The following is a 72,089-nucleotide window of genomic DNA, read 5'->3' on the forward strand; positions in this document are numbered from 1 at the left end:
AGTAGTAACATCATGCAGAATGTATTGCAGATTAAGTTTACACAAAAAAAGCCTAAAATAAATCATTAACTTGCCAATGTTCATCCTGTTGGTAGGAATAAAAGAAAAACCTTTTCTTAGCACATTGTTAGTCGCTGCACAAAAGGAAGTACTACTCAAATTAACAATATCTATTGTAAAGTTATCTCTTGGAGATGAAATCACCTCCGTTTGTTCTTCCCCTTTGTCTTCCCTTTCTGCTGTGTTACATTGTACCATTTGGTAGTCCTTTTCATGGAGGGCCCTTGTGTTCGAAAAGGGCCAGTGACATGTCCATTGGAATGTCCACTGCAAGTAGCCACCACTCCAGCAAAACTAGTTCCCACTCTTGCTGTGTTATTTGTAGTACCATTTACATTGACACTCTGTTCATCATTGACCAAATCAACTGGTACTTTATTCACTCTAGGAAAAACCTCCTTATTTCATGTAGTCAACCCCTCTTGGATATTAGCCACCATATTGTCCAAAGAATTGTTATTAGTTGTAGGTACTGTGGTGCCACTCACATCAGTAATACTGATGTAAGCCTGATTCGACCTATATGCTTGAATGTCTCTCTTTAATTTATTTTGTTTTCTAGCTATAATGGTAGCTCTATGTCTGTCCGCCTTTGCTTCAATTCCATTATATAATGTTGAAAAATTATTGAAGCAGATGTAACTTTTTATACTTTCATCCATAGATTTAATACTGTCCTTGAGTTTAACTATTTCTTTTTCATAGTGAGAGACAAGCACTCTCATCATGGCAAAACCAGTCTCATTGTACAATTCTATTAAAACATTGCACAAATCATCACCAGGAGAGACACAGTTTGGGAATTTTGCCGTTCTCAGACCTTGTGGAACTATTTTACGATTAATACTTTCCCCTAAGTATTGTACTTCCAAAGTTAAAGACACATACTTGAAAACAAGTCTCTCCAGTTCAAAAATGCACTTTTTGCATGAATTGGAATCATGTAATTGTTTACTTACAGTTTCATTCATTGGAATCTCTGTCAAATTTGTAAACGGATTCTCATAAGATTTACTGATGTAATTCCAAAATATGGAATGGGTGTTAGGAACATCTCTGTCCCCAACCTCATGTTCCAAATGTTGGCTGTTTGGCATCTGTAACTTAAATATTAAACCAGGCTAACAGAAGTAGCTTGGATTAGAAAAGTGATGGCCATTTGTCTTACACTCACATTTCAATTTCAGAAGTCTCACTTGACTGATTGGACAGCGTAAATGCATAAACTCAGCTACAAGCTTAAAGTCTTAAAGTGGAATGAATATTGGTGTATATTTTTATATCATATTTGATATATGGTTTAATTGTTTAATGTTATTTGCGGTATTTATGTAATTGATATTATAACTGTCTGATATTGCAGTTCTGAGTAGTTCTTATGATTTTCTCTTTTGAAGAGTTTACACCCACCTGTGGGTTTACTTGTTCATTTCAGTCAGATGTTATAAAATATTAGTCCCATGTTAACTCAAAAATTATGTTTGTCTTAACTGCTTGAAGTTTTTAAAATAAATAAAATATACTTATGCCTGTTACAGAGTTCTTAACAAAAGCTATTCTAAATGGGTGAGTTAAATAAAAACAAATTTATACCTCACACCACAAGTTCCAGGCCAGATGAATTCACTCAGTTTAGTACACAGACTGATTTATTAAAATAAAAAAAATAACTTCTGCAGTAAAAGATAACAGCAAAACTTCAAACTCGTATGCCATTAACAGCAAGTAACACTCCTCTGTCACCTCGGCTTTTAGAAAAGTATTTTCGGAGTACATCTTTCTGCTGGTAAGCATATACTTAAATACATGCATTTAATCAATTAAATAATCATCCAATTAAGAATTCACTAAAAAAGCCAACTAAAAAGGTTAACTTTTAATATTCTTTTTAACCTTCTTACATTAAATGCTGCCAAGAGAATTCCCTATTCAAACCTCTTGGAAACGTATCATATTTTAAAATAAATATTGCTTCCTTCCTTCCTTCCTTCTTAAATGTTCCTTATTTTTTCATCAGTACTAAAACTAGTATTTATCTGTTCCAAAACAGTTGCCTGTAACCCCTGTGGGTCTCCATTATGGTGTTCCTTAAAGTGCATAGCTACAGGACTCTGAAATCTTTGCTTCTTGATGTTCCTTATGTGCTCTTTTAATCTTGCAGCAAAACTTTTCTTGCTCTGTCTCCAATACAAAATAATCCACAAGGACATTTTAAACTATATATAAATTTGTCACTATTGCAAGTGAAGTTGCCTCTTCTATCACATTATTTTTCCATTAATGCTTTTAAAACTATCAGCTGTGTTTGCATACTGTGCAATTGTACACGGAAAAGTTTCATTTCTCACTATATTATTATTATATTATTCTACAGTGAGGTGCTTTAAAAACAAATTTATAAACTAACATTTATACACATACAGACTGCAAGGATGCAATTGTCACAGGTGTAGAGTCAGGTTTAGCAGTCATTAATATTCCTGACCCAAATCACTTCACACAAAAACACAAAACAACGAATGATCCAAAGTCTCCAGTTGCTTACTTTTCTGATAGCCAAATATAAGAATGGTAGAAACACATTTATTTGCAGTAACTTGATTTATCTCTTGTCAATGCATTCTGCAGTGGTAGATATGAAATATTTGCGGACAGAGCATTATATACATATATATATATATATATATATATATATATATATATATATATATATATATATATATTATGAAAAACATCAATGACACTGAATACATTTTGAACACATTGGTAAAAATGAGTAGACATTAGTCAATGGGCATATTAATATGCTAGGTTGTAAACTATTTACTTACAAATCATTGCTTTTTCCTAAGTGCAAAACATCTCTCCTATATACACTATGCTAGTGAACAGACAATTATTTGAAACAGCCCAAAGTCCCAGGCAGCTGTTTGACCTTAGCAATAATAATATATTCACATAGCTATGCAATGCTAAGCATGGCATCAGATACCCAGAATTTGTATATTACATTCATCATGGTGTTATTTTGCATTCAAGCAATGGCAAAACTATTTCCTTTCATATTTCTAGACATATAGCTTAATTTCCAGAGATAAGGTGGCTTTTTCTTACATTATGACATGGTATGGTGAGCATGCTCTGATATAGGGAGTCCTTGACACATTGGTTCACATCAGTGATAGGCAAATTCAAGGATCATCTGACCTTGGGGAGATGTTGTTGGAGATGGATATATTGGAGGAAACAGTTAAAGTGATTGCCAAGGTAAATGCCCTTCAGTGGTCTGCAACTTAATGCTGGCACTCTAGAATTACCAAACCAGATGTGGGGTGTCAACTAGGAACACTGCCTCTAAGGTCAGAAGTATAGTGAATACTTTACCTGTACAAATATGGTGAAATACATAAGAAATAATAGTTAATTTACTAATGACACTGGCTGAATAAAACTATCATATTAATCAGGAACTTAAATTAATGCAATAATATACTGAGACATAAAGATGCAGTCTGTCCAAGTATACAAAATCTTGGAATATCACATTTTGGTAGCAACCTGTTGTGCATTATCTGAACTATGCCTCTGTTTGTGCATGTCACAACTGATTCTTTTGCAAACATATATCGATTCAAATTGTAACTGTGCTGGGGCAAAGGTGTTGGTTGCCATGTGCACACACTGTTAGGAGACATTCTTGGCAGGTGCCACTTGTGTGGGAGTGCAGTAGTGGCATCAGTTTATCGAACCACATGGATATTGTGGCTTCATAAATGAATGCCAGTACTGCATTTGCAGTCATGGCTGAAGTTCTGAAGTACTCAATGTGTGGTGTTTAAACATAGCAAACTCCTTGTTACATTTGTAGCAAGAAGTTTGCTACAGGTGTGGAGAACACCTTTTTGGGGGATAATACCCCTCTCAAATTCCCACCACACAATTTCACTACTCCAACCCCAAAATGCCTTCTTCCACCACACCTACCTAATTACCAAGCCCGCACCTCATCTGAATGCAAATTATTCTTAAAATACCACAAGCATTTAACTGCATATATAAAACATATCCTCTGCATTCTCTCTAAACTTACTCTCAGTGGAGACGTGCACCCTAACCCTGGCCCCAATTTCTCCAACCTCTCCACAAAACCCCCTCCAAATAGCTCCCTTATCACCCAAATCACACTTAATAAAAAGCCAACAGACCTCCTCATTATGTCTCTTAACATCAAAAGCATCTGTAACAAAATCCAAGACCTCCAGGCATACATACACCTGTATTCCCCTGACATCCTTATCCTAACCGAATCTTGGCTTAAACCTCACATCAAAAGTGAAGAAATACTCCCACCTGGATATAACATCCTCAGCAAGGACTGAATATCCAGAAAAAGAAGAGTGACACTGATGTATAAACATCACCTCAATATCCAAATTCTCACTAAGTCAGCTCCCCAGCTTGACAAGGAAGAAATCCTGTATGCTACCCTAAAATTAAATCCTAAGAAAGCAATCAACTTAATAGGCTGCTACTTCCCTCCAGGCCAAAATATACCCCCCTTGAAAACCTATTAAACTGGGACAATCTCTCCCTACCCCAAGAAACCATCATACTCGGTGACTTTAACATCAACTGGCTATCCTGCAATAGTAAACCCCAAGCACTCTACCTAGATCTCCATGGCTTCTCACAGCTTATACAGTCCCCAACCAGGATAAATAAAAACCCCAATAATCACACCATTCTTGATTGGGACCTAGTCAACAAAGATTCTCACTCTTACCAGGCAGGCTCCTTACCTGACTCCCTAAGTGACCACTCCCCAACCTTCCTAGTAGAACACCACATAAATAGCAGCAAACCCATTGTCCACCGACACATTTGCTACAAAGCTAAATTCAACTACAGCTCCTTCACCACCTCCCTACAAAAAATAAACTGGTCACCCCTAAAATACCTCAACCTATATGAAGCAGTCCACTACTTTAACAGCACTTTCCTCAACATCCTTAACTCCCATGCCCCCCAATGGTGCACCAAAATCCAAACTAAAAATCCCCTGGCTACAAAAAAACACCAAAGACCTTATGAAATCCAGGGATAAAATATGGGAACAATGGCACACAACCAAAAACCCCTCAGATAGGCAACTATTCCTTGAACTACGTAACAAAGTCAAAAAGCAAGTAAAAGCAGACAAAGCCTTTTTCTATCAAACATCCCTAAACTCCTCCCAAAACAACCCAAAGCAATTCTGGTCCACAGTTAACTCTATCCTCTACCCAGGGAAGGTAAATACCCCCCCCCCACCAACCACCTCTCTCTCCACCTGTAGCATAGCTGACTCTTTCAACAAACATTTTACAGAGACCGTTCTCTCCCTAACTAAAAAACACTTCCCTTCATCAACACCCTCCACACCCAAACCAACTCCTCCCCTCCCTCCCTTCTTCCTTTCCACAGTACCCACCTCCAACATAAAAAAAACAACTGACAAAACTTAAACCCACAAGACTAGCAGCTGACAACCTGCCCACAGAATACCTAAAAATAGTAGCTGATGTTTTAGCTTATCCCATAACCATATTAATTAGCCGCTCCATATCTGAGTCCTATGTGCCAACCTTATGGAAAATATCCCACATCATACCCCTACACAAAGGTGGCCCCTCAACAGACATCTCCAACTACCACCCCATTGCCATCCTCTCGCCTCTCTGCAAGATACTGGAAAAATGTATCAACTCACAGATGTCCAATTATCTCCTAGACAATAATGTCCTCTCCTATACACAGCATGGCTTCAAACCACACCATAGCACCAAAACTGCTCTGCTCTCCTTCACTAGCACCATTCTCCAACATAAAAACAATGGCCTTTTCTCCTCTGCTGTATTTCTTGACCTATCAAAGGTTTTTTGTTATTGCATCACATGATCTTCTACTCTCTGCACTCTCCAACCTCTCCTTTTCCATACCTGCCATCAGTTGGTTCCTATCTATCTACACGGCCGCCAGCAGTCAGTTGTCTGGCACAACGATCTATCCCCTCACCTCCCTGTTACTATCGGGGTTCCCCAAGGCTCCATCCTTGGCCCCTTGCTTTTCTCCATTTTTACCAATGACCTGCACACCGCGACCAAACATGCCTCCCTCATACAGTATGCAGATGATGCCACTCTCATCTGCTCAGCTCCAACTCTAACAGTACTACAACAGATCACTCAAGCATCTTTCTCTTCTGTTGAAAGTTGGCTATTAAATGCTCAACTCCTCCTCAACCCAAATAAGACCAAAGTCCTCATCTTTCAACCCTCAAAATGTACCCTGAACATCCCCCATTTCAACATACTTGCCAAAGACAACACTTCCATCTCACCAACAGCCCACACTAAGCTACTCGGTGCACAGATTGACAACAAACTCAAATGTGACACTCACATATCACTCTCAATAAAAAAAGTCCACAAAAAACTGGGTGCTTTGTATAGAAACCAACAATACCTAACCAAACCAGCCAGAATCTCTACCGCAACTTCCCAACTAATCTCAACCCTACTCTATGCATCACCCATACTCACAAATCTTCGACAATCAGACCTAAAGAAACTCAAAGCCTGCTACAATAAAATTACAAAATTTGCATCAGGGGACTTCCACCGCAGTCACCACTGTGTCTCCCTTAGAAACCTAGACTAGCTTGAGCTCCCTCAACTCCTACACCTAACCCAACTTACCTTTGCTCATAAACTTGTTAACCACCCTCTTAAAATTCGCTCACTTCATACACTTCTCCAACCCTACCAATCCTCCAGACCCCTGCACTCCTGCAACAAAAATCTACTCCAAGTCACCAAATCCAACAACTCTGCAGGGGAAGCGCTATTCTCCTACTCCATATCCAAAATTTGGAACTCACTTCCCACTGCCATAACTACCCTCCCTTCCAGCAATCTCTTCAAAAATGCTCTTAAAGCACACCTAAAATCTCACTGGCTATGTCCTTGTCCATACCCCAACTAACCCCCTTTCTCCTGTACCACTAATTAGCTGCCAGCTCTACTATTAGCTGTCAACAGGTTATCAGTATTTCATATCCTTTAACTAGCAGATGATTGCAGTACGATGTTTACTCTTTTCTCTATGTGAGAAATTAATACTACTAGGCAAATGTCTTGCACCTTGTATTGTTATTATACTCTGACATATGCGGTTGGGTGGGCATTCGAAAGACATGTGTAAAGGGCATGCCTTCGTTGAAGGTTGGATGTCGAGCTGGCACCTTGGCGTTCATGAAAATCTACTGCCAATCATTAGTGGACCGGAGTTCCGCTGTGGCGACACCTAACCGGGAAAAAGCCAAAAGGCAACAACAACAGCTCTGACATATGTCATTACCTGTCAGACTGTGTCTCTGCTATAAATACGCTGTGTTTTTTTTTCCTCTGAAATGCTAGATTATACACTTATATTATGTGAAATTTTGCTTGTATGAATATATGGAGCCTTCCTTGTGATATTATACTCTGACATATAGGTCATTTCTCCTGTTGAACTGTGTCTTTATTATAATTATACTGTTTATTTTTTCATCTGATATGCTTGATTGTACTCTTATATTATGTAAATCTCAAATGTCTGAATATATGGAGCTTTTCTCCCCAGGCCTCCGCTGCGAATGGGCATATACCCAGTCGAACTTTCCCGGTCAACAAATGTAAAATAAATAAATAAAAATACTTTTTTTTTAATTTTTAGGTCCTGTACATTTTGTTGAAAGGGTGTCAGTTTTGGGAACTGTACAGGGAACTAGATGATATAACTACATTTCTGTACTGGTCAGCCAACAGCATGCAAATGATAATCATGGGTGGGATTCCTTACATTACATTACTCCAAAGTTAGTCTCATTTCATAGCTATATACTTCTAGGTTAATGACTCTCTAAGCCTTTATAAGCCTAGCTGTGCAACCCAATCTAACTGAGTTCCCATGTATCTTGGGTGTCTGTTAGGAGGGCATGTTAGTTTGGAGTTGGATAAGGGCTTTGTGTAGAGGTATGTTAGTTAGGGAGTATTTTATTTGCTGTCTGCCTCAGTCTGTTAGAGACATGGGGGCCAGACCAGGGGTAAACTTATGATTTTCCATCCAATGATTAAGGTCATATTTGAATAAAGTAAGGGATGTGCTCTGCTTCACATGGCTGGGTAGCATATTCCATAGCACGGGGATTCTTTGCGACACATATTTGTCTTGCCAGCATGTTCTATTTATTTTACAGGCAGTTTAAATCCTTGGAGCTAGTGTTTCTAGTGCTGTCTTTTTTATGGAAATCTTTGTAGGACAGTGTGTTAATAACCCGGATTCTCCTAGTCAGGAACCTCTTTTGGCAATCCAACTTTTGCAAATGCTTAGTAAGGTACATGGTGAAAGGGGCATTGTACTCAATGATGGGTTTGATAACAGCTGAGTAAAGTGGTACTATAACTTTCTTGTGTCTGGATGCTATACATTTACTTATAAGTTGGACAACATAAAATTACTTTCTTACTATCTTGGCTATATGTTGTTTGTTGGTCAAAGACAAGATTACTATCTGCATATGTTCCCAGATCCCTAACTACCAGGTCAACTCTTAGGGTATTTTGTCAATGGAGTATTTGGCTTCTGTGGATTTCTTTCCTAAGGGCACAATAATGTACTTCTTAACATTGAGTTTTAAACTGTGGCTTTGGTACTAGTCATTTATCTGTGTTAGTTCCTCATGCAGGATGTTAGTGTCATGGGGGGAATCTGTGGTAGCTCCCATATTATAGTCATTTATGAACTTGGTGTGCCAAAGATCCTTGACGTTAGCTTTGACTTCCCAAGAAGTAGATGCCAAACAGCAACAACCCAGCATGGATCCCTGAGATACTCCAGTGGTGAACAGTCTCTTGTTTGAGTGGTCTCACTAATTTTGACTTCTTGGTCCTATATGTGAACCAGCTGGCAATCCAGTGAGTTATGTAGGGATTTATGCCTAGTTTGGTGAGTTTGTCAACAATGCCTGAGGGAGGATCATATTGAATGCCTTTGCCATTTCAAGGTAGGCAGTATGCACTGTCTTCCTTTATCCATTGCCTTGGTGACCCTCTCAAAGAAGTCTACCAGGTTAAGGAGCACTGCACCATGTTGGTGAGTACCAGGTCCTGTATGCTTGAACATCTGGCTGCAGCATGCACTATCTGTGTTAATAAAGTCCAGGAAATGTTGTGCCTTAAAGCTGCTTTGAATTTTTTTATTTTTTTGCTGTGTTGGAAAGTTTGTCATATTGGCATTACTTAATAAGGGCTCTAACTGGGTGGCTAAAGTTTTAGCCAATATCCAAAACACCAGTGGAGACAGCTGCAGGCCACCCTTAGCCATACAATGTGGTCATTAATCATGTCCTTTCATGATGACAGATGTTGAATCCCCCAGAATGACACCAGAAACTAAGCTAATTGTTACAATCAACCATTTTTTGCTCATAGTGCGACATCATCCTTGGTGAAGGTAGAAAGCTGCTCAATGAAAGGCACTTATCTATCTGTGACACATATTCAGAGGGACTTATGACATCTCTTACACATAAGAAAACAAACTGTAAGCACCACCAACCAAGTCCACGAACTCCCGTAAATCCTTTAATGTATAAAACAATAAAAACAGTTAAGCACTTTCACCCAGGAATCTCCAGAGCTGTTCTGAGGAAGCTCGAGAGATTCCTGGGTGAAAGCGCCTAATTGTTTTTATTGTTTTAAACATTAAAGGATGTATGCGAGTTTGTGGACTCAACTGGTGGTGCTTACAGTTTGTTTTCTTCTGGTTTTACTACTTATCAGCTTATTCTTGATCTCTTACACAGTCTATTCAGCTATATCTCTAACCATTTACATCCACATGGACTATGATAAAATCATATTTGTACCTGTGGTGCAGTGACTTGCATGTGCATGATATTGCAAACCTGGCTCCAGATAAGCAGCTGACCATTGTCCTCTCCTTGTCTAGCATGGTGATTGGGGCATCTGTGTGTCATACAATGGAATCCACTATGACAAGATTGCTAGGTAAAGTGTCTGCTTGCCTTATGGGCTTCGATCCTGGGGGACTATTAGGTGTAGGCTTACCTGCAGCGTTTGTTGTTGCTTTTGGTATTGCTTAGAGATTACTGAGGATAGGCATTGCCATTTGTAGGCATAGGAGGTTTTTGAGATTTAGGAAGGTTTCTTTTAAGAGCCTTACCATAAGATGGGCTTATGTGTGTGGTGCACATTGTGTGGAGATTACAGTATTTGTGTGCTCTTGACAATCTTATTTGTAAGCAAGACTTTTGCCTCCAGTGAAGTTGTGTATGTACATCTCTTGCATACTCTATTAGTTTGTTTAAGAATTAAACTATTGTCTGAGAAAGTTAGGCCATTTCTTCTTTGTCTGAGAATGCTCATATCTACTAAGCTGACTACAGAGACATTTTGAAACTGCATATCCATGTTGTCCAGACTTGTATTAGGATAGTCTATTATGGCTTAAGGAATGGATTTTACAGAGGTTTTCTGAGGTGGCTTCATGGGTTGAAGGCAAATGTTAGACAGGGTTTACTATCATATTACCGTATATAACATTTCTGAGAACCAGATAAATGAACTACATAACATAAAGCAAACTATATAAAAGATCGAGCAATTACAACATTGACTGCACCATATAATTCGAGCATATGTGTTCCGCAATTCTGTACACGAACAAGTGCAGATCGAATTAGTATAAAACGACCTAGCAATGTAAACCAGAGCACAACATAACAACAAATGACCAAAATAGTTTTTATGTAACTGCCGGTAACCTAGGAGTGTCAGCAACTGTACTGCCAGCTCGTGACTAATACATTCAAGTAATATATGCATAAATCACGCCTAACATACAGGAATGACATTAACTAGAGTACAACAGCAATACAATTTTGTAACTGTAAACGGCCTCATCATACGTCAGATTAAGACAAATGGACAGGGATTAGTGGAAGTGTACCTGGCATAGTTAGCCATCCCTTGTTCTTCTGCAGAGTGTCCAGAGAAATGCATGCATGCAGTAACGTACTTTATAAATGCGTTAATTAGCATTCCTCGTACCTTAGACCCCATCCATACATATTGATGTGACAGCATCGTCAACGCTGATTGATGCACAGCTGAATTAAATGTTTAACTGTATGTCATGGAGGTAAATTTAAAAGGCCAGTAGATTTGCTTCACCCTTGCTACACTGCTGTAATGCTATCAACGGTATATCCCTGATAGTACTGTGTATAGTGGACTGGTAAGGATACATGCCTATTTCTGACTCACTTATATTTGTTCATGTTAAAAGGCTACAAATGTGGTATTATTGTTATTTTCAGAATAAAATGGATGTAGATACCGAAGTGTATATACCGGGTGCAATTGGTGTTGCTTATGAAACCATTAAATCACAGAAAGGAAAGGATGTGTTATATGTAGGAGGATACCGTTATTACATGGAAAAGACACATGATAGTAAAATGTATTAGTGTTGTGTACATAAGGCTCTACATAGATGCAAAGGACGTTGTATAACAGAGTTAACTGTAGATGGACACAAGCTATTGAAGTCCAATGGACATTTCCATGCACCAGATATTATGAAAGTGGAAGAATGTAAGGTGCATGCTACAATTAAAAGAAGGGCAGAGTCCTCGGTTGAGGATCCATGTAAAATTGTGTCTGAAGTACTACCTAGTACTTCTACTTGTGTTGTGAGCACCTTACCTAATACAGTAGCATTGAAACAGACAGTGAACATGGTACGTCAAACAAAATGTAAAAGCATGTTCAATGACATTCAGTCACTGAAAGATCTGAGACCTGAGCATTTGTTGATAAAAAATGGTGAATTTATTGTTGAGCATACAGATGTAGAGGAAGGTAGGTATGCTGCAGTGCTACTGTCTACTGAAAGGAATCTATGCATGTTGTGTGACTCTGAGTACATATTGGTGGATGGAACTTTTCCAATTAGTACAACAGAATGCAAACAAGTGAATAGCACACATTGCTGTTTGCAAATGCATGAAACAAAATTCACAGTACCGGCTATCTTTGGCATTATACCTAGTAAGTGTGAGGAATGCTAATACCACTTCTGGGAAGGGGGTCTACGGTTATGCAACCAATTTGGTTTATCCTTTGCACGCCGCATGGTTCTATGTGATTTTGAAAAGGGCACCCTAAACGCTATTAGACGGCATTTACCAGATAGTACAGCCAAAGGCTGTTGGTTACATCTATGCCAGATAGTGCAGCATCAGGTACAGAAATTACACCTGTCATCTGAATTTGGTAGTAGTATGCAATTTGCATTACTGTGCAAATAAATCCCAGCCCTAGCTTTCGTACACCCAGATAAAGTACTTAACACAATGCTTGACATTGAACAGGACATGCCTGACAAAGGGATACTGTTATGCACATTCTTTAAGGAAAACTACATCATTGGAAGGTCCAGGAGATATAGTATGAGGGTAGTGACAGCTGAGAGACTCCCTCCTCTCTTTGATGTTTCCTTCTGGAACCAGTGGGACACTTCCTCATTGGGCTATAACAGAAGTCAGAATGCTGTAAAAGGATGGCATAGGCGACTTAGGAGTCTGCTAGGCAAACAAAAACTGTACATGCTTGATGTGTTGCATGCAATACAACTAGAGCAGAACCACCTGGAGGACTTATATAGCAGGTTAATAAGTTGTTTGCCATCCTCTCCAAAACACAGAAGGTTGATGGATAAGGAGGCTGCATTTGCAAAGTTATTAGCCTGCAGAGAAACATTTACTGACAGGGGTCTGGTTGAATTAGTTGCACGGCATTGATCCTTTTGAACAGTACTGTCCACTCCTAGGGTGTTATTTGCTGTTACTGTGGTATTGCTTGAATTTCCCTACTATTTATCTTTAAAATGTTAAACAAAAAAATTGGGACAAGTGCTTGGTTGATACTTTTCTGGGAAACACTACTATGTGTGGGTTGGAGTATGTGTGTCTCACAGGAGTTCACAAAAAATAGTGTGTTATACATCTTGTTTCACTGCAGTCACTACTTGGAGTTATGGTAGCCTAATCTTCCATGATGGACAGTATTTTAATGTACTGCGTGCGTGCAATACGGACATCTACTGGCTTGTGCACTTGCAATATACATGCTGCAGAAGGTAATTTCTTTGCAGCAACTTGAAGCACTTTAGGACATTCTGTTACTGAAGATGCACGTTACAGACATGGCAGCGTACTATTTACATTGCCCGGGTCAAGTCCTGGAATGATGTTGTATGCAGCTGGTGATTCCCTGTCTGTACGTACTTGTCGGAGGTGTTAAAGGTCAGGCAGAGTGTCAGTAATGCCTATGTAAAACATTGTCTATTGTATTCTCCTAAAACCCTGCCTTCTGATTGCGATTGGTGCATATAACGTTCATCTGCAGTTTAAATGATTGTATTTACATGTTGCACAAGGCATTTATTAATTGCATGTTGAAATGCTTGTTGGTATACTACTGCTATGCTACGTTACAGTGCAATGTCGTCTTGCATGAGTTATACCTGCACTGATATCCTTACAGACAGCTATCGACATTTAGCAACTTCAGGGACATTACATTTATTATTGTTCTGCACGGCTATGGTGCACATCCACCATGGGACGTTTGGATGCTACAGCTTTACTACTTGGGCAGCACAGCTATTCTGAATATCAAAAAATGGGTTCGGTAATTTTGACATTCCAATAGAATGTAAAAAAATACTTTTGTTTATATTTCTCGGTTATTTGAATGTCCAGCCATATTCATAGGTTCATAGGTTCATAGGTTCATACTAGGCTATCTGCCCCGGGGCAATTATAAGCCTAGCCCGATTCTGTATGGCTTACGCCACCCCTTGATTTGAGTATACTGTGCCCTTTTTAAGGTTTAGTTTACTGTGCCTCTGTCTAATAGTGACACGGGAGTAATCCCTGGGACAAACCTACAATCCCCCATCCACTTATCGAGATTCTTCTTGAAGAGATTCAGTGAGGTGCTCTGCCTCACATGAACTGGAATTCTATTCCAGAGCGAAGGGAGCCTCTGGGTTATGAACCTGTCCCTCCAGCAAGTTCTATTTATTTCTGTGCTGAGGTTCAAGTCCCTCGAGCGTGTGGCTCTAAGGGATTTAGATTTACTGAGGTGGAGCATGTCCATTAATTCTGGATCTGACATAGCTTTGTATGTCAGGCATAGATCGTCTCGAAGCAGGCGGTATGCAACTGAGTAGAGCTGGAGTTTTTTTAACTGAGCAGCATATGGCATCTGTTTGAGACCCTTGATCCTCTTGGTGAGATACTTTTGGGGTCTTTCTAATTGCTGCAGGTGTCGGGTAAGGTACATTCCAAAAGGGGCATTGTATTCTATGATGGGCCTGATGAGGGATGAATAAAGGGGCACAATTACCTCTGTTGATCTAGATGTGAAATCCTTCGTGATGAGGTGGGCTATGTAGAAGGTCTTTCTAACCACTTTGGCAATGTGGTTTTCAAAGGAGAGATTGCTATCAACTTGGGCCCCCAGGTCCCTAATAACTTTCTCTGTACTTAATGGGTTTCCGCCTATGTGGTAATTTGTGGGCACATTGTTTTTGCCAAAGGGTATGACTATACATTTTTTGGCATTTAGCTTTAAACCATGGCGCTGGCACCAGTTATCTGTTTCTGTGAGACCTTTTTGAAGGATGTTTGTGTCAGCTGGAGAGTTGATTATGGCGCCCAGTTTGCAGTCATCTGCGAACTTGGTGAGCCATAGTCCTCCCACGTTTGCCTGTACCTCGGAAAAGTATATACCGAACAAGAGTGGTCCCAGGACAGAACCCTGTGGGATGCCACTTGTGACCGGTTTCGAGTCTGACATGGCCCCAGCAACTCTCACTCTGTGGGTTCTGTCTTTGAGCAAGTTTGTGACCCATCTTGTGACATAGGGGTTTATATTTAAGCTGGATAGCTTATCTATGATGTCCGAGTGGGGTATTGTGTCAAATGCCTTTGCAAGGTCCAGATAGGCTGTGTGGACTACCTTCCATTCATCTATGGCTTTGGTGACTGTTTCAAAGAAGTCAACCAGGTTCAAAAGGCAGGATCTGCCCTTGACAAAGCCGAACTGGGTAGGATCTAGTGTCTGTAGGTCCCCAATGTCTTTCTTTATGAGCTCCATGATGATCCTCTCCATAGCCTTGCAGACTAAGCTAGTCAGGTTTATGGGGCGATAGTTTCCAGGGTCCGTAGAGGCTCCACCTTTGTGGAGTGGGACCACTGTTGCTGTACGCCATTCTGTGGGCACATATCCTGTAGTGAGGCTGAGATTGTATAGCTGTTTTATTTGAGGGATTAGTTCCTCTTGTAGTTCATGTAGGACGCAACCTGGGACACCATCTGGTCCCATGGAAGCAGTGTTTTTTGCTTTGGAGAGGGCAGCCTTCACCTGAGCATCTGAGATGTTTGGGAGGCAGCCCTCTGCCGGGATAGATAGTTGCTCTTTTGGGGGGGAAGGGGGGGGGGAGTTTGCACTGAACCTGTCTGCCAGGATATTGGTGATGCCTGTTACTTACGACTTTCTGAGATTAAACCATTAGACAGTGCTAAGATATGATATTAATGCTGTTTGGCCCACAAAACTAGCTGCTTTAAGCTTAACTCCATGTAATGCTTCACTGTGTTACAGGTTGCAGTGCTAATATAGTTTTGTAGGTAAGATTTATTGTCTAAATATTTGATTCTGTACAAGGCAATGAAAACCAATGTTGTGTGGTGAGAAGCTCAGCACAGATGTGACTAATTTTTACCAAGCAAAAAACCTGAAGACTGATACCTGTGCCCGCTGGCCAACAAATGGCTTTAATAAAATGTCGGGATAGATCTGCTAAGCATGTTTGTAACCATCTTTCTTCTTGTTGCCCCATAAGAGTTATCATTTCTGAGGCAATGTTTGCAGTGCTCATGTGTGATGCGCATACTTCAAACAGTTTTATCTTTATCATTTTACATTTTTACCTTTGCTGCCTACCAAACATTCAAAACCTCGCTTGGTCAACTAGGGCATTTTTTGTGTGTACCACTTATTGTCCTGTGTTTAGCTAGCTCTGTTAGCATGGTGGGATAACGTCTTGACAATGGCCAATGTGATTTGAGTTTCATTAATAATTTGGATGCTTTATGGCACTGGTAGGGGTGGATAGGCATACCCATCCTAGATAAGTGGATGGAGAAGAGCAGTTTGCATGCAGCCACAATCCCTCAGAGGAGAGCTGGTATTATGGTACATATCCAGGGGCAGGCCTTTGTCTCGGCATTCCACAGCCTTGTGGTATCCATCACTAATGATTGTACAGGAGTTAGTATGTAAGAAGAAAGCATCGATGGCCCCTATGATGATGATGATGGAGGGACAGCATCACTTCGTCAAGGGGAGTCCATGCAAAACTGCTAGGGAAGCCACAAGAACCCCATGAATGCCTATATGATGCCACCTCTGGACAACTGTTACCCTGTCATCCTGTGCAAATTCCTTTCTATGGAGGAATATACAAGCAGAGTCCCACTTGGTTATACTGGATGGTCAGCAGGCACTGGGACAAGAAGCACAAAGAAAAAAAAAACATTATTGCATAGTGTTTATTTCACATGCCTGGCAAAAGTGATAAGCAATTTGTTCAGCTTTTTACTAGTCTATGCCATTTTGGATTTTTTTCTTACTGGGACTCCATGAATAGTGTGTCACAACCCAGTATGATATCATGATATTTAAAACAAACAAATAGAGGTGGTTATAATGAATCTTGCACAAAACACCATAGAAATTTTCCTGCCACTGAATATCATGGATACAGATAAGAAAATGAATGAATAACAAAATGTTGCAAGCATGTATGTGGACGGCCAAACTAAAAATAGAAACTGGAAGCCATTACCAGAAAGGATAGTGCCTGAACTGACCATTCAGGATAACTAGAGAATGACAATACACACTGCTTAGTAGTGCAGGTATAGCGTGACTTAGTATTAAGGAGGATTTTAACTTTAAATCAGTCTGCAGTATAAAATTACAGAGATAGCTATCTGACATATGTACTGTATGCATTAGAATGCCATTTAATACCCAAACCAAGGTCTCTCTTAAGCAATTATTATCATATACACTCGGTATGCTGCTTTGTATTTGCCTTAGTACAATTTCTTTGGTGTTTCTTTCATATTTTTATCCTCTATTTTTGTTATGCAGCCAATGTCAGGCAGCTAAGCAGTATTTGTTATATATCATTAATTAGTTTTTATTTTTAGGGGGTGGCAGTGCAACAGTGACTCACTGACAATTCCCAAATAGAAAAACATGCATATGATACACATGTTGCTTTTACAATCTGCATGCAGACACCTTAGATGCTGCTAAATTCCCTAAGTTTCAGATATGGCTGTGTGTTCAGGGACATATGAGTTAACATTTTTCTCAAGGAAAGTAGCTTAGGGATATCGTTCTGGTTTGTTGTACTACTCTTTCCATTTCATATAGTCCCTGTAAGAGTCAAGTAGCTGCTGCCTGACTTGAACACTGGATTTTATATATTTTTTTCAAGATTCCAGTAAGCCAGACTTATAAGTAACATATTATGTTGTCTACTGACTTTAATAAAAGCACTAAAATACCTTTAGAACAATGCACTTTGGCTTATAGTTAAACTACTATGAACTATTTTAATGGAACCTCTATGTACTTTCAAGATGCTATCCATTATGGAATATCTGTTGCTGTAACGTTTGTTAAAATACTATGCTTTGTATGAGAGATTAGAACAGACCAGTATTTTAAGCTTTACTAAAGTGAATATATATGTATCAGTTATTTTTATGTGAGACTCCCCACCCTATAAGCAACAGGTAGTGATAAACTGGCTTTTGAAGAAGAGTTAAACGTCAGTTGGTTGAGTTGTAGATTGAGTTTGCTTAAGAAAAATATGCACGCCCCATGCAATGTACAGCATAAACAATCACGGAATATTGCTTTAGAAAGTAAGCCTGCAGATAATTTGTGCAGCTGCTGTATTATGTCATAGCATGAGGTTTTGTCAGGATTTAAAACATAGATGCACTCATGCTGAAAACAAGGTTTTCCAACAACAAGGAAAAGATAAAGAAAAATGTATACTTACACTGAAGTTAAGAAATCAAATTGCACTAAAATACTACGGTCTTTGAAATGAACACACAACAGCCTATTTGAAACATGCATTCATTTATCCTTGGAAATGAGATAACAGCAGGGCAGTAATTATCCTTCAGGCATTATTGCTTAAATGCCAGTTTTCAAAATCTTATTACTGTAACCAACAATAATAGGGATATAAATCCTAAAATGATTGTCTGTGTCTTTAGGCAACTGATTAATGGCAAAACATTTATTAACGTGCTTCATACCATAAAACAGTTGTTAGTTTATCAAAGTAAAATATAATCAGTGATTCTGAACAAAGATGCATTAGTATGCTTGAAAAATCCATAGACAGCACACCACAATAAGACTATCTATCAGCATTCTATGACATGGAAATTTGTTCTGAATTTCTATACTTTGACCAACATTTTAGCCTTAACCAGTGCAAAAGGCATAACAATGTGCACTTATAAACACAAAACCTTTCCTATATATACATTTATATACATTTAAAATATCCCATTTCTAATAGCTGGCCCCAAAAGCTGTAATAATTCTAAGAATGACATGACTTTTTAATAATAAAAAATACATGAATTATTATTTTTTATACTCTATCACAAACCATCTGTCTACAAATTAACCCTTATTTAGTCAGAAGGTCTAGTTAAAACAGTAGATGTCTCTGCTTCCAGTGTTAGAATTTGTTGCAGTACATGAAGGCTGCAGAGTGTCCTTACAGCCTTCTGAATAATTTTGGAATTAGCAGGGTCATCAATACTGCTAAACCAGCACAGAAACTTGATAGCGTCATAACATATATTGATATCTTAAATCAAATTTAATAAGGAATGGTATGCCTTCCCTACCTACGGAACAATTTAATTTTAATGATGGCTTCTGTCACACCCTATTCCACAGAAATAACTAATTTTCATTATTCTGACATTTTTCTTTACTGTTTCCTGAAACGTTTAGCATTTGAAAAATAGTACTCAATGCATGAAATCTGCTATTACTTTTTCTAAATTTGCTTCTAATTGTGCTGAGAGTTTATGCAGAAAATGTGAAGGACAATTTTATATAATTAATCTGTGTCATTATCAAAATTTATTGTTCATAGTGTTCGTCTTCGAAAATAATGAAGCCATTCTAAAAACAAATTAAGGCTCCTGCCATGTAAAGCTTAATCAAAATGTACTGGAATAGAATAGTAGAATTATTTAGAACAAACTTGATTATTTGGGACTTTTCCCTTACAATGTATGCAGTCAGCATGCTTGCTATACCTTTTACACCTTTCACTGGAAAATGGTGTAGACTTGGTCATTATTAACTCAGGTATAAAGCTGAGAGTGTGGTAAAGGATTTAGGAGGTCTGCATACTCATCTAGGTGATTCAGGGGATTTACCTCTTCTTATGATTGGTTTAAAAGGAGATGCTGAAACTAGAGTCCCAATATCAACTTCATGTAATGTTTCTGAGGTTTGAAAAGTTACAGTTCCCTGAGCAGTAGCATGATTCATATTTCCTATGCTAGACTGGGTTTATTGTCTTAATGTTGTGAGGGAGGGTGGCACTGATCTGTGAAACTGTAAAGACCCAGACACACAAGGGGAAGCAGAATTGGAGTTCTGCTCCAGAGATACTTTAGAAAGATGGTTACTAAATTATTGGAATGTGGATATGACTATTTTCCCATTAATTATGTTCCCTGGTCTAAATCTTAGGCTTACAAGGTATAGCACATTCAAGCCAAGAGATAGTTAAAAGGTAATCCACTTCTGAAAAGTAAAATGCTTAGACATACAGAACGGCAGACTAATCGAAGTGGTATTCATATGTACCATATGGAATATTTATGGTCTGAAATAAAGGAAACTAGGCAAAATTCAGGAGTACTTTTACAAGTCTTTGATGTGAAGACATCTCTTATATTAGAAATGTATTTTCCTGAAGGAACTGTAATATTTTAAGCATTATGCAATGTAGTAAAATGCTGTGCTTTTCATTTAATTGCGACAATGTAAAAGTACTTTTATTGATTAAAAGGATTGATAAAGGAAAGCAGGTTATTACATATATACTAGTGCTGGCTAACAAAATGTGAAATACACGGTAGTATTGGCTAAAGTGGAAGTTAATAGGTCATAATAATTATATATCTACATTTAAGGACCTAAAAATAAGACATTGCTCTTTCTGAAAAGATGTCAGAGTTCAATTTTGTAGTAGCTATATTGACCGATGATTGGAATATGGTGAAGGACCCTGATCTACATATAGTCATCTTGCCATACTTGACAATATAATAATACATAAGAATTATATCATATAATTTTATCATGAGGTAAGGCCATAATACAAGAATGTCTGAATAGTCCTCATGTTATGATTTGTTTTCTATTTATGTACACATTTTTAAACTCTAGACTGAATTACTATTTTTTTCATTCATCAAAATATTACAAGATTGTTATATAAGACGGTACTAATTTGCCAACAAACCCTGTGATGGCCTTTCCCAACATCTGGACTGAGACCTACATATAAGAGTGATTTTCACAATACTACGGAAGTAAGTGTGGTTGGTGACATAGAGAGAGAGAGAGAGAGAGACAGCTGCATCATTGCCTTCTCATTATTAACTCATGTAACTTATTCTAATTTGTGACATTCTTCCTCATAAAATTCTTTCTTACTGTTATATAACAAACATTAATGATACATGATCATTTATTTACTTTTGTAATCAATCCACCATTCTAACCATTTCCTATAAACAAATCTCCTTTTTGTGCATTCATTAATCAAAGGATCTTTAGCAGCACACAAATTAGTCCGGTTCATATATTTAACAGTTCCTTTAATTCCATTAAGTATAATTACACAGGGAATATGCTTTACAGTCTTTTCTTTTTCTTGCAGTGTTACCCATATTTCCCATTCCCTAGTCCAAATTTTCCTTTCATCATATCATTTGTCCATACAGTGCACAGACTGATGTTCTCTTATTGTAGGTCATAATACCCAAAATAAACTGCTAGTGTCTTTTTTTTAACACTGACGTACTTGCATGGAATACATATTCATTCCAGGGATACCCCTACTTCTTTGAGACACTTGCATACACAGATTTCTCCACTAATGCAAATGTCTCAAAAGTCACATTATGAAACTATCTTTTTAAAAATGAATTAAGGAGTGAATTTGTAATATATTAAATCCTAATAACTCAATTACTTTATCCCAAATAACATAGCTGCCAATGGTCATATATTTTTTAGAGAAGTCTTTATTGTAGGCTTTCTTTCCTGCTTAATATTCTGCTCCTTTTTATCACAAAAGCAGCTGCCATCACTGTATATGTTCTTTTTATAGGCACATTTCTCCCACTTCCTGTGACTGTGAGCGTTCTGGTGTTTGATCTTTCCATAGCATCTTCCGAAAGTTCTGGTTCACTCTCTTGTAACAGTTCATCAGTCTGCAACCATGTAAGGGAACACTGTCCCCTGGTTCATCTTCAGTCATCAGTTGACCTTAAACAGAGTCTTTCAAACTCTCTTCTGCATGAACCACAGCCACAGGTTCTTACTCTAAGTCAGCAACTACCTTGACAACAGGGAAAGTTTCTGCTCCTTCTCATCCATAACTGATGTCTCAACAAACTTTTTCCACAAGATTTTTCTTTGCTCTGCAGCAGCTTACAGCCCATGCCATGCTCCACCTCCTCCATCTTACATCTTCCTCTTGCTACCAACTAGCTCACAGACAGGAAAAGAGCAGGGGAAGTTTTCTAGTGCACTGGCCATATTTCCTCTAGTCAGTATGAATGCCACCTCAGGTCTCTTCAGAAAAGACGACACTGTCCTACTGGGCCTAACGCAGTCAACAAACAATAAATAAAACCAAGACTTGGCGCTACCTGAACTAATTTTCTCACAAATGCCATCATGCAGATGTATAGAGGAAAATTAAAGTGCTCATTGGTATATGGAGTTTTGGAAATCTAAGAAAGATAAAAGTGTGTTGGTTTTGGTTTTAAATATGTATAGCAGTGCATTGCACATGAATGTGTCTACTATGCTACAGATAAGCAGCTGGCAGAGAAACACTTGTAGGCTACAAGATAATAGGCTGAGTATACAAAAGAATAGATCTTTTACCATTCAAAATGAGTTGCAGTTGCAAGGTCTCTGTCTGTATCTGCCCATCTAATACAGCAATCTAATATGACTAACCTTTCTGAACAACACAACAGCAATCCTGACTATGTACTATTCTGTTTATGTGTCAGTCCTGCTGTAGTATAGGAAATGCATAAAATATTACTTAGATACCATTCATATGACTAAATTAACTCAGGAGAATGAAGTGACAGGCTACAGTATCTCATTTGCATTGTCAGAATAGTGTTATAGGACAGTGATCAGAAATTAAAGCTGTACGCCTATATAGCCTACTAATGAACATTTATCAGGGACAGTGCAAAGATTTGGCCCACTTTTTGCAGTCTTTTTCAGTTGCATGAATTCTTTGGAGGTTCTGCATTCATCCACACTGAAAGTATGGATCACTTCTATTCTGAAAGCTGAAGCAGGCACAGTGTTATTTCCAACGATTTAGTATATTAGCTATTTATTTATTTGTCTATATTGTATGGTCTCTCTGTGTCTGAAAATAGGAACTTTGAATATAATCTCTTTAGACATGAAGGAGGCATTTGACATGATAGTATGGGACTGTGTCATCAGTATTCTGAAGACTATAAATTTAGTACTTGTTTGTTGTAGCTGATATAAAATGAATGTGGCATCTTTTAATTGCAGTGCAATTGCATTTTTTCAAGTAAGTACAGGCACAAGGTAAGGATTCATAGTTTTCCACCGTACTTCATTTTGTCTTTATAGCCTCTGTATAGAGCTCTGAAGACTGATTGAGAGACGATTTGCATATGACTGCCCAACACAGTGGATAAGGCATTAGTATACCCTAGCAACATGCCGATAGTTTTGGTAGATCTGAATAGACCCCAGGAAGGCTTATTATTGTTGAAATGCATTCAAATTTAAGTTGTCATAGCCAGAGTTAATATTTTGGTTATGTATAGAAGAAGGTTAAAAATGAGCATCAGAAGTCAAATACCTTATCCTTCTGGGGGGTGGATAACTGTGGTAAAGCCGAATGTGTTCACATTTTCTGTATATTTAAAATACTGCTCATTTGTTTTCCCCAAAATGGATTTCAGAAATTAAGAATAATATATCTAAGTTTGAGTAATAGGAGTACAGACTTGGAATTAAACACAGTTCTTCTGGTTCCTTATCAATCATTTTGGTCTGAAATGCTCAGCGATCATAAATTAGTACCTTTCTATCTACATCAGCCTGAGAATTCAGCATCCTGCAAATTGTTCTCCAGAAGCTGTTAACCCATCTGGTTAAAGGTGATACTAAACATTTTAACAATTTTTGATTCGGAAACCGATGCAATGGCATATCTCATCAGGTGTATATTTTCCAGAAAGCTGTCAAAATCCCTTCTCTGTGCTTCTTCCTATATACTATAGAATGCATATAAAATATAAGGCTGCCTAGTAAAATATCACAGGAAATCTATTCTTGGAAATCCTGCACTTAATATAAAGAATTGTTTTCTTGAACAACTTGCAATATCACACTGGGGTCTGGATTATCTTGGATAAATGTCTTACTTTCAAAGACTTTGTGCTGAGTCTTTTGAAAATCTGCATAATAATTCTCATGTGGATGTGGAAGTGTTTTATCTGATGCAACACTATGAAGTAGCACTTGTAAAGCAGAACACTTTAGCAAATGAGCTTCTTCAGATCCAATCTGATGTTTAAGTGTTTTCTAATCATTGTGTAGCTCTGTGCATTTAAACCTTGTATGCAGTAAACATTTGTTTCTTTCGCTTGGTATATCTATGTGATAGGAAAACCTACTTTTCTGCACATTCGTTGCAAACGCCATACTGATTGCTTTTCTTCCTATTATTTTCAGTTGTGAAAATTCCTCCTTGATTTACCATAAAAGGATGTTTGTCTCTATTGCCTTTCTATCAGCAAATATATAACATTCATGTTATTTTCTGGAACTCTTAATATGACATTGGTATCTCAGTACAATCCAGCATATGAAAAATATTGATATAATGATTCTACAACTTCTTTTTGCTGTAATTATGATTTTAAATATATAATCTTTATTTTAACTATGTCAGTAGACTTATGTTTAGTAACATGTTTTTATGTACTGGATACTGAGCAACTATTCAATTACTTCTTGATATTGCTTCATCTGTTGGCACATTTTGATGACATCATAAGGGGAAGACAGTGATTAATTCAGTTCCTGAAAATATTAAATTGAAGGGGGACCTGCTTAACCATGAACAGGTACAGAGCTTTTCCCACATTCTATGTTAAAGAATCTCATTACCACTTCTGAGCATAGCCCAAACCATCTACCCAAGCATCTGGTAAGATCACAGAAACCACCCAATGTTTTCAACTACAGTATTGTCACCTGTTTGGAAAACTTGATGCTGACAATATGGATAAAGGTTTGATATATAGGTGGAGTTGATTGGCCTTGTGGCTGTCCACTGCAGGAGTGGTGGAATGGCTGTCACAACTGCATTCTCTATAGCCAAAACAAGGGACAAGCTCCCTAAAGTCAATCTAAAGCTCCAACTCTAAGCATAAGTAGGTAATGCAAAGAGTTTGTTTTCCTGTTAGGCATTTACTAGTAATGTCTTTTGGCTTTTCCTGGTTAGAGGTCGCCACACCGGAACGCCAGTCCACTTATGATTGGTAGTAGAGTTTTACGGTGCCGAGGTGCCAGCACAACGCCCGACCTTCAACGAAGGCTTCACCGAAGACACCTATTAGGCATTTACTGAAGTACACATAAAAGTGGACCTTCTGCCTTGCTAAGAAGCCCATCAAATCATGCAAACAGTTTTCTTTCTTGCACTGATTCAGTCAATGCATAAGACACACAAACGCCTATCATTTCAGCGATGCACATACCACTAGTTTGCTTCCTAAATATGATCATCCCATAATACACATCTGTTTATTACAGTTTATGCCTGTGGTAGTACACTTTGCCAGGAATCTTACTCTATTCCATTTGTCATTTGTTACCTTTCATTTTAATATAAATGCATTTAGTTCATATTGATTTATTGTCTGACTGACTGTGCTGCAGTCTATGTCACTTTCTGTGTTAAAATCTACAGAATATATATCTATTACAATTTTTCTCCCCCCTCCCACACCCTTTGCAGCATCAGATTGTACAACTACATCACTCAAAATCAAGAAGCACTCAGACAACTGCTCAATCTGTTATTTTTAGTATCAATGGTAATGTAGCAAAAAAATCCAGATGACCACCATGGCTTAAAACAGGTTTATTTAGACAAGCACATTCACGTAGAACAAGCCACGCTTTCTCAAGTCTTCAATAAAACAGTAAAAATCCCTACACATTTTATCTCAAAAGGTACTATCAATTAATCAATTAAATACATCCTTAAAATAAATTCACCCTTCAAATACATCAATTAAGTCTTCAGCTAGTATTACATCTTATTTAAGTGAGCGAGCTTCTAGCTCAGGTTTAATGCAGCCGTAGTCGTTCAGCCCAGGGTATACATGAGCTTACATCTTTAATATCCACTTTAATTCAATTCTTTCAATTAAGTTGTTTAAGTTACCCCCTCTCTTGTCATTATTAACATTTTGTAAGACTCTAAACCTAAAATTATGTGAAGGGAATTCCATTGTATGCTTAGCTAAAGCATTTAATTTGTTCTTATTTTATACATCATACATATGCTGATAGATTCTGTCTCTGAGCCGTTTCTGTTTGTTTTCCCTATATAAAAACATGTACATCCTGTGCACTCTGCAATGTATATTAAGCTAGTTGTTCTATAAGTAGCATAGAATATAGGCTACCAATGGTAATGTGAAAAATGATCAGGGTCAAAGACTCAAAGCCAAGGATACTTGTTAAATAGTGTCAAATCAGAGTTAAAAAAATTGACATAGTAAGAGGATAGAACATAGATTTTTAGAAGTAAAACAAGCCTGCAACTTTAGTGTTTGTTATTACTGTTTTCTCGAATCTACCATCTTTTCTCAAAAAAGTCATAATTTTTAAGACAGGTAGAGAAAGCACTGAGCCAAAATTTTTGACATTTCTGAAAACTCGGGACAGTTGAGAGGTTTGCTGTTCTGCAGTCAGTAAATACAAGCACAAGTTTATTAAACTTAATGCATGTAGTTATGCTGAAGAAACTAAAGTAAAAGCTACATATTTCAGAAAATGACAAGAGTGTAACTACTACAAAAAGAAACAGTAAAAAAACTTTGCGCATGATGTAGCAAGCTATAGAAACTGATGAGAACACTTTGCATCCTCAAAGAATATTGCCAAATACAATCAGATTAAATATAATTATAGAGCATATTGTCTGAGCAATATAATAAGATCAGGTAATAGTCATTATTTACCGTAAAAATAAACCAGTAATTCCGGATCAATGCCTCATTCAAAATCACAAATAATCCACAGAAAAAATATGAAACAAGGTAAAACAACTGGCAGTAATCCAGATTAAAACATTCGTCGCCTCACAGCAAGATGTTGTCCCATTCGATTCTCAGCTAGAGCGTCTTCTGTGTGGAGGCATGCGTGAATGAGCATGCCTTCATAGAAGGTTGTGCATCAGGGCTGGTAACTCACCATGCAAAAATCGACTACCAAACATTAGCGGACCGGAGTTCCGCTGTGGCGACCCCTAACCCTAAGCCGAAAGACGCAACAACAACTAAAATAACAAATATATGTATGTAAGCACTTTCACAGTATTGTCTACTGCTTCATCAGACATTCTTCACCCATTTCTCCCTCCTATTTATATAATTTGACTTTATTACTACCACAAATAGGCAATTAAGTGCTTATTTACTTAAAAACAATTAAAGTCAAATAAACTCTTCCACAATACTTTACAAAACAGCATATAATAAAATACATCTTTAGAAATACACTCTGTTAAATGAGTGCACAGAAAAACTTTTTCTCCTTAATTTTCTAGCTTTGAGAAGGGTTTTAAGGGGACATTGTCATTGAGTCCTTTGCCTGAGTCTGATCTTAACCTTTCTATCCACTTAGTCTCATTTACCCCAATCCTAGTCTTAATGCCCCCCATTCTATCATCTATCTGGGTTCTATCTATAATCATACATTTAAAATTATGTGTATCGTGCTCATTCATAACATGTTTGGCTAGTGCATTAGTTGTTATTCCATGTTGACTGTCATATAACTGTTCTCTAATTCTGTTCTTAAATGTTCTGTTTTTCCTACATATAATCCCTTTGCATGCCTGACAATGTACCAGATATACAACATGATCCATCTCACAAGTGCCCACCTTCCTAAACCAAAAGGTCTTGTTAAAATCAGGATGGTCAAACTTGCCTGTTGAATACATTACATTAAGTACATTGTACTTACATCGATTACATTTACAGGAGGGTTCTGTGATCCCTTGAATGTTATCTGCTCTATGTAGAATAACTTATTTTTGATAACATAACATCCTTTTGATGTTCCTCATATTCTTATATAGAAATGTTTGCTTCATTCCCACTATATCCCTAATCTGTGGATCTGCTGTAAAAAACAGCCAATATTTCTTAAAAGTACCTAACACTGGTCTCACCTTGTTGGCATATAATACAGGCATTCTAACCACCTTGCTATCCATATTCTTATTACTCCAAGCCATATAATACAGGCATTCTAACCACCTTGCTATCCATATTCTTATTACTCCTAGCCATATAATACAGGCATTCTAACCAACTTGCTATCCTTCTTCTTATTACTCCTAGCCATATAATACAGGCATTCTAACCACCTTGCTATCCTTATTCTTATTACTCCTAGCACCGACAGGTGCTGTATCAGAGAAATACGGCTTAGCTACTGTGTCCCTCAATTCTTGCACTTCCTTTAAATTTGTGGAGATGTTGTCTTCCTTGTACCCCCTATCTAATAATCTATTCTCAAATTGTGATAGCTCAGATGGATAGCCATCATGTGCCATACTCAGTCTGGATAGCGTCATGCCCTTCCCCTTGACTATGTTGTCAAATATATGTTAGGGGTGCATGCTAGTTCTGTGCAATAAGCTGTTCATATAACACTCCTTTCTGGGCACACCAGTATCCACCTTCCCATCCGAGTGCACAGAGATCTTAACGTCCAAAAAAATCTATGCTATTGTTTGAATGACTTATAGTAAACTTCAAAAAAGAAACAGAATTGTTAATAAAGCCATAAAATGTCTCTAATTCTTCCACTGTACCTAACCATACAATGAAGAGGTCATCCACAAACCTGTGATAAAACCCTACATGATGTTGAAAGGGTCCATTCAACACAAACTGTTTCTTCCACACTGCCATCACAATATCGGCATACTATTAGCTCATGAAGTGCCCATAGCTGGGCCATCCTTTTGCAGATATACCTGGTGATCAAAAATAAATATATTGATGTCTAATACTAACTACATTAAAAAACAATGCAAGTCTATGGTCTTACTATCTAAGGAGGTCTCACCCCTCAGGTACTGCTGCAACATCAAAATGCCACTATCATTAGGAATCATTGTGATTAATGATTGTATATCCATTGTTACAAACCTCATTCTCTCCGTATCAACCCTTCCCTTGAAAAATATGTACAGGTCCTCAATAAAGTGTTTTGAATCTCTTAAATAGCCATATTTTTGTCAAGTAACAGTCTCGATTTCTTTTCTAAAAATATAGAGATGGGCTCTGTGCACCAGCCCCTCCCTGAGACAATAGGTCTCAGGGGTGGGTTCACATGATCCTTGTGTATTTTCTGCATGCCATATATTACAGTTTTTATAGGTTCATGCACAACAAAATACTCATATAAATTGTACTCTAACACTCTCATAGCTATACATTCATTCAAAGTATTGTATATTCTGTTGATCATTACACTGACCTCTTTCCCATCAATCTTTCTATAAACATTCTCATAGTCAAGCATCTGTTTCATCTTTAAAAGATAAAACTGATGGTCCATAATTACAATGGGCCCACCTTTATCATCCTGGTGTATACTTATAGTCTAATCATTCTGCAGGGTTTTCAGAGCTTGCCTCTCTGCTCTACTCATATTAACAATTTTTTGCCATTTGTTTCTGTATAAAACACTCTATATAATTCTTCCATGCACAACTTTTCATATGCTGCTAAAACTGGATGATTGTAAGGTATAACTTTGATGGGTTTGCTCGAAACACACTCATTATCACTGTTACCATACACTGATTTTAACATTACTGTTCTCAAAAAATATTTTAAGTCTATAATGTAGTCTATTCCCTCTGCAGGATTTGCTGGTATAAAGGAACATCCTTATTCCAGTATAGTTCATTCAGCCACAGCTAAAACTCTACTAGAGATATTCCATAATAAAGATTTGCCTGACTTGACCACATCTTCATCAGGGTTTGTGTTGTTATACTCAGGACTATATCCTGCTTTCATTTCAGGTATGTTTGACTTCTCGATCTCTGTCTGCCGTTCCTGATCTCTGTGGCTATTATTTACTGCTGAAGATACAACAGACATTTCACCCTCTAAGCCTGTCAGGATAAATGTGTAATAATTTTGTAAACTCATGTGTTCATCTTTTTCCCGGTATAAGAATACAATGACTAAGAATATGAAACTCTATTGATTTAGCAAGCCCTGAGCTACTTAAATGAGTGGGAATTCAGCTAATTCAGATCCGATCCATAAGGACGATACTTCGGACAAGGGGGGGGGGGGTAACCACATCACATAGTAGTATTATGTATATTTACCTACCATGTCTTAATATTAGGACAAGATTATACCATATCTAAGTATTTCATTTCTGCTTTTCAATATCTCAAGCACAGATGTCCATAAACCAACCTTGGTTCTTCAAACATGTAGGGATATGCTGCTGCAAATACACTGGTTTAAATTGAGAAAATGTTGCTGGAGGATCTAGCTAAAGTCCTTTGCAAGACATCAGGAACTTTTCACATTTGTAATCCATAATGCTAGTACCTTATAATTGTTCTTAGACTTCATGGATGCCATATACAGTTGAGGTTCAGGATTTTATACATTTTTCATTGCCTAAATAGTAGAGTGTACCTGCCATTCATCTATGAGGGAGTCTCCTGTGTGTAGTTTATATGAAACTAAATCATTCCTGTCAATTTTCAATGAATGAAACACAAAGCAGAGCTATAAATATCAATGCCATGCCACTTTTAAAGCCTACTCTAAAAAGGTGTACCCCTCAAAAGTTGAAACTTATTTTCCTAAACACTGAACAAATCTACCCAAGAAATGAAAATTCAATCAATCCAAGGTACCTAGTGAACGTTTTTCCCTTACTGATCCAGAATCCCATACTTTGTCTAGAACATTCAGACTTAAAGAATTATTCAATTTCCATTTTCAGACTAACGCTGATCACCTTTTTGTAACACCTCAGCCACTTTCCCCAAACTACAGCTGGTTATCTATATAATTCGATTCCTTTTACATGACCACTTATTCCAGAAGAAGTTAGTCTCAGCAGCACCCTATTGCAACAGCTGTACATAACAATAAATTAAATACCCCTCTCCACCTTATGTCATAATCTGTTTCCCTGCTGAGGCAGCGTGCATTGTCTGAGAAAGCTATTTTGGGATGCTAATTATAAGAATAGATCCTTAGGAAATGCCATTATTTTAATAACCTAGATTCTCACTATGAAGGAAGCTGTAACTTATTCATTTGCATTTGTTTATTCATTTCTTTTCACATGGAATCCTCACTGCATGTTATAAATTGGCTCTGATCTTTACAAATGTCAATAGAGAAATAAGCGTTTTGTTCCACCTATATTAATGACAACATGTTGGCTTTGTTTGCTATCATCTTACATGCATAATTCACTGGAGGGATGAGTTAATGAACAGTCCATTTAGATTTTTATGCTGCTGGGTTGTACCCAGAAAGGACTGAAGGGATTTAAGTTGTAGTTTTAGATGATGAATTAAAAAGGTGCAATAATCCACAAACGCAAACTCAGGGTTTATAACTGCAGTACTGGCCAGATAAAACAAATGAGAGTATTTATTTTGAATTTATACTGCTTGCCAATTTAATGTTAGGGTAAATAAAAGTGTTGGCAGATGGAATCCCTTTCTCGCATCTTTATACACCTGAAAATTGTGGGAACTGCAGCTATCAGTAAAATATTCACTAAATGCTAGGTGTAAAGCAGCTGACATTTGCTATAGAAAATGCTTTTAGTTCCATATTCTTCTAGTGTCTTTCAAAGAAAAATCCAATTTTATTAAGTAATTTTTCCCAGCTTTAGTGAAATGGTTGCTGTTGGTTCCTTGTGTTATCAAAAAAAAGTTTTGTACCTTCATTCAAAGCCTTTCTTCCCTTTATCCATCCCTGATGGAAAGGAATATAATTATTGGAATACATTCCTTTAATCTTTGCAATGAGATATTTTCATAAATGTTTGTTTCTTGTGGGAGTAGGGAAATGGGCTTGTAGAGAAGGATCCATTATAAAGTATCCTTATCTTCCTTGAGGAAGAAAAAATATACATTTTAAATTATGATGAGAAGGATAATTTTTTCTAGACTGTCTTGAAGTATCAGGGACAGCATGTATTTAATAATATTAATATTAATATTAATAATAATAATAATAACACCAATACTACTACTACTTCTAATAATAATAATAATTATTATTATTGTTGTTGTTGTTTATTGTTTTTAATAACAAATCAAGTGCATTCCCATCTAATCTGGGAGCATTGTCTGGATTATGCAGCTATATCAGCAAGAATCTCATATATTTGTACACAATGAATGATGCCACCTAGCTCTTTTGAAGATATGAGGGGAAATTTATAGACGGGATACAAATATTACTTGATGTCAAAATCTCTACCAGCACAAACTGATGGAGTTGCTCATTGTCCTCCTCCAGAATGTTTCTCATTTCTTTAGATTTTGTAGTGGATTATGCCCTCTCCATCCCACAAATCAATGACCGTGAATCCCTTCTTCCTTTATTTTAGTCTTCATACTAAAAGCATATCTATTTATATGTGGTAACTGGGATGGAGCACTGATCCACATGGATCTGTTTCAGTCTCAGCATGGAAACACTGTATAGTTAAGGGACTTGGTCAAGTCATAAATTAGGCAAATGGACTGAAAAAAAACTGACCACAGGGAGAAGCTCTTTAAGAGCTCATTACCTTATTCTTCTGTAATAACTGCCTGACATTTCTTCTATGTACCCACTGTAGCTTTCTTTTCTATTCTGTTAAACTCTGTTGTTGTTGTTGTTGTTATTATTATTATTATTATTACTATTTTAAACCAATGATATATCTGTGTTTATTAAGGAGAAGACAATCAATTCCGAAACCATGAAGGGGATCCATTTAGGCTTCATTCATACAGACCACCAAATTCTCGTCTAATCAATTTGTTAAAAGGTGAGTGATTATCAGCCAGAAATTGACTGAATTAAATGTAGCCATGCATGTAAAATCCCTTACCAAGTTGGAAATCATATTCTCTATGTTTTGTCCAGCAACAATTTGGAGTCAGTTTTTTCCTACTGGAATTCAATTTAAGTGAGTCTATCAATATCACCATTAGCAACAGGGGAACATTCTATTTGAAAACTATGTCAGCTATATTGACAAAACCAGATAATGGCATTTCCTCATCTGTGGCAGAGTTACAATAGTTGTCAATATAAGTAGCTTTAGTGGCATTCTAATTTTAGGTAAGAACCCTAACTCTTTTCTTCCAACTGTGATTTTAACTTAAACTAGGATATGAATGCAAGAACGCAAGGAAGCACTCCTTATTTTGCAGCAGGTGCTGAGCTTGCCAAACTGTATCTAATCTAGCATTTTAGAATATCATTAATTACAGCTTTCTGAAGCTTTTGTTTATTTATTTATTTGCAACAAAACAACTATGGCATTCATGTTTTTGATTTGGTTAAGGACTCAATTTACCTAGATGGTTGCACCAAAATCCTTAAAATTCAGAGATTCATGCTGAAGATAATACTTCATGAAAATGGTATGTGAGGAAATGCTATAGGGGTTCCAGTGTTAGATTGATGAGTTTGAACATTCTGAAAATGTCAAAAGGCATGAATTAAAAGCCACCTTCACAAGTAATACCGCTTTTATATGAAAATAATGAAACAAATAGAGACACCACAATGTTAATAACAAGCAGACAATTATTACAACTATCTCCAAAGTTGGCTACCAGATAACCTAAATAAAGTATAACAAAAAATATTACACTAAAAGGTAGACCAAATATTGATACTGTAGAAGTAAACAAGAATGAAAATCTGTCTACAAGTGTCAAGCATTATATAAGAAAGAACCTATAAATATGCTTCATATATCCTGCATGGTATATAAAACAATATTTATGCTCCCATCAAAGATCACTATCAGAAGCAGCAGTAACAGCATGAACCCTCCCTTCTCCCATTTCTACATGAGTTTGGGGTGCCATGTCAACTATAGCCATCTTTCTTGATTCAATGACACTCTCCTACCTTCCTCAACAGTCATGCCAGACTGTTGCAGGTCTTCTCTCACACAATCCTTGCATCGCTTAATTGGATGCTCACATTTCCTCATTCCTTCTTCCACTCTATCCCAAATCTTATTGGCCAGATTGTCTTTGCTTTTCTGTACATGTCCAAACCACATTAACCTGTTTCTTTGACCTTCTCTGCAACGGAAGCTACTTTGGTTTATGCTCCACTACCCTCATTTCTTTGTTTGTCCCATAATACATCCTACCAGTTGTCTTAGGCACTTCATCTCCATCACCTCTAAATTTCTCAAGTGCTTTGCTTTTACTGCACAGTTTTCTGTACCATGCAGTAGTAGTTGTTGTACCACTGTTTTGTATGCATTACTTTTCTTTGGCATTCTTCTGTCATACACTTCCTGTTGACACTCTGTGCTAGATGGCTGCAGCACTTGTGATTCTTGCCATGACCTCCTCATTCAAACTGCCCTTCTCCTCAACCATCCCTCTCAGATACTTTAAGCTGTTAACCTATTTCACTATTTACTCTACTATCTCAATTCTCAACTTCCTCTGATTGCCTCCATTTGCTACTATTACAACTGTTTTATCTGTATTCAGTTTCATCCCATGCACCTTCAGTTTTACATTCCATTCCCAGATCCTTTGCTGAAGTTCTTGCTCAGATTCTGCCTGTAATGCCATATTGTTTGCATACAGCAACTTCATTGATCGGTCCACTTCAACCTGCTAGCTGATGTCATCCATCACCCGTATGAAAAGCAGTAGGATCAGAGTTGAACCCTGATGCATACCCACTCCCACTGTGAACCCCCTCCATGAGACCAAATATTGTTCATACTTGAGTCATTGGGTACTTCTCCATAGCCTGTACTAATTCTACCAATATTTTTTTCAAACCACTGCAGGACTGCTCAAATCAGCTTTTTTGGGACTTTATCACATACTTTCTCCAACCATATGAATGCCCAGTCAGACTCTTTCCTCATCTCTAGCTTTTTCTCAACTATATATCTTACTGCAAAAATCGAGTTGGTTATGCTGCATTGTGATCTGAATTTAGACTGCTTTACCTCCATCTTACTTTCCACTACTCTGTGTATTCATTTATCAGTCATTTTCTTCAGATCTTTAGTGCAGAGTGACAAGAGTTTATACCTCTGTACTGCCCACAGCTGAAGATGTCTCATTTGTTCTTGTACACTGGATCTACTATGCTTAATGTCCAGCCATCTGGGATACACCTTTCTCTCCATACTGAGATGAATACACTCAGGAGCCATTTCTTCCCTATCTCACCCAGTATCTAGATTATATCTGCTGTGACCTTATCTGAGCCTACTGCTTTGCCTGACTTCATTTTCCTTAGTGCTGTTCTTATTTGCTGTAGGGTGGGCTCCTTCTCTTCTTCGTAGGCTGTGGCTGGGACAGTACAGTTTCTGTGGGGCTTTCTTCATTCAGAATCTGCTAAAAGTACCCCTTCTATCTACCTTTGATTTCCTGTGTGCTGGTGAGCAGGTTTTGCTAGCATCTCTTATGAAGGGTATCTGACTATCCTCTAACTTTCTATCTTGTAACCTGATAAGAGTTTCTTTATGCCATCTAGTGAGTCAATTTCCAGAATCTGGTAGAGTGCCTCAGATGCCTTGTTCTTTGCTATTGCAACTGCTCTGCTAGCCTCTTTGTTAGCAAATCAGTATTTGTTCTTAACCTAGTCCATCTTTTCTATCTCCCATTTTTTCCTGTACTGCTTCATTCTCTTGATGAATTTCTGGACTTCTACATTCCATCTCCACTTTTCCTTATGTATCTTATTTCCACTCACATCTCTGTTGAAACTGTCTTCCCCACCGCCCCCTCATTTTCTGCTTTGTCTTCAGCTGATATAACTGGTTTTATAGCTTGTGTGTTGCTTAACTCAAAGTTCCCTTAATTTGACCTGTTAATAACAGCCTGCATTTAAATTGGAACCTGTGTACTGAGAGACAGCCTTACAAGGCTATCTGCAAATATATAGAGCTGAGTATATTTTTCTGTATTATTCTGTATTATAGAGCTAAATTGTTGCTTAGATATCTGTTGTCTTACTGTTCTGCAAATATACAGAGATCAGTATATATTTTTTGGTTTTAAAATTTGCACTGTGATTCCTCACATCTCTGTTGAAACTGTCTTCCCCATCCCCCCTCATTTTCTGCCTTGTCTTCAGCTGATATAACTGTTTTTTATAGCTTGTGTATTGCTTAAGTCAAAGTTCCCTTAATTTGACCTGTTAATAACAGCCTGCATTTAAATTGGAACCTGTGTACTGAGAGACAGCCTTACAAGACTATCTGCAAATATATAGAGCTGAGTATATTTTTCTGTATTATTCTGTATTATAGAGCTAAATTGTTGCTTAGATATCTGTTGTCTTACTGTTCTGCAAATATACAGAGATCAGTATATATTATTTTGGTTTTAAAATTTGCACTGTGATTCCTCACATCTCTGTTGAAACTGTCTTCACCAACCCCCCTCCCTGTTCTTGGTTGTTGTTTACATTTGGTGGCTTTTGCAGTGCCCGCCCCACTGTAGATTTGATCTAGGACACTCCCCCAGTCCCATCTCTTTACCGCATTCTACCTAATAGACCCTTTCTGCACTTGCTTTTAGTCCTTTTTAATTTAATTACATTTTTTTCAAACTGTGTGTGGACTAATATTGCTACATACTCAAGTGTGCCAGCTTGCACTGCATGTGAATTGTTTTTTACTACTGTTTTTGCTACTTTTCTTAAAAAAAAAAAAATTGTAAGCCTTTTTCCTACCTTTCATGTAATTAGTGTTCCAGATACAGATTTTCTGTATCCAGGACTGTTTATAAGGTTCTGAGCCCCTCAAGCCTTTCTGTGTTGGAGGGAAGCCTTCTAGCTTATCAGTGGGAGTGGTAAGCATTAGGTAACCTGTCTACCACATAGGGAGTGGTTCTGGCCCAGAATTTGTAGTTATTGGCCGTTTGGGCGGTCTTCCATCTCTCTCAACTTTCTAATTTGAAGGCCTGCATTTGCACTTGTTTCTGTCCTGTAACTCCTGGGTCCATCTCATTTGCTCACTCAAAAAAAAAATGTATCTGCTTTTACTGTATTTGTGTTTCTTCCTACTTTATTTTGCTTTTGCGTCATCTTAAAAGTACTCAATTGTATTTATTACTGCTTGGTGTAACTCATTCTAAGCCTTTTAGTTTAAGCACTTGGGCTTCAGACCAATTGTTTTACATTAAGAAGGTTTGTGGTCTGCACTGTAGTGGCAGAACAGGTAGCTTACATCCTTCTAAGTTGGGAACTGCTGATTGAGGGCTCAGTGTCTGTTATTCTAAAAGTGTATTAATTCTAGTTTAAGCACTTGGGCTTCAGGCCAGTTATTTTACATTAAGAGGGCTCGTGGTCTGCACTCTTGTGGGAGGAGAGACTGGACTCTGCCCTTCTGAGCTGGGAATTTCTGGTTAAAGGCTTATAGTGCCTGCATATTTGAACTGCTTCTTACTGAAATTGGTACACCTTGTTTGCTGTAGCATAGACTAGATCCAGGCCTGCTGAATCTAGCTTTGTTTGTATAACTTGAGCACTAATCCAGGCATTCTTTAAAGTATTCAATTGTATTGATTACTGCTTGGTAGTAACTTGATTAAAGTGTAGCTATCATTCTAAGTCTTTTGGATTAAGCACTTGGGCTTCAGACCAGTTGTTTTACATTAGGAAGGTTTGTGGCCTGCACTGTGGTGACAGGACAGGTAGCTTACATCCTTCTAAGTTGGGAACTGCTGATTGTGGGCTCAGTGTCTGTTATTCTAAAAGTGTATTAGTTCTGGTTTAATCACTTGGGCTTCAGGCCAGTTATTTTACATTAAGAAGGTTTGTGGTCTGCACTCTTGTGGGAGGAGAGGCTGGACTCTGCCCTTCTGAGCTGGGAATTTCTGGTTAAAGGCTTATAGTGCCTGCATATTTGAACTGTTTCTTACTGAAATTGGTACATCTTGTTTGCTGTAGCATAGACTAGATCCAGGTCTGCTGAATCTAGCTTTGTTTGTATGCTTGTTGTTTGTTTGCTTGTTATTTCCCTGAAATGCTAATTCCACCTAAAACGCGGCTTTTCAGCGCTTCTGTGAATCCCTAGTGATATCTGCATTGCTTACTGTACTTATTTCCTTGTTTCACTTGAAAGAAAGTTACTGTTTGTCATTTTTGCATTTAAGTTACCTGTAACACATTGCATTTAAGTTACCTGGCACTTGCTCACTAAAGCAATTATATAAGTCAGCACTAAAAAATTAAAAGCACTACACCGTCACAAACTCCCCTTGAGTATCTTGTTCCCCACTGGCCCTTTTTTTCAATTATAAAGGAATTCCCAATACTTTTCTAGCATGTCCAAAGGTCAGTTGTCAATCTCCTCTCCGGTCCAGCTGGTGAATCTGGGAATCTTGAGGCAATGTTACAACTGCCTCATGTACACAGACAACCTTCTCCTCCTCCCAACAAATTCCAACACATGTGAGAGATGCAACCATATAGCCAAACTGGAGGCTAAGGTCTCACAACTCAATACTGGCGTAACCAGTCAGGAGGAGAAGGAAACTACACTCACTACAATTCCAGTCTCACATAGACCTACCACGACAGCAAACCAAACACATAAACACACAAAAACATACTCGGAGGCTCTAAATAAAAATCTGCCTAAGCAGCAGAAACCTCCAAAGCAGACACCCAAGCAACCGCTACCCCAAAACAAAACACGTGCAACACATAGCTCACAAAGCCAGTGTGCTGAACAATCACAGCCCTTAAGGCTAAACAACACACCTGAAACACTTGTAATAGGTGACTCTATCATCAGGCACACTGACGTCCCGCACACTAGGCTGAACAAGGAGAAGGTCACGGTGAGCTGCCTGTCGGGCGCTAGGATCCGCCAGATAACACAAGCACTCAGGTCACTCCAAGGCAAGTACAAATATGACTCAGTCATTGTCCATGCTGGTGTGAATGACCTGAGACGTACCTCCCTGGACTACATGCAAAGAGACATGGAGGAGCTCTCTGAGCATGTAGCCCAGGCTGGTATAACCCTGACCTTGAATAGCATCTTACCTTCACCAAGAATGATGCTACAATATGAAGACAAGATGATCAATTTCAACAATTGGCTTAAGTATTGGTGTCATTCAAAGGGGATCCAATGCCTGTCAGCCTGGGATGACATGCTCGACAAGCCACAATGCTTCACTAGGGACGGCTTGCACCTGTCACCCCTGGGCTTTCGGATATTGGCAAAGGCTCTTGCTACCCCCATAGTGCCTTTTTTAGGCAAGGCTCAAAAGACAAACCCACCTCCATAGGTATCACAAGGGATAAGAAACTAAGAGTAATGCTACTCAACGCCAGAAGTCTAAACCTCAAGATGCACGCACTCAAAACTCTCCTTAGCATGGAGAACATCGATATCTGTGCAGTAACAGAAATCTGGTTCAAGGCTCCCGAGAGCACCCCAGCACTACCAGGTTATACCGCATACCATGCTTTTCGGCCCCAAATCTTGGACCGAACCACAAAAGGAGGGGGAGTATCAATATTCATCAAAGATACCCACACCTCCAAGTTGGTGGCACAGCATGAAGCATCAGAGACTATCCATGTGCAACTAACAGTGGGTAAAACTGCCTTCCAGTTTATAGCCCACTACAGACCACCCTCCCAAACCCAGAAACCCCATTCGGCCTTCCTGAGAACACTGGAAAATATGAAGGTCTCTCCAAACACCATTATATTGGGTGACTTCAACTACTCAAACATAGACTGGGAGCATTACTCTAGCTCCAACACCCTAGCCCAAAAGTTCCTAGAATTTATAAACTCAAATGCTATGGAACAACTTGTTACCACTCCCACAAGAGGGGAAAACATACTGGACCTGATCATCACCAACATGGGGACTCTATGCTCCAGACCAGAAGTGTATCCCTCACTGGTAAGATCAGACCATAAACTAATCTCACTGGATATTCACATCCCGACTCCACCCCCTGCCCAGAAAACCACAGTGAAAAACTTCTCTAAAGCAAATTTCACACTATTCAAAACCGAGGTGGAATCCTTCAAAGCCCCCAGGCCTGTGGAAAATATGGCCTAGACCACAGAATCCTTTATAAACGCATTCTATGAACACCTTCAGGAATGCATGGATCATGCAATCCCAAATAAAACCAAGACCCAATCCTCCAAAGGCAGACGTCCTGTATGGTGGACCCCAGCCATAAACAAACTATACAATAGAAGGAGGAAGCTACTACATGATAGAGCAAAATCCCAAAAAGGGAAGGCATCTCTGATCAGTATTAGCAAAAAACTACGGGCACTCATAAAATCATCTAAGGCCAGCTTCGAGAGAAAAATTGCACAGGACACTAAGGATAATCACAAGGCTTTCTTTAGTTATGTTAGGAACCTGGGTGGGAATTCCCATATATGCTCAGAATTAATCCAAAATGACAAAAAATACACCAAACCCACAGACATTGCCAACATCCTAGCTGACAGGTTCAGCACAAACTTCTCCACCCCCCACACCAAAAGGGCAAATATCTATCCCAGCAGAGTGCTGCCCCCCTGACATCTCAGATGCTCAGGTAAGAGCCGCCCTCTCCAAAGCAAAAAACACAGCATCAATGGGACCAGACGGTGTCCCGGGCTGTGTCCTACATGAACTCCAAGAAGAGCTAAACCCCAACATAAAACTACTGTTCAATCTCAGCCTTACTACAAGATATGTACCCAAAGAGTGGCGTACAGCAACAGTGGTCCCTCTCCACAAAGGTGGTGCCTCAACGGATCCTGGAAACTATTGCCCCATAAGCCTGACTAGCTTGGTCTGCAAAGCTATGGAAAGGATCATCATGGACCTCATAAATAAAGATATTGGGGACCTACAGACACTGGATCCTACCCAGTTCGGCTTTGTTAAGGGGAGATCCTGCCTCTTAAACCTGGTCAATTTCTTTGAAACAGTCACCAAGGCCATTGACTAGGGGAAGGTGGTCCACACAGCCTACCTGGACCTCGCAAAAGCCTTCGATACAATACCCCACTCGGGCATTATAGATAAGCTCACCAGCTTAAATATAAACCCCTATGTCACTAGATGGGTTGCAAACTGGCTCAAGGACAGAACCCACATGGTTAGAATTGCTGGAGCCATGTCAGACTCCAAACCAGTTACAAGTGGCGTCCCACAAGGCTCAGTCCTGGGACCTCTCTTGTTCGGTATATATTTCTCGGAGGTACAGGCCAACACGGAAGGACTGTGGCTGACCAAGTTCACAGATGACTGCAAACTGGGTGCCATAATCGACTCTCCAGCCGACACAAGCCTTCTCCAAAAGGGCCTCATAGAAACAGACAACTGGTGCCAGAGCCATGGCCTCAAGCTAAATGCCAAAAAGTGTATAGTCATCCGCTTTGGCAAAAACAAAGTGCCCACAAATTACCACATAGGTGGTAATCCATTAAGTACAGAAGAAGTAATTAGGGACCTGGGGACCCAAGTTGATAGCAATCTCTCATTTGACAACCACATGGGCAAAGTGGTTAGAAAAACATTTTATATAGCCCACCTAATCATGAAGGGATTCACATCTAGGTCAGGGGAGGTCATTGTGCCTCTTTACTCATCCCTTATAAGGCCCATAATTGAGTACAATGCCCCTTTTGGGATGTACCTTACCAGACACCTTCAGCAACTGGAAAGACCCCAAAAGTACCTCACCAAGAGGATCAAAGGGCTCAAACAGATGCCATATGCTGCCCGGTTAAAGAAAATTCAGCTCTACTCAGTGGCATACCGCCTGCTCAGAGGCGATCTGTGCCTGATGTATAAAGCCATGTCCAACCCGGAATTAATGGACATGCTGCACCTCAGAAAACCCAAATCCCATCGAGCTACGCGCTCGAGAGACTTGAACCTCAGCACTGAAATAAATAGGACATGCTGGAGGGACAGATTCATAACCCAGAGGCTCCCTTCACTCTGGAATAAAATCCCAGTCCAGGTTAGGCAGAGTTTCTTATTGACTCTCTTCAAGAGGAATCTTGATGAGTGGATGGGAGATCGTAGGTTTACCCCGGCTATCACTTCTGTGTCACTGTTAGACAGAGGCACAGTATACTAACCTCGAAAAAGGGCATAGCAAAATTAATTTAAAATGGGTGGCGAAAGCCAAACATACTCTGGCTAGGCTTATAAATGCCCTAGGGCAGATAGCCTAGTATGAACCTATGAACCTATAACTGCCTCAACCACACACCTGTTCTGTAGTCTTCACACATGCTGTTTTCAGGTACTGCTATTCTTCTACAACTTCAGCTACTTCCTCTTCTTCCTGAGGTGGTAAACCCCTGTTTTATTCCTTGTGATCTTGTGCTTTCCCTACAGTCACCTTCCAGGTGTTCAGCCTAGTCTCTGGTAACCCTAGAGGCTTCTCTGACCACTGCTTGCAGCTGATTGCAATGACCAGAGATCTATGCTGTGGGCCGACTGTTTCACTGGGGATGACTTTGTAATCGTTGCTTCTACCCCAGTGTCCTTTCCTTATTAGGGGAAGTCTACCTGAGTTTCATGTTGGCCACTGTTGTATTTCATTTTGTGACTGTCTCTCTTGCTGAACCATCTGTTAGACAACATCAAGCCATTTGACAGACAGAAGTATAGAATGGCCTATCTTTCTTTAGTCCTATTGCTCCACCCTTGTGGACCAAGGCAGTACTCATAGATTGTTCTGTCTGTCTTGATATTTGCATTCAGATCACCCATTATCGACACTAATTTATGTTTCCATGCTTTATCTAGTAGGTCCAGCAACTGCTGACTGAATGCATTATTTTCTTCATTATCACAGCCCGGCTGTGGTGCATAGGCTGAGATTATGAATAGTGTCTTATCCTCACAATGTGGTCTGATAACCATGAGTCTGTTGGTAATACCTCACTGATTTGTGAAACATCTGAATCACCACAATCTCAACAAAGATCTCTCTACAAAAATATGGGAAGTATCAAAGAGATTGTCTACCCTCTTTAAGTACAGAATCATAGCAGAGCTGGGCTTCTTTACAGCTATCTTGTCTCAAATAGTATGAATGATTCTGAAAGAATATAATGGCTCTGTGGCTAAGAAGTTTTAGTACAGTAAGAAGACCCAATGTTATTTAAAATGGATGGATAGCAGTGGATTATTCTAAAGGACTAATGAAGTATGTAATGTTAACTGCACTATCCCCCAGTTCTGGGGAGAAACAGCAGCACTAATAGGCTGGGCAAATCTCTAGCTATTAACAATCCTTTAATGCATATAGACTGACATGATAGAATAATAGAGAGTTAAAGAGCGAATGCCCTCAACTAACTGTACTGATTCAGGATGTGTGTGTGTGTGTGTGTGTGTGTGTGTGTGTGTGTGTGTGTGTGTGTGTGTGTGTGTGTGTGTGTGTGTGTGTGTGCGTGTGTGCGTGTGTGCGTGTGCGTGTGTGTGTGTGTGTGTGTATGTGTGTGTGTGCATGCGTGTATGCGTGTCTATGTGTGTGATTAGCAAAGAATACATGTTTAGTGTATCAAGGCCTCATTCGGTTTCTTCATGTTCACACACAACTCAATAGCTTCACATCAATTCACACAGCTGTTTGTCTCACTACAAAGCCAGAAAAATACCTCATGTTCTTCTGTAAGCAGTTAGCAATTTGAAACCCTTCTAGTCTAATTCTGTTGGAGAATCTTACTCAAGTTAAATGGACAGTTGGGGAAAGTCACAGTATATATAAAGACTTCAGTTTTACCTGCATTCTCCACCAGTACAACAAGCGAAAATACTGAAGTCAGATGCATTAATTTAAAGACAGTTTATTTACCTAGCGAATAAATAAATGAAAAGAAATACATTTCTTTGTACAAAATAAAACTCAGGTATAACAAATTAGTCACACTTCGTTGGCACATAGATTTCAGCTAAGGTGCAGTTGTCTTTCAGATTCTGAAGCAATATTCTCCCCACACACCATTTTCTAGCAAGTTCAGTCCAAGTCAGCAGCAATTCTCTCTTACATACAGGGTGTTAGCAAAATATCTGGCTAGTAACAAGCAAATAGTACTTCAAAGACCATAAATACAGAGTAAAATCCAATCAGTTTCTCTTTGTATTTCTGTGCATATAGGAATAAACAGAAATAACCTTTTAAGTAGAAATTCCATTCTGTCAGTGATACAGCAAAATGTCATCTCATGTGTAGGGTGACAGCTCTTTTTTCTCACTTGTTTGTAAAAACAGCAGTCAGCAAACTGATAAATCCTGTGGTATTTCACCAAAGATGATAAAATCATAAAACCAAAAACTTCAGGAAAACATGTCAGACTAGAAGAACCAATTAAATCCAAAGCATTTAATAGTAATAACTTAATGTTGCAAGTGAAAACTTTCACCTAACCAAGCTTCCTCAGGCAAACAAATCTTACTCAATTGTAGCAGCAGTTAAATGCTTCAAAATCACATGATAACTTAGTCACATGCTAAAATCGCATGATTCAAAAGCATGACAAAATAATAATAAAATAGTGGTAAAATGCTGATAAAAAATAAAAGATCACTTATTACAATTTCAAATGACATAAATTTGTAAGGTTCATAGGTATTCACTCAAAATATTTTATGGCTATACTCATTTGTGTAGTTCGTTCAAAAAAGGTTTAAGGGATACAAAGCCATTTAATCCAGGGGGGACATGGGATCTCAATCACAATATACAGTAATATTCAGACATTTCAGTACTGTGAAGAATGTCCCCTCCCCACAGGTTATGGTGTAAAACACTTAGTATACAAAAAGTAAATGTCTGATTATGCAATTTTCTAAAATGTTTATAAAGGGCATTGCTTTAAACACACCTGTTTATCTCAAGATACAGGACTGCTAATATGCTGTTTCAATTTCTGATTTGTTTTACCAACACAGTAAACACTGCACGATACACATTTTGCCAGACAAAATAACATGTACCAAATAAATTAAATTCTTTGTATTACAGTTACCAAATGATTTTAGTGTCACCAAAAAACCATCTACTGGATGTAAAAAATAGTCTTATTTGTATTAATATAATTACAGCACACCCATTTTCCACATTTAAATGTGCCTTTTTGCATGCTCTGAAAATAAGGCTGTGCAGAAGGCTGGTCTTTATAACATAATAATCATCATTTCAAATTCGTGCATTTTGTGTAATCAAATAGAGGTTGTGATAGAAGTATAGAATTTAGTTCAGGTACATTCTGAAGTATGTGCCAGTGTTTGCTTCTAATATGTCTAACTTGCGAGGTACGTTTATTGAAAGTTAATATGCATCTAAGTATGTTATGTTGTGGTCATGATCTCTAACTATAATATGTGCTTCGTTATGGAATCTTGCTGATTTTTCACTCATTACAAATGGTTTCAGCGACATACCCTCTATTATTAAATAAGTGACCATGTTTTCTAATTGGGTATTCATCAAGTTATCAGTAGTATGTAGTCTCACTACTCAATCACTTGATTACATATGACGTTATTAAATGTAAAATGTGGGTGCATAATATTTCAGTGTAAATATGAATTGCATTTTACAGATTTCTTATACAACATTATTTCTATGCAGCCATGACTGTTCTTAAAAATGGTGACATCTAAGAAACTATTCTTGCACTAGAGATATTTTACTAAATTTCAAATATTCAGATGTCTCAGAAATATAACCAAATAATTCATTAAACAAGCTTTCATCACCTTGTCATATCAAGTGCAAGTTATTAACAAAGTGTCAATAGAAAGTAACATTTTCCACATATGTAATGTATTCAAAGATGATAGAATAAATCTATGTTCCCAGATGTGCATTACAATATTTGTGTAGGTGTTAGCGACGGGCATACCTATCGCTACACCACGCACTTGCCTAAAGGTCTTTTTCTGGAGTAAGAAAATATTATTCATAAGCACCAACATAAGTAGCTGACACAATATATTTATGTGGGATTGAGAATACTCAGTAAATTCAAGAATGAACTCTTTCACATATTGCATCCCTGTCTCATTAGGTATTATGGTAAACATGAAATCTACATCCAGGGTCACAAAAAGACATCTATCAAGATTATTACTGTTTGATCAGGTATATCATTCTTGTAGAAAATCATTAGTATCTTTGAGACTAGTCCCTGTTTTATCAAAACCCACTCATAGTTGCATCTCTAAAAATTTTCGAGATGGATTCTGTAATCCAACCTCTAGCCAAAACAATAGGTATTAGAGATGGATTAAGTAGAGACCTATGAATTTTGAGTATACCATAGATGAAAGGAGCCCTCAGTGTCTCTGTATATAAGTAATCAGACGATGAAAGTTCAATCAGCTCTTGACTCAAGAGCATATGTAAATGTTCAGTGACAGTGGCAACAATATGATTATATTTAGTCTTATCAAAGCATTCATAATCACTACTGTTTAGTATCTGATACATAGACTCAGTATAAAAAGTATCTAAAACAACAACCCCACCTCCCTTATCAGCGTTCTTGATAATAATGACAGGTTTCTTAATCAATGATAAAACCACTAAGTGTTCATTAGTAGTAAGATTATAAAACCTATTTTTCTTACTTTTAGTCAGCATATCATAAATGTCACACTCAGTGGCCTTTCAAAAACATGTATTATGGGATTTTTCACATGCATAAAAGTGCTAGAGCATTTCAGAGTGCTTATATTGTATATTAATTCAGAACCAAGAGAGGCCTTTAAGTTCAGCATTCTCACAAAATATTTCACTACAGAAAGTGTCTTCACAATGTCAGTGGTATAAGAGGGTACAAACGTTAACCTTTTCTTTGCTTTCATTAAGTAGGGCACATTGGGTGTGGGAGCCTGAGTAGTGGGGGGCATATATCCTATCATGTTTTGCTTTAGCATTTTGGATTGTTGTATTAGTTGTAAAGGAGTGCTTATTTGGAAGAGTAGCTGTATCTCACTTTTGTGAAGGTTGATTTATTATGTGGTAAATTTTGAGTTTGACTATGGGGAATCCAGTCAAGTTTTGTTTTTATGTTCTAGTGGGGGTTGTGCGTAGCCTAAATGGTATTATATAATTATTTGCATGATGGTATCTTGGGTACAATGATTTTACAATAAAGATGTAATGTTAGTGTCAATTTTATTACATTTTGGGCATGGGATTTTGGATAACCTGTACTATATAATATTTAACTCAGCATTTGATTCTTAGGTTGTACACATCCTTGATTTTGGCAGAGTAGTTTGTCTAGGATATGACACGGCATTCCGGAATCTCCACAAAGCTCAGCTGGCTTTAGTCCCAGTGGCATTTTTTCAAGGAAAGTATGAGCAGGGAAATATCTTGAGGGCTATACATTCTAGAACCTTACAGCAGTACAGCATTTCAGCATCCAATCTTTATAATATTAACTTGAACTTCGTGTGGTTTTAGTTTGTCACATTTTCCTTTCCCCTTCTTTTTTTTTTTGTTGGTATTGTTCCCTGTGCTAATCCTTTTTGTTTTTCAGGTTCAGCCACAGTACAGTCCATTAAAGAGAGATGGTTGCATCTATCACAGGAAGTGCAAGGCCTGCTAATTGATTTAGAAATGGTGGTGGCAGTTGAACAGAGCCTGAATTCTAAGAGGAGACGTTCACTGAATTTGGAGGAGTGTGCAGCTGAAGGACCAGCTCCATCTAAGAAGGTTCGGAAAAAACTGTCAGAGATTCTTCCAGCCTAAGGGTCACACCTTCCTACTCATCCAACATATCAACAGAAGCACAAGGTAACATCTCTGTTGAGTCTACATGGCATAATATTATTGATAGGGTCAATCTGCTGATAATTCTTTAGATGAGTTTATAAATTCTTTGCTGGAAAAAGGGATAGTTAGAATGTTTTACTTAGTATTAGGGAGAAGCTTTGCTGCCTGTATAGCTTTGAATCCTGGAGAGAGCAAGTAGCTATTGATGTTAACCAGGCTGCGCAGTTATCTTTACCCAAATTACATAGGGGGTTCAAGGAGGTCAGGGGTTCAGACAGGGAGGTCCCACCTCATCTGGATGAGTGTATCTTCCAATTCTGGTCTCCTATGGCTTCCCTAAACTTTACAGGATCCAATTCACCTGGATCTCACATCACAGCATATGTTCCCACTAAGGTGAAAGACGAGAATATTAAGGGGAGTCTGTGTATATCTTCGATCTAGTGCACAATGAGGGAATTAAATTAACACATCTAACAAGGACTTGATGGCAGCATTAACTGCCATAGGAAAGAAGGTGTCAGCCAGGACACTGGTTAGGAACTGGGATAATTAGTCGCTGGGTTTTCTGGTATTTATGGGTCTGATCATCAAGAAAGACCCCCACCCAAGCATTACCTTTATTAGTTTATTTTGTAGCCATAAGAGAAGCCTACCATATGAAAGGGGATTTTGTTTGGTTGAATTATGATCAGTTCATCAGGAAGATGAAAGTTTTTGATAGCTCAAATTAATCCTAGAGTTGACAGTCTCTTTCAGTTTCAGTTTGCCAGGTTTTGCCTCTTGGTCTAGCATTTGGATCCAAAGGTCACCCCAGTTCCTGCGGTATTCTGGCTAACTGGAAAAGACTAGTGTTATCAGTTTTGGCAAGTTCTTAGGCCAGCAACACTAGAAAGGAAGATTCGGCATCCCTCCAGGTTTTCAAGGCATTCTACAGTTCTTTGATTCCCTGGTTCCAGGCCATGGGGAGTACAGTTGTTGCTGCAATTTTTAGGGGCCAGGTCTGCTGTGGTGGATTCACCTAAAACTCTCATAGTACACCTTGCAGCTTTGGGATAGTTGGACCATTTTGTGAGCCTTCATGCTGTGTCTGGATATTGGGTTGTGGGAAGGATACTTAAGAGCCTTGAGAATATGTGGGGACCTTCCTGGGATTCCAAAACAGCTATTGGGTACAACTCCTTACCCTTGTTATTCAAGGTTTTTATAAGACCATAGGTGAATTTCACTTGTTTGTCTGTATAGCTGTTTGTTTGCATCTTTGTATGTGGGTGCCTTCCATGCCAATGAATTTTTTCTTCACCTTTGTTAGGAGGATCTTGTCATACACAGGGACTTTGCTATGATTTGGTTAAAAAAACAGCAAGACTGACAAAGTTGGTAAAGAACAGCAGGTGCATCTAGACAAGGCCAGTGGGCTATTCATTTGCCCTGTGCATTGGGTCAGTTTGCTATATGAGAAAAGGTTAGGTTTGTTTTTTGTGCTGGCCTCAGGCAGGCCTTTTAACCTATCAGAGATTAATGCATTTCTTAGGCAGATCTTAGTAGGGAAAGGAATTCAACCACAAGGTTACTCATCACATTCCTTCAAGACAGGTTACACCTCAGGCTTGGCCATGGAAGGGCACTCAATGCAGGTCATTCAAAGAACAAGAAGGTGGGTCTCTCATGCCTTTTTGTCATACATCAGACATTAATTTGACCCACCCAGCTGGTCACTCGAGTTACTTTGGTAGTAGCTGTAGAGAGTTCATTCTTTTGGTTTCCCTTGTCTTAGCTGGTTTAAATTTTGGGATATCTGGCGTAAGAGTACCATGGAAGAAGCCTTTCCCAGTATTGTGATAATTCACCTTGGAGGAAATGATATGCATCAAGTCCCTAAGAAAATACCTATGTGATATGGACCACTTGTGTCAGCTGTATCCAGAGGTAGTTTTATTCTGGTCTGTCATCATGCTAAGACTGTACTGGAAGGGTGCTAGAAGGTGCGGTGCCACTGAGACAGCCAGGTGTTTTATCAGCTGCTGCTATCCAAATTAGTTTCCAGGTGATTGAGCACAGTGATACTGACAGAATTGTGCCTGATTTCTATGATTTGGGCGATGGTCATTTGAATAACATGGGTTTTGCTTTGTTTAATATGGATTTGGTCATTACTATTTAGATGTTTTTCAAAGTTTAACTTGATTCCTTCCATAACCCAGAATTTATTTGTGAGGCTGCTGATTTGGGGGAAATGGCATGTCATGCCGGACTGGAGGCAGATTTACAACTTCACCTCCTTTGTGTTCTCCCTGTTCCTGTTCAGCAGCCTCAGTTCTCCTCAAGTTGGGCCCAGATTTGTCTGGTGGCAACATCAAGGGGTATTTGGCTTGTAAGTATGAGTTAAATGGGTTTGCCACCAGGTCTGAGGTAGCTTGGAATATGCACCCAGTTTTCTCTGAAGTGGCAGCCAGAACAGACGGTTTTATGCTAACCGGCTTGAGGTGATGGTTTGGTAGTATTTGTTAATAGGTAGCATATGAATTACTTATTACATCATTATTGATTTTCCTTGACTGTTATGTAATGAAAGGTCACAAAGTCAATCTGATGTGTTTTAGGGCTTGACTCAGTGGACAACCAGTGTTGTTACCACTCTTCTTTGTCAGCCTTGCATAAATTGTCACTTTAGTGTATCACTGTCCTGCTAGGGCTGGTCATGCTCAATTTTCCCTCACTATGCTTATCCACACTCCGCTCTACTACCCTAAAACCAATTCCCTTCCACCCTCTCTTACTTTACGTTTATCTTTCCAAGCATTCGTTCTAGTAATCTGTAATCAATTTCTGTGTTATATCAGCCCATTTAACTCCAAACCTGTTCCCATTGGTTGTTCCCAATACAAAATCTCCCATCAAGCTTAGGGAATGAAAACCAGTTGGATCCTGTTATGAATTAAATTACCCCTTCTCTCTTTCAATCTGAAGTCTTTCTTTAAACCCAACCACTCTTTTCTGAAAAGAAAGATAGCAATCAGATCATCATTAAGAACAGTAACTCCTCATTCACCTACAGCTCATCACACACCACCTAAAGTCTCTTTTTAAGCCTAACTACTCTCTAAACCTACTCTCAAATAACCAATAGGCACTTTTTCTAACATGTCTGCATCTGCTTTATAATACTACATGCCTCTCTGTTAAAGAAACTTAGCTGAACTATTCTCCAGTACTAGGCACTAACCTGCTTGCTAGGTATTCTTCTTCTAACAATTCTTGCTTAAGCTACATTTTATCAACACAGCCTTGCCATCAACCACCTTCTACAAAATGAGATAGTGTTATATAACTTCTTACACTGCTCCCACAGCATTACCTCCTACTTATGCAAAAGCTATTACATCCGTTATTTCAAAGGCAGCTATCATGCACAAAGGCCACCTCACCAGACAATCACAAAATAAAATCAAATTCAAATGAGTCCATCTCAGGGCCATTTTTCAAGTATACCTAAGTGGCAATGTTCATCCCAGCCCAGTTCCAGTTCGCTGATCACAAATTCCCAAGCAACTATAAACTCCTCTGTCTCTAACACTAAACAATCTGCATTACACCTCTATCATATTAACCTTAGAAGCATCTTACACAAAATAACAGAAGTGCAAGTTTGAGTAGTAAGCCACTCTCCTGACATCTTTGTCACTACTGAAGCCTGGCTAAAGCAAGACACCAGAATCGACGAATAACACCTGGTTATAATATCCTCTGAGCTGATAGAATACATGAAAAGGCTAGCAGGGTAGTTATTATCTACAACAAAACTCTTAACCACACTCCATTCCCCATTTTTCTCCCCACGCTCAATTCAACAATGCAGAAATACTTGTCTCTGTACTACAACCAAGCAATCATAAGAGAAGTGCTATCATAGCCCTATAGATTCATCCAAGAAAAAAATCACTGCTACTGAAAACATCATTTGCTGGGTATCATCCCACATTACTCTGGAAAGATTCCTACCAGGTAACTTAATCATCAATTGGCATTCATCTGTATGGCTTCATTCAAATAATACCATCACCAGCTAGGTATAATAAAAACACAAAGAAAAAGTCCATAACAGACTGAATTCTTACCACCTCTGCCAAGAAAATTACTTTCTTTGGAATACCCTCCGACACCTTAAGTTGTCATCTTTCAAATTTTGCTATAAGACATCAGAATCACATCCACAAGCAATGTAAATAAAACAAGTAAGAAACATATCTAGATTCCGAGTAGAAACATTTATACATACTCCAAAATTCATCAGTTGGAATTTACTAAAATTCTTCTTTTGGATGAAGCAGTTTCTAAATGTTAATGTTGTATTTCTTTCTATCCTTAAGTCTTATGCTTCCCTTACAGCCAAGAGAGTTACATTTTACTCTTCTCCTTGGTTATCTATAAATAGTAAGTCACTCATGAGGCAAAAGATAAAGCTTTGAAATGTTGGTCTAATAACAAATCACAAATTAACCTACACTACAAACATCTTAGAAACCAAATTAAATGGCAAATAAGACTTGAAAAGAAACAATACTACACTTCACTTGAAAATATCCCTGACCAAAATGGTAAACAGTTCTGGCTGTCACTCAAAGCCTTCCAAATCCTGAACAAACTAGCCAATCCACCCCCACTGATTTCAAACCAGTCTGACAGCCCTTCCAGTGAATTTAACAAGCACTTTATACAAACAGTCTCATCTTTAACAAAAACTCCAATAACCCCTCCACTCAAGTTCCCCCACAGCTTAATGATTTTCACAAACAGCTCAGCTTAGCATCTATACTAATCAACACTATAAATTTACCTTCAGAAACGTTAGTCAACACTTAAGGCACCAGACAACCTTCCGATTGACTAGTTAAAATGGCCATTGATGCTGTAGACGACTCCATCTATATTCTTATTAACCGGTCTGTTTCAGGAAACTAAATCCTGGAAAAAAATCCTTCCTGCTACCCTTCCACAAAGGTGGTAACTTACTCTCTCAAACTATATACCCATGCCCATTCTGTCTCCATTATCCAAATTATCGAACATTGCATACACATTCAAGTTCTAAAACACAAATAACTCTCTGTCTTTTTTCTACCCAACATGATTTTTGCCATTTTCTCAGCACCACTATAGGTCCGATATGCTTCTCAAATTATGTTAGCCAAAATAGAGACACTGATAATGTAGTTTTTTCACTTTTCCTTGACCTAAATTTACTCCATAAACTCTCTCACTGTGACCTTAATAATTCATCCCTTCCCTGGTTCTATTGCTAACAAACAAATATAAAACAAGCAGTTAAATGGCAACAGCAACAGTTGGGTTCCCACAAGGGTCTACACTTGGATCTCTGCTATTCAATATTATCAAAATATCTCTATACCTCCACTAATTATACCAAAATAGTCCAATATACAGTTGACTCCGCACTTATTTGGCTCAGCAAAAATCTTAAATGATATCCAACAGCTATTGAAACCTGGCTAGAAAACTCCCAGCTTCTTCTAACCCCCCCAAAAGTTTACTCCAAAGCATTTCCACTTACCAAAACCATATACCATCTTTAACCACAAGCCATTATACCATAATAGAAGCAGAAATAGTTAGTCAGGCAAAATTACTCAGGATAGGTATTGCTAATTACTTGAAGGTTGACTACCTCATACAACAAGCAATAAAGGGAAAAAAGAAAAACGCCAAAAACATGGATATCTGTACAGAGTAACATTATACCTCTCAGTCAGTGCTAGGAAAACAACTGCTTTTGCTGGGTTCCTGTGAAACGATCTTTCAAACTGTTCTGACTGAGATAACGTTCTAGTAGGGATCAGGAAATGTGCCCTTTTCCTCAATGTAGTGCAATCTTGGAGTTGGTATATATAATTAGCAGGGGGTGGAGGTGGGGGTGTAGGGGGGCTTGACCCCCTGCCAAAGCATTTTTTGTGTTGTATTCAGGTGTTGTTTGCAGATCATATGGTTCAACCACATGGGTTTTGACAATCTGTTTATTCGAGCGTTGACATAGATCTGCTTTTGCTTACTTACTCCCAACACTCCTATTTGCATCCCCAATATTTACAAATCTACATGCTTCTCAAATTAATAAATTAGAACTGTGTGAAAATAAAAATAGATACATTTGCTTCTAATATCCTACAAGACTCTTCACTGCCTAGACTTAAAGCAGCTAAACTTTTATGAACTCCTTCCCTATTTAATCTATTCATAACTGTTAACAATTCATAATCTTATCTACAAACCTGAATACCGCCCTGCACTAAAATAGCTCATTCATTAATGTTCTCTTACCATATGCTGAGCTGACCAGCACCTTCTTCCCAGAAGTAACTCCAGTAATGCCACTGCTGAGTCTTTCATTTTTTACTCATTCGCTAAATGCTGGGACATAATACAAGTTGCTCTGAGACCAACAGACCAACTCAACTGAAACAGCATATGTACAACTATTGGCTTTGTTCTTGTTTTACAACTGGTTAAATGAAAACAATTTCTACACTCTGCACTAAACATCATGCATGATATTTTTTCTCTATCTTGCTGACATTTCTCCACTCATCCCATGAACTGTATTTCTCTTTATGCCATTATCCAGTGTTATTTTCTTCTTCTCTTGCACTTTAACCTCCACCTGATCTATTTTTCCTCTGTCTCTTTTTCTTCTCTTACTCTGACTTCATCTGATCTCCTTTTACTTCACTCCAATATGCCAATCACTTTAAATCTCCTCCTACAAAAGCTATAACTGTAAATATTGTATTATAAAAAGGACAGTTTATATACACTTACTTAAAAACATCAGTTACATATATTTTCTTATCTACTCTGTGATACTGTACTATACAGTACAAGTTTTTATATATCTTATCTTGGCATTTTTTTTTCTAAATGCTAGAAGCTACTGTTCCCAAGTTTGTGTGTTATTGTTACCATCTGTATTTTCATCATTATGCTATATACTATGCTACCATATCTTATATGTTGTAAGTGGTGCTTTTTCCTTAGGTACTGCCTTCTGTGTGGAGTCTGCATGTCCTCCCCACGGTTGGGTGAGTGTTCGAAAGACATACGTAAATGGGTGTGCCTTTGTTGAAGGTTGAATGTTGAGCTGGCACCTCGGCGTTCGTGAAAATCTACTGCCAATCATTAGTGGACCGGAGTTCCGCTGTGGCGACCCCTAACCGGGAAAAGCTGGAAGACAACAACAAGAACTGTATTGAAAGGGGGCTTCTTAGCCTAGTCAGACTTTCCTGGTAAACAAAAACAAAATAAAAATAATAAAATAAATACAAGCACCCTATATGACATTGATGAGGTTTACAGCAGGTATATGGCCCATACAGTAGCTTGAAGGATCACCAGCTAAAACTAATTATTTTATCGGATGTGTAACTAGATCTTTATGCACAAATACACTAAGCTGCCTATTTGCAGCAATATCTTGGGTATAAAATGTCTGACTAAAACTTCACAACTTGAATAAATCACCTTGCTCAATTGTAATTGCACAAAAAAGCTCAGGTATACAAACAAAACAAATAAATGCAAGTACTCAAATGTGAAATGCTTTTGTACAAATCCAGTAAGCAGAACATGAAACAATTGTTTTCTACAAGAAGTAAGCCCTCACTTTACCACTTATGAGGGGAGCTTCAACCCTCATGCTCTTTTACCTTATATTCCACTCCGAGGTTTCTTCAACTTGGAAAGTAATTATCTTTAAACAAACAATAAAAAAGTCTCACTATTTCTCTAAGATAAAATAAACTCAGAATATAACTAAACAAGTTGATTTCAAACCACACACCTTGCTTCTAAATGTCAAACTAAAATGAAAATGAACAATGATCGATCTGAGCAATGAAGAATACTTAACTTGAAAGATTAATATGTGATCAAGCAGCCTGAACTGGTGCTGTGTAGGGATAGAACTCTCACTATTGTCCCGATAAAATAATAATGATAAGTGGTTTAGGGGGTTGTTAGGTGAAAACAGAGGAGGATATATGCAACTATCCAAGAAGGAGAGGTAGGTGTTGAGCAGGACATGTACCTTCTTTATGCATGCATGGATGTGGCAAGGTGGATTAGGTACTTTAGAGGTGAGCTTTCAGCATACCAAGCCATGATATGGCTGTAGTTCTCATTAGTGAATGGGAAGGAGCACTCACTGAAAAGGAGAGGGTGTAATGGGTCCCCCCACTCTTGCATATGTAGCTTGATCCATCACCAGTGGATGAGTTAGGGGGTTAACTTTTCCTCTTCCCAGTGAATTGGGTTAGGCTATTTCAAAAATTGCTCATTGCTGAGATGCTGGTAATAGCAAAAACACCTTGAAGACTTTCAAGGTAATAACTCCTCCACATGGCTCATATCTTAGTGGGTGTGAAGGATGGACGTCCTCACCTTTAGGGAATGAATGAGCCAAGTCCAATTTAGGGAGGCTCGACGGTCAACATGACAGGGGAACCATATAAAAATGAAAGTAATGGGGATCAAACAGCTGAAGGAAGCTTCAATTTATCACTATGAAGTATTATTCAATTCAAGGAAACTTGTTTAAATATTTGGTTGGTAAAGTTCAATGCATAAATATATGTGTGTATGTCTATGTATAAATATATATATATATATATATATATATATATATATATATATGTGTGTGTGTGTGTGTGTGTGTGTGTGCAGAGATATAGATATAGATACAGATATAAATATAGATATAGACACAGATATAGATATAGATATAGATATGGATATAGACATGTATATAGAATTAAGATTACTATAATCTGTGTGAAGCCAACCACGTAGATTCACGGAATGTCAAGATGGAAGGGGCAAAATTTCTTGAAAGCCCAGCAAAGCAGAAAACAGCAAAACCTAAAAGACACTACTGCTCTGGACACAAGAACAAATGCTACCTGCGGTGCTGATGGTGGGGGTCAGATCTAATGGTTCACTCTAGTGGACATTTGAGGATGTGAATTATAACCCTTCTGTCTCTCTTCTCTTCATATTGTATTTTCTCTTGTGTAATGTATACTCTGCTACAGCAATATGTAGATCTTTGCCTGCCGTTGCCCGACATTTCATGTTACAGTATTTGTCATATAAATTACAAGGCAACCTGCCATCTCCCTAATTTTTCATAATGACTCTACATTCACTCCAGCCTGCTCTTCTGTTATCATCACACATATCAACAGTTTACTTCGTACTATATTGCATTTATTGTGTTTGAACTGCCCATTTTGCTTTGATAAAATTCCTGCCATATCCTCTCTTACCTTTTTCTATATAGTCTTGATGACTCTTATTCTCATGACGTCACTGAAAATAGGCATTGCCCAATTAAAATGCTAGTTATCAATAAAACAAATACATGCATACAAATATACTTAATTAAATGAGCTAATGTCTAATGGATGCTCATGGTGTTACTTTTTGTATAAGGAAGGTCCTGTCCTAGTTTAAACATTATGGCCAATGTTATAAGAAATGACCTACTCAGTTCTCATTACCTTCACACAGGAGCAGAGCTTATTCAGAGGTTCCCTTGCAAAGTGTAAAGCCTTGGAGTTCTAAACACTGCATCTTGACTGTTATTGCAGACAATAAGGTCCTCATTTGCCCTAGTCTTCGTGAACTGCAGCCCTTCTAATTGCAAGCTAATGCTTCCAACATAGATTAATTTACAAAAAAGGCAGGCATACCTCTGACCCTGACAGCTCTCATAGGTTTATAGGTTCATAGGTTCATACTAGGCTATCTGCCCAAGGGCATTTATAAGCCTAGCCCAGAGTTTTGTGGCTTTCGCCACCCCTTTAGTTTGAAGGATACTATGCCCATTATTTTGCTGTGCCTCTGTCAAGCAGTGACACTGAGATAATCCCTGGGGTATATCTGCGATCTCCCATCCATTTCTCTTGAACAAAGCCAGCGAGGTGCTCTGCCTCACATGTACCGGGATTTTGTTCCACAGCATAAGGAGTCTCTGGGTGATGAATCTGTCCCTCCAGCACGTCCTATTAATAACCGTGTCAAGGTTTAAGTCTCCCGCACTTGTAGTTCTGAGGGATCTAGATTTTTTGAGGTGAAGCATGTTCATCAATTCCGGGTTGGACATGGCCTTGTATGTCAGGCACAGGTCACCTCTGAGCAGACGGTAAGCGACTGAATAGAGCTGGAGTTCCTTCAGTTGGGCAGCATAAGACATATTTTTGAGACCCTTTATCCTTTTGGTGAGGAACTTTTGGGGCCTTTCCAGTTGCTGCAGGTGTCGGGTCAGATACATTCCGAATGGGGCATTGTACTCAATCATTGGTCTGATGAGTGATGAGTACAGGGGACGATGACCTCCCTTGATCTAGATGTGAATCCCTTCATGATCAGGTGGGCAATGTAGAAGGTCTTCCTAACTACTTTGGCAACGTGAGTGTCAAACGAAAGGTTACTGTCAACCTGGGTCCCCAGATCCCTGATAACCTCTTCTGTGCTTAGTGGATTGCCACCTATATGGTAGCTAGGGGTAACCTTGTTTTTCCCGAAGGGTATGACTATGCATTTTTTGGCGTTTAACTTTAGGCCATGGCTCTGGCACCAGTTATCCATTTCTATAAGACCTTCTGAAGGATATCCATGTCAGATGTGTTCTCAACTATGGCGCCCAGTTTGCAGTCATCTGCAAACTTTGTCAGCCATAACCCTCCTGTGTTTGCTTGTACTTCTGAAAAGTAGATGCCGAACAAGAGTGGGCCTAGGACTGAGCACTGTGGGACACCACTTGTGACAGGCTTTGAGTCTGACATGGCGCCAGCAACTCTGACCCTGTGGGCTCTGTCACTTAGCCAGTTTGCAACCCATCTTGTGACGTATGGGTTTACATTTAAGCTGATGAGTTTTTCAATGATACCTGAGTGGGGTATTGTGTCGAAAGCCTTTGCCAGGTCGAGGTAGGCTGTGTGGACTGCCTTTCCCTCATCAATGGCCTTGGTGACTGTTTCGAAAAATTCAACCAAGTTTAAAAGGCATGATCTGCCTTTGACAAAGCCAAACTGGGTTGGATCCAAAGTCTGCAAGTCCCCTATATCTTTATTTATGAGTTCCATTATGATCCTCTCCATAGCTTTGCAGATCAGGCTTGTCAAGCTGATGGGACGGTAATTTCCAGGGTCGGTGGAGGCACCGCTTTTGTGAAGTGGGACCACAGTTGCCATACGCCACTCCTTTGGTACGTATCCTGAGGTGAGGCTAAGATTAAACAGCTGCCCTAACTGTGGGTTTAATTCCTCATTGAGTTCGTGGAGCACACAATTGGGGACACCATCTGGTCCCATGGATGCTGTGTTTTTTGCCTTGGAGAGAGCAGTTCTCACCTGAGCGTTAGAGATGTTTGGGGGGCTACAATCCTCTGGTATAAATATCTCTCCTTTTGGGGGGGAGGGGGGGGGAGTTTGCACTGAACCTGTCAGCCAGTATGTTGGCAATGTCTGTAGGTTCAGTCATTTTTACATCATTTTGAACTAATTCTGAGCATATCTGGGAGTTTCCTCCCAGGATTCTAACATAGCTAAAGAAGGCCTTATGATTGTCTTTTGAGTCCTTAGCAACTTTTCTCTCAAAATTTGCCTTGGATGATTTTATGAGAGATCTCAGAATCATAAGATGGACTACCAAAACACATAGAAGAGAATCTAAAATTATAGTACTTAAATTTTGCCAATGGATAAATTTGCATTTTCAGGAATGGGCATTGGGACATAAAATCGCATTTGAGACATACTTGTAATTACACATACAGATAGACAGACAGACACACACACACACACACACACACACACACACACACACACACACACACACACACACACATGCAAATGCACAATTCTATAAAGTGCATAAAGTATAACATTGAACAGAAAACCTTAACCATATTGGTACACAAGTCTTCTTTAAGCTGACCATAGCCCATGATCCTGTGATTTAGACTAATAAACAATGCAGTAGTGCAGTGATAGCATTGTCGCCTCACAGCAAGAGGTTCTCTGGTTCAATTCTTCTCTAGAGTGCCTTCTGTGTGGAGTCTGCATGTCTTCCCTGCATTCATGTGGGTTTCCTCTGGGTGCTTCAGTTTCCTCCCACATTACAAAGACATACATCTGGAGCATTTCTTCCCAGGCCTCCACTGAAAACTGGCTTCATTCTAAGTTGGATTTTTACAGTAAACAAAAGGACTCCATTTTTGATGGTGTAACTGCTACTACGCATTGCCAATTAGACCATGACTGTTGAGGAGTTCTTTAATATGGGAACTAGGACACCACATACATACAAAATTTGAGAACAGCTATGATCACATCTTGTCAAAAACTCTGCTGCATCTGTGTCTTGCCATTTAGATGAAAGGATGTTTATTTTAAATTGGAAACAGCAGAAAACACTCACTTGAACAAACCACTACTGCCTGGATATTATTTATTTATTTGACATTTTTTGACCGGGATAGTGAAACTGGGCTTTGCCCTTTTTCAGCGGAGGTCCGGGGAGAGAAACTCCTCAGTCAAGTAAGCAAGACAAGTTACAAGATACAGTAATGTAAAATACAAGCATAATCAAAATATTCATTACAGTACAAGTAAGAGAAAAAATATACAGCAACAGAGACATTAATGCAATGTAGTAAGTAAGGAAACAGATAATAGCAAAAAGCTGTACAAAAAATGTATTTGAAAGTAATAATTAAAGTTTAAGTAAGAGAAAAATATACAGCAACAGACACATTAGTGCAGTGTAGTAAGTAATGAAACAGGTAATTAGAAAATCCTGAACAAAAAAAATTTTAATGTTTTTACAGTGTTTATCAGTACTATTTCAGGCAGTTTCTTTAGTAGTCTACAGGAAGTGTAGACATTTAATATGAAAGCCTTTTGCAAGATAACAGTAATAGTAGCAGGATAAACATGACTGAGGATGGAGGGTAGGAAGTAATTGTCATGTCATAATAAAAGGTAAGTTAGAATAAGATAGCTATGAGGCAAGGGAAGGAGGATCATGGAGATTAGGAGGTTAGTTAGGGTAGGATAATTTAGAGGACAAGGATGGAAAGGGAGGTGTGGAAAAAATGAATTAATAGGTTCAGGTGGGATGGTTACAGTGACTCGTGCAGGTGCTGTGTAGGTAATGTTTGAGTGCTTTTTTTGAATTTATGGACATGGTTACTATTTTTGAGGGTCATGGGAAGCTTGTTCCATTTAATAGCGGAGGAATAGCTGTATAGATTCTGTCCACTAGATTTTTTTAGGTTTGTGAATTTGTAAGAGAAATTGGTCAGAGCTTCTGAGGGATCAAGGGGTGATGTAGAGGGAGACTAGTGAGGAGATGCTGGGACAGCAGGAGGGTTTCTTCAGGATAGAGTGGAGCTATAGGCCCTGAGCCTTTACTGAGATAACCTGTATTTCAATAGTTATTCACATATCCATTGCTATGCTCTTTACTTCAGTACTGTCCATTTATTACCAACTCTTATTCCAGTCTCCAGTCTGTTTATGTTTTTCATGATTTATTTATTTTATTTTTATTTTATTTTACATTTGTTGACCGGGCTAGTCCAGCTGGATTAATGTCCATTTTCAGTGGAGGCCCGGGGAGAAAAGCTCCAGAGGATTGAAACAGTTATTGGAAATACAATTGTATTATAGAAAGGGAAGAAATGTAAGTACAAATATTAAATATCTTAACTAATTAAGTGAGGTCATAGGTTAGAAGTAGCAAAACAATATAATAAGGTATCAAATCTGAACACAATTTTTTTTTTTTTTTTTTTTTTTTTTTTAAGTTAAGTAATATTTACAACAAAGGGATAATAACTCAGTTGGAGTAAAAGATGAAAAGGAAGTGGTTGAAAGAGTTTATAACAAATATGAGGGTGTCTACAGGCTAGTCTGGGTTGGTACAAGAGCAAAGCCAGAATTTATTAAGGTGTATGGAAAGTTGTTTCTTAAATAGTTGGAGAGTAGGCAAAGAGGACAAAGTGGATGGAAGATTGTTCCATATTTTGCCTATTGAGTTAGAGAAAAGGGAATTGCCTGCTGAATGATTTAGTTGTCACTATCAGACCACTGTATGATAAAGATTCACTAGCCATGCTAAAGTCAGGGAGGACTATGATCACACCCTTCCATTCATCCATCCAACCACCCATCCATCCATCCATCCATCCATTCAAATCCCATTTTCCCATTTTAGCACACAGGGTCAGGATATCATTTCAAATTGGACAATCATCTAGAGTCAAGATTTACACTTCTGGTGACCAGTCCTGCCATGATAAAGAGAGACTGTGAGACAGGGAGAGAAGACTATGCTTAAAAGGTCTGAAAATTAAAATATACAGCTGGACATGTTCAGCATTGATAAAGTGCACAAAATACATTTTTTCAAGAGTATGACTAAACTGAGATGTAAGATTTATCTGTTCTACAAACAAACTGACAAATCCTTCTGTGACAGAATATACCATATACATACACTTCAACTTTCATTAGGGTAGCAGATAATTGGTGAAAGTATTAAACTTTTGAATGATTTATCATGCATACCTGCTTTGTATCTAATATAAATGAAGTTTCTGACCCAAATACCATCAATAAGTAAGGTAAAATATAGGGGGCAGGTTGGTGGGAAGGCTTTTTGTTGATTCCTGGACTATAAAGACAGAAGAGCCAAAACTCACATCCCCTAAAATTAAAAAAAATAGTGAAAACCACAGAATCCTGAATGTTCTTACTGTTGTGGGCATAGGAATGAGTGCTGACATGTGTCCTGAAAGGTGGTAGTGGTGGTGGAAGGGAAATCCAGTGGTTCTTATCCCAGTCTGTGTTCCTACCAGGAAGTGTGGTTACTTATGTCAAGTGTGGGGTCATTTACTGCACTGTTCTAACTTGTTGATACTTGTGAACCTCTGCTTTGCTTAAAAAAAAACAAAAATCTTGCTTTTTTCCCACTTTTCTGAGATTTAAAAAAAGTTCAGTTTCAGATTTGCTGATCTGAACTGTTTGTAAGTTTCTTGGAGGCCATTGTTTGCTTGGGCTAAAGGGAAGTCTCTGTGTTATCAGTGGCAGTGATTAACATTGAGCAGCCTGCCTGCCCCTGTGGGAGTGGTTACTGCCTTGAAACTGTAGTTTTATTGGCCATTTTGGGTCAATTCCTAACTGCTTGATCTCCCTCTCTTAAAACCCGATTGCCTCATGGTTTTGGCGTCTTTTCAGACTTGTTGGCTGTTGGTGAAGCACCCACCAAGAGGAGAAAACGCTGAGAGAAGAAAGGAGCCACTTTTAAGATTTTAAGTATTTTGCTTCAGATTATTTGTTAAGTTTTTCTGCATTGCTGCCTACTTTTGAGCATTTTCTGGTTTGTTAAACTTGATTTCTGTGTTGGTAACTGTTGAGTGGGAGCGTTATTCAACAAAATTTTTTGCATCTGTTCTCCTTTTCGCTTTCTACTTGTTGTGGTTTGAACTGTATTTAGAACACAACCTAGAGCTGATTACTGAATTTCCTGCCTGCACTTATTTTTAAAATCGTTTTTTTCTTAAAACTTGCATTTTATCTGTCTCAGGCCTAGCACTTAAGTGTGGGGTCATTTACTGCACTGTTCTAACTTGTTGATACTTGTTAACCTCTGCTTTCCTTAAAAAAAAAAAAAAAAAATCTTGCTTTTTTCCCACTTTTCTGAGATTTAAAAAAAGTTCAGTTTCAGATTTGCTGATCTGAACTGTTTGTAAGTTTCTTGGAGGCCATTGTTTGCTTGGGCTAAAGGGAAGTCTCTGTGTTCATCAGTGGCAGTGATTAACACTGAGCAGCCTGCCTTCCCCTGTGGGAGTGGTTACTGCCTTGAAACTGTAGTTTTATTGGCCATTTTGGGTCAATTCCTAACTCCTTGATCTCCCTCTCTTAAAACCCTCTTTTGCGCAGTTTTGCTCGTTTTTGCACATAGCGCAACATCGGGCAGCGCCGCCTAATTGGGTTTAAACTATTTCTGACTCCACGAAGTCTGCTCTTCACTTTTTCCCTTAGAACTGCTCTATCTCTCAAAGTAAACATCATTCTCATTCTAAGGTCCCTCACTGGTCCAAATAAGTAATTTTACAAGTTAGCACTAATAAACCATAAGCACTAATTACTCTTATACTCTCTACGATTACCTTGTCCCTTATTGGTCCATATTAATTCAGTTCCCTATATTACTCTAGCATGTCCAAAGGTCAGTCAATGGTTTTCTCTCCAGTCCAGCTGGTGAATCTGGGAATTTTGAGGCAATGTTACAACTGTCTCATGTACACGGACAACCCTCTCCTCCTCCAAACAGGTTCGAATATATGTGAGAGATGCAACCATATTGCCAAACTGGAGGCTGAGCTCTCTCATCTCAAAACTGGTGTAACCAGTCAGGAGGAGAAGGTAACCTCACAACACAATTCCAGTATCACATAGTCCCACCACAACAGCAAACCAAACACATAAAAACACAAAAACATACTCGGAGGCTCTAAATAAAAATCTACCTAAGCAACAGAGACCTCCAAAGCAGACATCCAAGCAAACACTACCCCAAAACAAAACACGTACAACACATAGCACACAAAGTCAGTGGGCCAAGCAGTCACAGCCCTTAAGGCTGAATAACACACCTGATACTCTTGTAATAGGTGACTCTATTGTCAGACACACTGACGTCCTGCTCACCAGGCTGAATAAAGATAAGGTCACAGTGAACTTCCTGTCGGGTGCTAGGATCCCCCACATAAAGCAAGCACTCAGGTCACTCCAAAGCAAATACAAATATGACTCAGTCATTGTACATGCTGGCGTGAATGACCTGAGACGTACCTCCCTCGACTACATGAAAAGAGACATAGAGGAGCTCTCTAATCATGTAGCCCAGGCCAGTATGACCCTGACCTTGAGCAGCATCTTACCCTCACCTAGAATGATGCCACAGTATAAAGACAAAATGATCGATTTTAACAATTGGCTAAAATTTTGGTGTCATTCAAAGGGGATCCAGTGTCTGCCAGCCTGGGATGACATGCTCGACAAGCCACGTTGCTTTGCTAGGGACGGCTTGCACCTGTCACCCCTGGGCTTTTGGATATTGGCAAAGGCTCTTGCCACCCCCATAGTGCCTTTTTTAGGCAAGGCAAAAAAGTCAAACCCACCTCCATAGACAGCACAAGGAACAAGAAACTAAGGGTAATGCTGCTAAACGCCAGAAGTCTTAACCTCAAGATGCATGCACTCGAAGCTCTCCTCAGTATGGAGAACATCGATATCTGTGCAGTGACAGAAACCTGGTTCAAGGCTCCAGAGAGCACCCCAGCACTACCAGGTTATACCTCATATCATGCTTTTCGGCCCTAAAACCCAGACCGAACCACAAAAGGAGGGGGAGTTTCCATATTTATCAAGGATATCCACACCTCCAGGTTAGTGGCATTGCACAAAGTATCGAAGACCATCCATGTGCAACTGACAGTGGGCAAGACTGCTTTTCAGTTTATAGCATCCTACAGACCACCCTCTCAAAGTCAGAAATCCCACTCAGCTTTCCTGAAAACATTGGAGAACATGAAGATCTCTCCAAACACCATTATATTGGGTGACTTCAACTACACAAACATAGACTGGGAGCATTACTCAAGCCCCAGCACCTTAGCCCAAAGGTTCCTGGAATTTATAAACTCAAATGCATGGGGACTCTATGCTCCATACCAGAAGTATATGCCTCATTGGTAAGATCAGACCATAAATTAATTTCACTGGATATCCACATCCCGACCCCACCCCCAGCCCAGAAAACCACAGTGAAAAACTTGTCAAAAGTGAACTTCACACTTCTCAAAACTGAAGTGGAATCCTTCAAGGCCCCAGAGCCAGTGGAAACTACGACCCAAACTGCAGAATCCTATATAAACGCATTCTACGGACATCTCCAGGAATGCATGGATCATGCTATCCCAAACAAAATCAAGACCCAATCATCCAAAGGCAGGCATCCAGTCTGGTGGACCCCAGCCATAAATAAACTGTACAACAAAAGGAAGAAGCTACTACATGATAGAGCAAAATCCCTAAAAGGGAAGGCATCTCTGATCAGTACTAGCAAAAAATTACGATCCCTCATAAAATCCTCCAAGGCCAGCTTCGAGAGAAAAATTGCACAGGACACTAAAGACAATCATAAGGCTTTTTTCAGTTATGTTAGAAACCTGGGATGCAACTCCCAGACTTGTTCTGAGTTGATTCTAAACGACAAAAAACACACTGAACCCACAGACATCGCCAATATCCTGGCAGACAGGTTCAGTGCAAACTTCTCCCAAAAGAGCAAGTATCTATCCTGGCAGAGTGCAGCCTCCCAAACATCTCTGATGCTCAGGTGAAGGCCGCCCTCTCCAAAGCGAAAAACACTGCTTCCATGGGACCAGATGGCGTCCCAGGTTGGTCCTACATGAACTCCAAGAAGAACTAATCCCTCAAGTAAAACTGCTGTACAATCTCAGCCTCACTACAGGATATGTGCCCAAAGAATGGCGTACAGCAACAGTGGTCCCACTCCACAAAGGTGGCGCCTCTGCGGACCCTGGAAACTATCGCCCTACAAGCCTGACTAGCCTAGTCTGCAAGGCTATGGAGAGGATCATCATGGAACTCATAAACAAAGACATTGGGGACCTACAGACACTAGGTCCTACCCAATTTGGCTTCGTCAAGAGCAGATCCTGCCTTTTGAACCTGGTCGACTTCTTCGAAACAGTCACCAAGGCCATGAAGGGAAGGTAGTCCACACAGCCTATCTGGACCTCGCAAAGGCATTTGACACAATACCCCACTCGGGCATCATAGATAAGCTATCCAGCCTAAATATAAACCCCTATGTCACAAGATGGGTTGCAAACTGGCTCAAGGACAGAACCCACAGAGTTAGAGTTGCTGGGGCCATGTCAGACTCGAAACCGGTCACAAGTGGCATCCCACAAGGTTCTGTCCTGGGACCTCTCTTGTTCGGTATTTACTTTTCTGAGGTACAGGCCAACGTGGGAGGACTATGGCTCACCAAGTTCGCAGATGACTGCAAACTGGGTGCCATGATCGACTCTCCAGCTGACACAAACATCCTTCAAAAAGGTCTCGCAGAGATGGATAACTGGTGCCAGAGCCATGGTCTAAAGCTAAAGTCCAAAAAGTGTATAGTCATACCCTTTGGCAAAAACAATGTGCCCACAAATTACCACATAGGTGATAACCCATTAAGTACAGAGAAAGTAATTAGGGATCTGGGGACCCAAGTTGATAGCAATCTCTCCTTTGACAACCACATTGCCAAAGTGGTTAGAAAGACCTTCTACATAGCCCACCTCATCATGAAAGGATTCACATCTAGATCAAGAGAGGTAATCGTGCCGCTTTATTCATCCCTCATCAGGCCCATCATAGAATACAATGACCCCTTTGGGATGTACCTTACCCGACACCTGCAGCAATTAGAAAGACCCCAAAAGTACCTCACCAGGAGGATCAAGGGACTCAAACAGATGCCATATGCTGCTCGGTTAAAAAAACTCCAGCTCTACTCAGTTGCATACCGCCTACTTCAAGGCGATCTATGCCTGACATATAAAGCTATGTCCAACCCAGAATTAATGGACATGCTCCTCCTCAATAAATCTAAATCCCTTAGAGCCATGCGCTCGAGGGACTTGAACCTCAGCACAGAAATAAATAGAACATACTGGAGGGACAGATTCATAACCCAGAGGCTCCCTTCGCTCTGGAATAGAATTCCAATTCATGTTAGGCAGAGCACCTCACTTACTCTCTTCAAGAAGAATCTTGATGAGTGGATGGGGGATCGTAGGTTTGTCCCGGGGATTACTTCCATGTCACTATTAGACAGAGGCACAGTAAACTAAACTTTAAAAAGGGCACGGTATACACAAATCAAGGGGTGGCGTAAGCCAAACACAATTGGGCTAGGCTTATAAATGCCCCAGGGCAGATAGCCTGGTATGAACCTATGAACCTATGTTACTAAATGCCCAGAATGAACTTCCACTGAAATGGCAAATTCAAATACTTAAAAAGGCCAACATAGCAGTGTAGTAAAACCAAACAGTTTTAATGTATCATAAGCACATTAAATACATTAGGGGTAGGGTTAAATAAAAGCTCAAACCAAATCAGACCAGTTTCGGCTTTATTAGCCTTCCTCGGTGTCAAACAAAATAACAAAAGCACATAGCTATTTATGCAAATCCTGATAATTAGACAAAAGTCCCCATTGGTTAGTTATAGATGCTCATTTAATCTAGGGGGAAAAAGCCCTCCCAACTTAATTGTCCACTTTTTCTCTTTAGAATTAAGGATGGAATGCCATCCAGATTTATTACTTCTGTCCCCATTTATCTTGTCAATAACAGTGAATCTGAAAGAGGCAGTGTGGTGTTTTAATGTATCTCTTTAAAGTGTGGTTGCATTTACCTGAATTGGTGGTAGCTCAAGTGGACATAGATCATCCCATAACACTTTCAGAAATAGTAGGAGGTTTACCCTGATAGTAGACATGGTATGTATCCCCTTAAAAGAGTGACCATTGGCCTAGTGGGATGCTGTCAACAAAAGATAAATGTATGCATATACACATCAAATTAATACAATTAAAATGAGATACAAAAATGTGATGAACTAAGAATGTAGGGACCATGGGTTTCTAACCACAATCTACTCCAGATGTAGCAGTGCTGCTGCAACCGATCGAGTATATTGCAAGGAATTTAACAACATCTCACTCTTCAAATATTCCTTTGTTAGTTTGTATGTTTGGTCTCTCATCTAAAGAACTACAGTTTCATCTGAACTGGATGTGTCACTTAAATTTGTAATGACTTACTTCTGCATTGCCTACTTAGACCCCATTTCTGATTTTTCCTTAGCCCAAGTTGTTATCAGTTAATTTTTATCATCAGAACATTTGATGTCAATCACTAGGTTAAGTTTTGTCGCATTTTTCTTTTCAATATAAGTTGTTTACAACAGTTACAGCATGTTGCATTTATGCTCTGTAAGGAACTTAAAGCAGTGAGAGGTAATATATTAACTGCAAGATTCATTCCCTAAAATTCAAATAATTTTCTAGATTGGTTGCATTCATTATATTGATGTGATGTACCTCAGCTGCCTTAGGTACTCCATTTATTCAGGTAGCAGCAGTATTCGTTCCATCCCTACTTATAATCTAGCTACAGAAGATTCTCACTCATTTTCAACTTCAATCATCAGAATTGTCTTCCTGAAATACTTCCAACTGGTACCGTAAGCCATTTGAAGCACTTTCTGAAATGTATCAAATTTCTTGTGACAAATGATTTTTTTTTTAATCCATAGCCTATGTAGTCATCAAGAATATGTGCGCTCTCACTGTTCGTCTGGTAATTTAGACTTGCAGCGCTATACCATGCCTAGAATTTATCAGTTCTCCATTCTTTTGCTTTGTGAAGCTGTTATTTTTTAATGCTGTCAGTATGCCTCTGTGTGTGTCTACATATGTTATACAGAACAAACAGCAGTTAAAGACCTGTGGTATACCAGACAATGCATGGCAGAAGTCCAAACTTTATTACAAGTAGGTATTTTATTGTTTAACTCTTGTCAAAGCTGAATTGTTTATTCTGCAATGCAGTTTGTATGACAAAGCATAGAAGTTATATTTATTTTTATTTTTTTTTTTTTGCTGTACATGTAAGTGCTGCTCATAAATCCATATTTCTAACACATATAATTCCTTGGAGGAAAATGTCCTTCCAGATGTAAACATTCAGAAGCAAGTAACATGCAAACAAGTTCGTAATCTACAGAATTTCAAAACTGAACATTTTATACCACATCTAAAGCAATATAACCGGGACTGCCTAAAAACATTACCACTAGATGAAGCAGTTACTCATTTTAATCATAACTTCCTAACCATCCTAAATAAGCAGACCCCACTCAGAAACAAGAGTCAAATCTATTCCAGCACCCTTGCTAACAAAGACTTGTAAGTACAATAAATACAGACCAGGCCTAGAAAACATTAAAAAATAAAACTCAATTAACCCTACATATAACTATATATATATATATATATATATATATATATATATATATATATATATATATATATATATACATATAATATTTTATATATATATATATATATATATATATATATATATGTATATATGTTATATATAAATATATAAAACCTATAAATATCTCAGAAATTAAAAAGAAAAAAAAACTTAGTGACAAGAGAACATTTTAAAAACCTTCAAAATACCCACCAAAATAACCCCAAACTTCTGGCAGTCCTAAAAGTCACCGCTCAGATCAGAGCAACCCTTTATACCCCAACCCACCACACCTCTAAATACCCAGGTAATACAACAACTCAATTCAATAACCACTTTGCAAATTTTATCTTATTACCAACCACCCAAAACTCCACCTTACCCTTCACTATTCCATACCCCCTACCAACAACAAAGTAGTCTTTAAACTTGATACATGGGTTATAAAAATGAAACCAACCATCTTGGCAGATGAAAAATTACCAGCAGAGTACCTCAAAATAGCAGCAGAAGCTATGACATTCCCAGTCTCCTTACTTATGAAGCTATGACATTCCCAGTCTCCTTACTTATGAAGCTATGACATTCCCAGTCTCCTTACTTATGAAGCTATGACATTCCCAGTCTCCTTACTTATGATCAGATTCATAAAAGAAAACCATGTCTCTAACATCTGGAAAATATCATGCATCATACTTCTACTTAAAGGTGGAAATTTTACTGACCTAAAGAGCTTCCATCCAGTAGCCATCCTCCCACCACTATCAAAGGTATTAGAAGAATGTATCAAAACCAAGTTGGTCAAACCTACTCTCCTAAACTCAACATGGCTTTTGCCCTAATCACAGCACCACTACTGCCCTTTTAAACTTTACAAACACAGTTAATCAACTCAAAAACAATGATAATTTAGTGTCAACAGCCTTCCTAGAAATATCCAGTGTTTGATACTGTCTCACATCAGAAACATTTTGAGGAGCTAGCCTCTCTAGGCTTCAATATCCCACCACTGACTTGGTTCCAAACTTACTTATCCAATAGGAAACAAGCTGTGAAATAACAACAAGACTATTCTGATTTCCTCACTGTCACAGTTGACTTCCACCAGGGATCAAGTCTAGGGCCCCTACTTTTCAATATCTTTATCAATAATCTGTACTCCACCACTAAGCAAGCTACCCTGGTACAATATGCATGTGATGCTACTCTCATCTCCACAGCCCAAACATTAGCCTCCCTACATGCACTGCACTGTGCTGAAATGACTAAAAAGGTATTTTGAGGTTTAGAATCCTGACTAGATAGCTCAGATTTGCTCTTAAATGATAAAAAAATACAGCCAGTGCTTCTCACCCCTAAAAACTTCTCAAACCAAAAACAATCTTTTCATATCCTATCAGCCAACAAAACAAAAGGAGAATAGGTTACACAGTCAAAACATAGCTCAGATATATCTACTTCCACCCCAACTCTATGCCTCAGCTATCTTTACAAATCTTAACCGTCAAAAATAAACTAGAGACAGCTTATAACAAAATTTGCTCCAAAGAATCCTCACATCTCACCCTTATATTGCCTAAAAAGCCTTAACTGTATAGAACTTTAAAAAAAAAAACTAAACTACCATCAATTTATTACAGCATATAAACTAATAAACTCCCAGAAAAATGTCCAGCTTCAAAAGTAATACTACAACACTATACCACTAATCGGGTCCTATGATCTAACAACAATATTTTTCTATCCATCACAAAATCAAATAACAGCACAGAAGACTCATTCAAACCAGGTGGCAAAGATCTGGAACCAAATCTCCCCTGAAATAAGACAGGTAGACACAATGTATGGCTTCAAAACATCACTAAAGAAACACCTGCTAAATAACAGGCTGTGCTCGTGTACTACCCCAGGGTTATCCCCCATACTCAACCTA

Source organism: Protopterus annectens, chromosome 5.part0 (assembly GCF_019279795.1).
Source record: "Protopterus annectens isolate FY-2018-M chromosome 5.part0, PAN1.0, whole genome shotgun sequence".
Lineage (NCBI taxonomy): Eukaryota > Metazoa > Chordata > Ceratodontiformes > Protopteridae > Protopterus > Protopterus annectens.